Genomic DNA, 70,979 nt, shown 5'->3' on the forward strand with positions numbered 1-70,979 from the left:
AGTGGTATTTCAGGTATTGTAAGGAAAGGAATGGTGAAAAGGTGGTATCACCATGTTGCAAACTTGGATAAGCACTGAGCTTATTGCTTCGATAAGCAATCTAAGCACTGAGCTTCAATGGCTGCAACACAGAAAAAGAGACAATCAGACATGACGCATCTTTGATGAAAACACACAACACTATCTGTGAGGTTTTCTTGCCATTAAATCTGAATTCACTCACTCTTCCAGGTCTATTCCTAATTAACAGGAAATACAAAGGGTAAAGAAACCTGTTAAATGACACTTTAGCAAAAGCCAGAATGGGAAAGAGATGGAGAGGAACCTACCAGCTCAAAAAGACTTCAAGGAATATGCCAACTTTAATATAAAACCCTGTTTGGATTTTCAAATAAATGAATTTGTGAAAAATAAAGACATAGAAATTTGAGTACTTCAGTATTTCATAACATTAAGGAATTCATGTTTTTGATATGCTGTTATGATCGTGTATCTTAAAAAGTTCATATCCATATATACTGAAGTATTTTTGGATGAAATATGATGCCAGGCTATGTATGGTTAAGAGGAATAAGTAGACAGTGGTATTAAATCAAGACTGGCCATGTATGAGCTGATAGTTACTGAAGCTATGGGACAGGTATTTCTTTTCACTTATTAAGTGAACAATGCAAAGAAACAAAGGAAAACAATAGAATGGGAAAGACTAGGGATCTCTTGAAGAAAATTAGGGATACCAAGGGAACATTTCATGCAAAGATAGGCACAATAAAGGACAGAAATGGTATGGACCTAATAGAAGCAGAAGATATAAGAAGAGGTGGTAAAAAATAAATAAATAAATAAATAAAAAGAAGAGGTGGCAAGAATATGCAGAAGAACTGTATAAAAAAAGGTCTTAATGACCCAGATAACCACAATGGTGTCATCACTCACTTAAGAGCCAGACATCCTGGAGTGTGAAGTCAAGTGGGTCAAAGGAAGCATTACTACAAAGGTGTTGGAGGTGATGGAATTCCAGCTGAGCCACTTCAAATCCCAAAAGATGATGCCGTTAAAGTGCTGCGTTCAACATGCCGGCAAATTTGGAAAACTCAGCAGTGGCCACAGGACTGGAAAAGGTCAGTTTTCATTCCAATCCCAAAGAAAGGCAATGCCAAAGAATGCTCAAACTACCACTCAGTTGTACTCATTTAACATGCTAGCAACGTAATACTTAAAATCCTTCAAGCTAGGTTTCAACAGTATATGAACTGAGAACTTCCAGATATACAAGCTGAATTTAGAAAAACGCAGAGGAATCAGAGCTCAAATTGCCAACATCCATTGGATCATAGAAAAAGCAAGAGAATTCCAGAAAAACATCTACTTCTGTTTCACTGACTATGCTAAAGCCTTTGACTGTGTGATCACAACAAACTGTGGAAAATTCTGAGATGGGAACCAGACCACCTGACCTGCCTCCTGAGAAATCTGTGTGCAGATCAAGAAGCAACAGTTAGAACTGGACATGGAACAACAGACTGGTTCCAAATTGGGAAAGGAGTTTGTCAAGGCTGTATATTGTCACCCTGCTTATTTAACTTATATGCAGAGTACACCATGCGAAATGCCAGGCTGGAGCACAAGCTGGAATCAAGATTGCTGGGAGAAATATCAATTATCTCAGATATGCAGATGACACCACCTTTATGGCAGAAAGTGAAGAACAACTAAAAAGCCTCTTGATGAAAGTCAGAGTGAAAAAGCTGGCTTAAAACTCAACCTTCAAAAAACTAAGATCATGGCATCCAGTCCCATCACTTCATGGCAAATAGATGAGGAAACAATGGCAACAGTGAGAGACATCATTTTGGGGGGCTAAAAAATCACTGCAGATAGTGACTGCAGCCATGAAATTAAAAGACACTTGCTCTTTGGAAGAAAATCTATGACAAACCTAGACAGTGTATTAAAAAGCAGAGACATTACTTTGTCAACAAATGTCTGTACACTCAGAGCTATGGTTTTCCCAGTAGTCATATACAGATGTGAGAGTTGGATCATAAAGAAAGCTGAGCACTGAAGAATTGATGCTTTCGAACTTTGGAGGCTGGAGAAGACTCTTGAGAGTCCCTTGGACAGCAAGAAAATCAAACCAGTCAATCCTAAAGGAAAATAGTCCTGAATATTCATTGGAAGGACTGGTGCTGAAGCTCCAATACTTTGGCTACCTGATGCAAAGAGCCAGCTCATTGGATAAGACCCTGATGGTGGGAAAGATTAGAGGGCAGAAGGGGGCACCAGAGGATTAGATGGTTGGATGGTATCACTGACTCAATGCACATAAGTTTGAGCCAACTCTGAGATGGTGAAGGACAGGGAAGCCTGACATGCCACAGTCCATGGGGTTGCAGAGTCGGACAAGACTTAGCAACTGTACAACGTGATAGGTACACTGGGGTTTGTTACATTATTTTACTTTTGCACATTTAAAATTTTTCATGACAAAAATATGAAAAAAGTTTTCCCCAAAGGTCTCCATGATTTCCGCACTCACTGGAAATGTGTGATGATGGAGAGGGAGCAGGGTATCTGGGCTAAACTTCAGGATAGTTTGAGGGATGGAATGGGTATGGTGCTTTTACCAGACCTGGGACAAGCCAGGGAGGTCAGTTTGTGAGCAAGATGAACTCCATGTGAGTCATGCTTAACTTGGGGTGTCTGTGGTATGTCTAGATGGGACTGCACAGGAGAATCTGTGCAATGGTGGAACACTAAACTCCAGAGATGTGGAAGATGAAAATGGGAGTCACTGGATGACATTACTAGGAGAAACTGTAGAAAAGAGGGTCTCAAAGGAGTCTGAGTGGTCATAAGGCAAAGACATGGATAAACGGTGTCTTAGAAAATGGGAAGGCCCAGGAAGAGGTCTAGAACAGCTTTTAAAAGGAGGAATGCTTAGATCTCACAACATACAAAAAAGTAACTCAAACGGTTCAGAGCTAAATTTAAGAACTAAAATTATTTAAAACTTTTAGAAAAATGTTAAATGTAAATCTTTATGACCTTGAACTAGGCAATGGATTTATCACAACCAACCAAAACACAACTATTAAATAATAAAACCCGCCCCTCAGTCAGATGGGCATGGAGACACTTCCGGAAATAAGACCACGATGGCTGACCAAGGAGAACCCCAAGTTCAGTTCCAAGTAGCTTGTATTGCCTGGTGATGGTGGTACTAGAAAAAACTGAACTGGTAAAACATCTGACTGGTGACTCTGAGATTATGTAGCCACCTTGGAAATGGCAACCCACTCCAGTATTCTTGCCTGGAGAATCCCACGGACTGTAGCCTGCCAGGCTCCTCTGTCCATAGGGTCACAAGATTTTGACACGACTTAGCGACTAAACCACCACCACCACCTTGGGTGTTGAGGGCCATCTCCTTGAGTTCCATACCAACAGAGGACCTATTAAATTCAACATATGTGATACAGTTGATTAGGAGAAATTTGGTGGACTGAGAGATGACTATTATATCCAAGGCTCAGTGTGCCGTCTGGATGTTTGATGTTGAATTGAGAGTTACATACAACAATGTGCCTAACTGGCATAGAGATCTGGTACGAGTGTAAGAACATCCCCATTGTGTTGTGTGGCAACGAAGTAGATGTTAAGGACAGAAAGGTTAAGGCAAAGTCAACTGTCTTCCCCAGAAAGAATCTTCAGTACTATGACATTGCTGCCAAAAGTAACTATAGCTTTGAAAAGCCGTTCCTCTTGGAGTCTGAAGCCATGCCTGCTCTTGCCCTGCCAGCATAGCCTTGGCAGCACAGCATGAGCACAGTCTAGAGGGATGCTCAGACAACCGCTCTCCCGGACGAAGATGATAAATGTGAGAAAGTGAAGCTGGGGCCCCGCGGCAGACGTCGTTTCATAGGCAACTGCCCTGTGGCGTCAGTGGTGCAGAGCTTGCCACTCTATTAAATAGCTAAGCAGAACGTGTCCTTAATCTTTGGATGCCAAGATGGATGGGCTTTGGAGTGAAGGCGGCAGTTCAAAAAATACCTTCATTTTTTGGACCTGAGAGTCTGCTTTGGAACACAGCTGTTTCCTTCTTGAATTTCACATATAAAGACTGCTATAGTCACAGGACAAAAAAATATAATCCCACAAGATGGGAGTCCTTGCAAATCATATACCTGATGAGAATCTAGTATGCAGAATATATAAAGAACCCCTGCACCTCAACAGTAGATAACTCAATTAAAAATGGGCAAAGGATCTAAATAAACATTTCTCAATAAATAAATAAATTTCCTGGCATTCCAGTGGTTAAAACTCCTGTGCTTCTATTGCAGGAGGCATACATTCAACCCCTAGTTGGGAAACTAGGATCCTGTAAGCCCTTGGCCAAAATAAAAAAAGGTATACAAATGGCCGACGCATGTGAAAAGATGCTCAACGTCCGAATCATAAGGGAAACGTAAGTCAATACCACAATGAAACATCACTTCATACCCACCAGGATGCCTATAATAAAACAATACGCGTTGGTGAGGACGTGGGGAAAATGGAACCTTCATTTATCACTGGTGGGAATGTAAAATGGCACGGCTGCTATGGAAAACTGTTGGTTCCTCAAAAAGGTAAACCTAAGAGATACCATATGCCCCAGCAATTCCACTTCTATGTATATGCCCCAATCTGAATACATGTCCATACAAAAAACTTGCATACAATAAACAGTATTCATAATAGCCAAAAAAGGAAACCTGAATGCCCAACTCATCAATGGATAAAATACGGTTTATCATCCATCCGATGGACACTTGGCAATAGGAGGAATGAAATACCTGCATGCACATGCTTAGTGAGATCAGCCAGTCACAAGACTATGTATTCCAAGACTTCATTTAGATAGAATGTCTTTGATTGGCTAAAGACAATGTGGAACAACTCTACTTCAATAAAAATTTAAAAAATCAAGACAATGGGGATTAGCAGTTGCCTAGGGTTGGTGGGAAGGGGAACGGGGAATGACTGCTAATAGCTATGAGGTTTCTCTGGAGTGCTAAAAATGTTCTGCATAGTGGAAACTGTGGTATAAACTTGTGAATATTTTAAAACCACTCAATTATGTGTTAAAATGGTGGAATTTACGGGGTGAATTTTTTCCCACTTTGAAATAAGGTCGGGGGCCTGTGCTCAGCAATACTAAATGCTGCAGTCAAGCCTGGCAAGGTGAGGCCTGGACACATCACAGGACTGGAGTGTAGTGGTGATTATCCACTCAGTTCTTCTGTTATCATCTCTACCCTATTTAATTTCAGTAATTCTGGCTGAATCAACAGATTCTGTGGTTCCATCCCTCTTGCTATGACTGGCTTAAGTGTGAGCAGGTGATCTACTTTTGCCCAATTAGACTCAAGCTACTGAGGCACATCTGTGAAATAATTCATTATTCTTAAGAAGAAAAAAACAAACCATCTTCTGCCTCTGCACACGGGTGTGAAGCCGAGGTCTGCAGCAGCTCACTGGGGAGGGGTGGTGGGTGGACCACACTCTTAGGGCAGAAAAGCTGGAAAGAACCACCTGGGTTCTTAGAAACCACTCTAAGCCAGGAGTTTTCTTAGGGACAGAAATCCTCCTGTTTAAGGCATTTGATTTTTTTTTTTTCTTTTTTAAAGAGTCAAGAAAGCAGCCCAAGGCAGGTTACTGGCAACTCTTCCCAATTGGGCTTGGAGACAGGGCACGGGGAAGGGAATGTTTTTATAAGATGTTCAGGTCAGGACTGCCACTGATCAAGCTGTAGGATTGTCTTAAATGTCCTTACAAGGTTTTCACATCTACTTTCTTGATTTGTAAACCCAGGCACTCTCATGCTCCACAGTCAGTCAAGTCGGTAAATATTTTCCAGGAAGGAAAAAAAAAATTCAAGCTCACCTTCCTCATCCTATTTTCTAGGTAAGAGAAAAAGATGGTTACTGAATATAATCTAAGCCAGTCACTTCACCTCTGAATCACTTAACTATAAAATGGGGATAACATCTACACAGGACTGACCCAAAGAGTAAAGGACAGAAAGTGACCAAACTCCTAGCCTGGTCTATGTCTCAACAGGTCTCAACAATGTGAACTCTTAACAAATACTGATAAGGTAACCTTAACTGTGGCTTTCTCAAATCCTGCAACTTCTGTGCAATAACAAGTTGCCATACCCCGACTCTTAACAGTTGTAACAGGCTCCACTCTGGAAAATGACACCATCCCTGAATAAAAACTAACCACCAACACCCTAGAACTATTTCAGCAATAATGGAGGCAAATGCCTGAAACTGCCCAAGTGGGCAGAGTATACCTTCTCCTGATAGTGCCCCTAGTACAAGTCGAACTTGGAAATTATTTTTCACTAAAGTCGGGGGTTTGAACCAGGACTTTGCTACTCCTTAGATGTACATATAACCTTGAACAAGTTTCTTCATCTATTTCCCCATTAGTAAAAAGGGTGTTAACACTTGGATTACACAATTGTCTCAAAATTGAAGGTCAGAGACAATAGAAAAGTTACCAACAAAGCTTAACCCATATGAAAGCTCTACCTTTTTGATTAAAGGGATAAAGTAACATAAGGTTTAAAAAAAAAAAAAAAGTATTGGGCTGGCCAAGAAGTTTGTTTTTCCATAAACACTTTCAAATTTTTGGCCAACCCAATACGTTAACTCCCCTCAAATAAGAGGTGACCTGTGAAAGCAAATTCAAATTGCAACTGTCAATTTATTACAAGTTTGATTTTCTAACAGATGAGTTCTTGCTATTTTTCTAAAAGAAAGGGTTTCTCTGAAGGGTCTTCAAGCTAAAGCAATGAGTCAAGTCCTCACTAACATCTTTGTTTGTGGAGCTAGAATACTTCACCAGCAAGGACAAGAATTTATAATCACTTCTCAAGAGCAGGGTGCCACCTGCCTTACACATCCTATGGCCAACTGTGTAGACACCAAAGCACTTCCTTTGGTGTGCTTAAGGAATATATAGCTGCATCTATTAATCTGCTAACTTTACAGAGACCTTAAATGCGAGTGAAGTGGAAAGGCTCTTTTACTGTCACCTACCAGGCCAAAACATCAGACCTACCAGATACCTGCATTTAAAGATACACTTCAGGTATAACCAAGTACAGAAACCACTTCTCTGCTCCCAGCCTCACCAGCAGTCTGCTCCTGGGATCTTTCCCAACTCCATGCAGCACTGTGTTCTATAGATGGACCATAAAGATCGACTGTACATGGAGCCTCTACACCTCACACCAGAATGCATCCTGTCCCAAGAGACTTGGGAGAAACCAGGCTCCCCCACTCCTGGGAAAAGATTAAAAGCAGCATTCCAAGCCAAACTGTATCCAGCTTTATTAAAGATACTTTTCATAAACAATCATGGTATTTCAGGCAGGACATGGGCAGACAATCGTTAACAGTATACAACTTTCAAACTCCCTTTTTCAATGGACTACCAAAATCAGAAAGCCACTATAAAACCCAATGAAATCTTCATGTGATGCTCTGAACAGGGAAAGTTTAGAGTGAGGGTTGACATTTCACATTTAGCATGTTGTTTAACAACTTTTCACAAGCCGACCCTGACTTTCAGGAAATGGAAATGAAAATGGCAGAAGTGTCACTCTGAGGAGCCACAGTCTAAAAAAGGAACCGCTGCTCTTTTGAAGGACGCCATCTCAATGGTGACACTAGAAAGTCCAGATTGCCTGACATACTGGTCATCAATTTTGGGGGGGCACGGGGTTCAGGTTCCAACAGGTCTCTGGGTTAGGGGAGTCAAGTCTGTGCTGAGGTGGAGAGGGAGAAGAGGACATGAAAACTAAAGTTTAGTTCCCCACACCACAAGGCGTTTGTGCCACGGTGGCTCATGTGTGTCAACACCAAGGAATCCCTCCTTCCTGGGAACCAAGAGGAAGTCTCTCAAAACTAGACGGGAAAGGTATTTTTCCCCCACGTCAATTCAGCTTCGGAGACATTCTGTTAGTGACGTGCCCTTCCCCCAAAAAACAACAATGAAGTGTTCTGTGTGCTAACAACATAGCTTAAAAAAAAAAAAAAAAGTAAAACAAAATTCTGCATTTTTATAAAACTTGATAAAAAATAGTATTTCAAACTGTACAGTCACCAGAAGTACACAGTTATCAAAAATGCACACACTTCACTTGGCATCTCCAGCACCTTCAGCTTTCTGTGCCTGCAAGAAAAGGACAGAAGAATACAATAAGCAGACTTGGAAACTATCTTCGAGACTCTGTACTTCTCTTTAAAACGACTTAGTAGGTAACTTTACTAAGTCACTTCCCCTCTGGATCTTACTGTGAAATTGGGGAAGGGGACACATCAGCATGACAAGGTCTGAGGTGACTCCCCGCTTGAAAACCATGGTGTAGCAGGAGTGTGACGCTTAAGCCAAGCACAAGGCTCTCATATACTGGATGGCAGAGACTTCAGGAATCCACATTAAATTCACAGGGGGGGAAAAACCACAAGCAAACTCTGGATTAAAAGGGACACTTGGGGAGTGATGCAGATGCAATAAAAAGGCCATAAAAGCTTTTGGGATCAGTAACTGAAAGAGGAGACCTAAAGAAAGTGAAAATAGTAGTTGTACCTGGTCTGTTTTGGCATCTCCATTTTCTGCAGGGTTATTCCCATCCTTGCCAGCATCAGCTTTCCCCTTTTTCCCTTTGGGTACCTTCTCTCCCTTCTAAAAAGGGGAGGGAGGAGGAAAAAAAAAGCTGTTTCTCCTCATTTCATATCACCAGGATACAGTCTGCTTTATCAAATATAAGACAAATGCCTCCCCCATTGACAAACAAAACCAATTGTGGTCTTCAATATACAGAATCTTTCAGGTGCAAATAATAGAATAAAACAGTTTAAACACTTGGGTGTTTTAATATCCAAGTGCAGAATTTGCTGTAAACTGAAGACAGAGGTTTTGGTTAAGGACCAGCCCTAGTAACTTTGTGAAATCTCAACTTTGTGTCAACAAAAGAATTTGTTTATAGCAGGTCTCCCTGTCAGCAACATGAGACAACTATTCAGACTTTTGCATAAATCCTATAAGCAATGTTTGTCTCACCATCTTGCTCACCTTTGCAGGGGCCTTTTTAGGCTTGGGTTCTGGCTTTGGAGGAGCAGGTTTCTTTTATTTGGGGGAGAGAAAGAAAGCAGAAAACATTAGTACAATAGACCAAAGAAAACCACCCACAACCAAACCACAGTATCACTGGCATAGAAGTTTCTCCAGCTTTGTAAAGTTTGCAGTGGGCTTTGTATTAGAACTTATCTTTAGAAACCTACTCAAACAACACTCAGAAGTGTCCCACTTTAGCTACAGTCAACACAATTTCACAACGAGCAAACTCCAATGAGCAAGAGACTAACTGTAACTCATGGGAAGTAAAGGGAATTGTTTTCCAGCACTTTTTAGTTTCAGGGAATAACATGAAAGTTTAGAGGCAGACACACTTACAGCAGATAATCTTGCAGATCTTCTCTGTGGCTATTAAAAAAAAAAGGAAAAAAGTTACAAATAGGGCAGTGCAAGCACTTAAAAACATAAGCTTTGGAGCTAAGTTGTTCTGGACTCGAGAGACTAAAGAGAGCTTACTGAGGTGAATTCAGGACTAAGGATATGGTTTGGGCTCCACTGAAGGGGCCCAAAGCTTTGTGAGATTCCAAAAGTAGAAAGACTTACTTCGTCCTTCACCTTGGCTTTATCTCCTTTAGCATCCCCTTCAGCCTAAAAAGAAAAAAAAAAAAAAAAAAAACAAGCAAAAGCTAAGAAAGTTGCAGCTTCTGAAGCAATTCTTAATGATTCAGTAAACTTAAGTCCCGGGGATGGGGGGATCAATGGGAATCTTGTACACAACTTTTTCCAGGACATACAAATCGTCAGTTTGTAGCATCTCCAGCTCCTCTGCAAATCCTCCAAGTGCTTAGAAAGCTCTAGGAGTGACCTTTTGTGTCAAGCTGCACGCCCGAGCAGGCTCGAACCGCGCTTAGACAGCGAGCGTAAGAGCCCCAATCAGCCTGGGAAAACGCGGGGAAACCTGGAGCTAGGCGCGCGAAGTGCGGCCCGCGCCGCCGCGCCAGGCAGAAGCAACAGCTGCACAGGGAGCAAACAAACCCCTCCGGGGGCGGGGCCCAAGCGCCGTTGCCATGGCAGCCGTCGAGGGCGGGAGACGGCAGGCGCACGCAGCTGAGGGGGGGAACCCGTGGGCGGCAGCGGCGCGCACCGGCGCCGAGTCTCGTGCGCTGGGGCCGTGGGCGGTGCGCGGGTGGAGGCGGGGCCGCATCGAAGCCCCGCCCCCAGGAGGGAGGGTCCCGCCCCCTCACGGCGGCGGTTTTTTGGCGGCAGCGCGTTCCCCCCGCCCGCCAACCCAGAACGCCGCCTTCCCGCCCTTTCGGGTTTGAATTGCCCGCCCGCGGGGAAGGGACGGGAGGAGGGAGGGAGAGCTTAGCCATGGGGGGAGGGCACGTCGAGCCCGAGGGGAGCGGGATAAACAGCCGCCAACATGGCTCCTCCCGCCGCGGCCGCCGCTCCTCCAATATGGCCTCTGGCGCCCGCGGGCAGACGAACCGCGCAGGGTAGCCTGGGGCCGCCTGACACCGCCTCGAGACGCTGCGCCGGGCGGCTGAGCCTGCTCCAGCATCGTAGCCGGCTCGCGCGCCCCGAAGCCGAGGAGAGCGGCGGAGCAGCACTGACGGTGGTGGTAGTGGCGGCGGCGGCGGCGGCCCAGCGCCTGGGGCCCTCGCGCCACGTACCTTTCTCTTGGGCATGGTGGCTGCGGCGGCGGGACGTAGGAGCTGGACACGGGGATGCAGTGGCGCGCGGGCTTTAAGTCGATCCAGGGGTCGCTCTCGCCTCTTCTTCACACTGCTCGGGCTCCGGGGGGTTTATAAAGTTTTTATAGCGCTGGGAGCCCCGGACCGGTTAGAACCGGATTTCACCTCCCGCCGCCGCTCATTGGCCCAGCTGGGGTCACGTGGGCGGGGTTTAAACTCACCTCCTCTGGAGGGAGTATGGGGGGGTAGGGCGCGCGAGACGGCGGCGCGCCGAGGGGGTGGGGGCGCAGTGGGGGAGGCGCGCGTCGAAGGCAGTAAATGGCGGGGGGGGGGTGGTTGTGGTGTGAGTCGGCGGGCTCTGGGTTTCGGCTCCCGCCAAGAGCTTGGCTTTTGCAAACTACCAAGTTCCTTCCACCTTATGCAACCGAGCTACCCACTTCTCCAAGCCGTGCGACACTTAGGGCGCATCTCAGCCGCTTTCCTTCCTGTTCCCGCTGGGGGCCCCAGAAGAGGGGTTTGCTAGGCCTGGCCGCACTGCCCTTCTCCGCCGGAGGCGGGAGGAAGCGCGCGGCTTGGAGGCATGGGCTGCAGTTCCCAGGGCCGAGGCTGACGCCTGAAGTGGGGAAACAGCCGGGAAGCCAGCTTGGCGCAGCCGGACGTGCATCCTTCTAAGCTGCCACTCAGAGGAAGCCTTTCGTGCACCTCACCTGGAAGGCGGACCGCTCGAGGTGGGGTGGAGGATCCAGCGGGGAGACTTTATGCGTAGAGGTGCCTTTCGGGTGCAGTGGGGCAGGTAGGAGCTGTCCTTTCAGCACCCGTTGCTCAGCCGCCTCCCCAAATACCAACAAAGCCCCCCCCCGCCACCGCCCCCCGAAGCCTGTCGGGCGGCTGGGCTCCCTTAGGTCCTTGTATTCCCGGACCTCAGAACCCCGCCACCGAATGATGGAGAGTGGCCGCCAAGGCGGCCTACTAGCATTCCCCTCCCCCTAAGCTCCACCCGCTTCGGAGACATCAAGCTCAGCTGCCCCCACCCGACGCGGCCACCAAGCCTGGGCGCTGCTAACGCAGCTGGCGAAATCCCTCCTTCCACACTGGCAGGCTGGCTTCCTTTCACTTGCGCGAGGAAAAGGAGGGTGGAGGAAAGCGTCCAGGGATTAGGAAACAAGTAGAGAACAGGTGTTGCGATGGCAAAAGGGCTCTTCCAGTGGCTCCCCGCCCTCCGCCCCCAAAGCTAGGGATCCTGGAAGTGGCCGAGTGCACCTGAGGGAGGTGGACAATTGCTGCAGCAAAACGCGGTCTTCTGTTGCCCTCGCAAACAAGTTTTACCTCTAAGAAAGAATTTTTAAAATTCTATTTGACACCCAAGAGAACACAACACGATAAATATCCTCAAGTTGGGGGGGGGCGGGGTTGGCTCACAGGTGGGAGGACATTTAAATAGGTCGCACCGAGTTTCTTGAGGCAAGGGTTGAGCTGGTTTGTACAAATCATACCGGTCGAAAGCAATCACGGTGACTTCGTATCAACTATTTGCAGCCCGGTTCAAAGCATCCGTGATCCCTCAGCTGCTTTTCACCTCTCCCGTGCCTCCCGAGGCAGCCACTCGCCCCTCCCCCACCCCGTGTACCTCTCCCAGAATACAGGACCTCAGGCCGGAGAGATACCTGCCCATTAATCACCTCTGCGGTACCCCTGATCACGTTAGGGAAAGTCAGACCCAGAAAGGAGACAAGGACTCAACTACCATGCTCACAGGGCAGATTCCGTTTGCTGTCTCCAGCCCCTCTTTCCCGCCTTAATTGTAGGGCTCTGCCTTTATAGCCGCATAATTCATGCCTCCCTAATTAAGGCTGTCAACAGCCTCATTGTAAAGCTGGAAAATGTACAGCACCTGCTCTCTGGGAACCCTGTGCCAGCCATTGGTAGTGGGGAGTGCCAGGTGTGTGTGGGGGACTTGCCAAAGGGTGCACTGATTGGCTTTTCCATCACAGTGTCTGGCATTCATGCCTGATTCTGGGAGCAGTGATGATGGCCAAGGGGTCTCTTGTGCCAGGTATCCAGGCACAGAAAGGGGAGACGATTGGAATACAAGGAAGTTAGGGGTTTTAAAGAATATGTTCTTAGCACTGCTTGTAAGACCCCACCTCTCCCCTAGAGGGAGGTGCTGGGGAAATAGTTTGCAGAAAGTAAAATGGGAAGACACAGCGTTTGGTTGGTACTACCCGCTGGTGCTTGCTGCTGTGGGGCACCTGAAGCATGGAGTTGCTCAGACAGACAGCTCTTCAAAGGCACTAATCCTCTCAGCAGCTCTGTAGCCAGGCCTGGCAGGGAGAGGTAAGGGAAAGGACACAACCCTTGACTTGGCCCTCTTCTCCCTGCTGGGCAACCTTGGCCCTCACAAGCTGAGACTCTGCCATGCTGAGACTAAATCATCTCACAGCCTACTTAGGGGGCCAGGTCAAAAGCTGAGAAAAGCCTCAAAGGCTGTGGAGGTGGGAAGCAGAGTCCGAGATGCTGAGGGCAGGAGGCAGTCAGTTGGGAGATGGGCTGGTTTCTGTGCTCTTGGTCCTCATGTGATCCATGGGAGGTGGCCTGTGCTAGATTAGACTCACCAGGGCCTACAGGCTCTTCTGTTACCCTGTGGCAATGGAGGGGGCCCATCTCATTGGGGAGTGGAGCCTGGCCCCATGCCCTGCAAGAGGAGGAGAAAAGCTTGTGTGGGCTGAGTCGACAATAGGTAATTGGATTGTAATCACCCGCCTGGCTTCCTCGCACCATTGGGGGCGCTGAGCCTTTCAGTGAGCAATCAGCCCAGCGTGGTGGGAGGGGGTAAGATTCAATAGCAAATCCCAGGTGGAGAGCCAAGGAGGAGGAGCAGCAGATGGGCAAATTTTCTGTCTCTGCCTCCCCTTTGCCTAAATCATGCTGGCCATCTATTAGCTCTTTACCAGCAAATCCATGGTGGGGCCACATCTTTTGTGATGGCTAAGATGGATGGGTAAAGGGCCAAGGTTTGTGGGAGACCTCTTCCCCCAAATTTTGTGTGTTGAAGGATGTGCTGGTGGAAAACCAAAATGCACCTAGAAGTACAGGTAGAGGTGGCAAAGATGGAAGAGCTGGGGCCCTCTGCTCCCCAGACCTACGGTGATCACAGCTGGGCTCAGGGTACTTGAGACTCACCCCCATCCCTCTCCCCAGCGGCACTGTCCCAGGTGGCCCATAGATATTTGGCCAGCAGACCTAGCCTCGGGCTTCCTTGCTAAGCCAAGGAACACAATTCATCCATCAGGAGGGAGGTGCCTTTTGCCAAGAAAAGAAAGGGGAGTGGGGCCCTGGAGGCCAAGGGTAGGGCAAAGTGGCAGGAGGCCAGCCTCACTCAGGTTGATGCAGTGCCCAGATGTGCCAGCCAGTCAGCCCGCTTGAGTTCCAAGGCTTGCAGGAAGCCCTGGACCCGCTCTTCCCGTCTGGCTGAGAGTTTGTGCAAGCGTGTCCGTCGGAGCTGGGGGTCCCCACTGGCCGGGAGCCCCTCTTGCAGCAGCTGCTCTGTCACTGCAGCCTGGTCCCTCTCCAGCTGCTGCCTCTTCCGCTCCTCTGCATACATGTCTCGGGCCTTCTGCTAGAGAAAAGCAGGGTTTGGGGTGGGGAAATCATCTTTAGGTTTGGGTGGAATTGGAATGGAGGAGGTGGGGGTGGGGCACAGGACTGGCCAAGTTAAGTGGAACAGTAGGGCGTTTGGATCACATTTGGAAAGATCTGGGAGTAGGTATGCAATGGGTGGTGCCCACATTGTACAGGCAGGGCGCTCCAGTTCTGGATCCATGTTGGTCTCTTTGGGGTGAGCTTCTGTATTTCTCGAAATTCTTCTCAGGTGTGTACTTGGAAGGAAACCAGCAAATTTGGGTCTGACTTCTGGTTCTCCCACCACCTAGCTTTGTGGCTTTGGACAAATCCTCTCCTAACCTCATTTCTTCATCTGTAAAGTGGGGGTTGTGCCTATCTTGAAGAATGGTTTTAAGGATTAGAGATAATATATGCAAAACCCCTCCAGCATATTAGCAGGCTCTCAAACAGAAATAGCAATTTTACAAGTTATTATTGCCTATTCTCCGATGCAAGGAAGGTTCTATTCCTGCCTGGGGCATATCCATTGGGTCATTTCTTTTGGTTCCCCAGGCACTCTGAGGGGGTCATCTTCCCAACTTCCTAAGTTACCTTTCAGGGTTTGGATCCAGAACTGCCTCTCATGTGAGACCAGGCTGACCTGCTCAGCAAATGACCCTCCTGTGAACATTCTGAGAGCAGGTTCAGCTTTCCTAAGCCACTTACTGCATTCTGCCTCTAGAATAGGCATTAGGACCACAGTCCACCATTTCTGTTAGAAAAGGAGCCATTGAAGGCTCCATAGAGCCCTCGGGCTCCTGGAATCAGTTCTGACACCAGGTAAGTGATTACATTCCTTGGCAGCACTTCTCATACTGTGTCTTCAGACAAACCATGAACTCCTAGAGGAAAGAGACTGTGGCTCTTTCTTTCTGGCACTTGGGGCACCCTGTACCTGTTCAACAGACTGACCGTATGCCCCCAGGAGGCCATGGAGGATGTTCCTGGCACCGGAGGCGAAAATCCTTTTGGAGCAGGACCAAGGCCATGCTGTGCCTTACTGATGCTCTCTGCTCTTGCTAACAGGCTGCAGAACCTTAGCCTCAGAGTTCCTCCTGTCAGTCCTATTCCATGTTGGAGAAACTCCCATCCTGCTGCCAACTATACCTTTGGTGCCCCTCCACCACACTCTACCTCGTACTGTGGTATCTGGATACCTGTCTGTGTCCTACTCAGCCTGTGAACACCTGGACTGCTCTGTGTTCCTCCTTTAAGGAATATCTTACACATACACAAGCACTTCATCTGTTGTCTCACTTGACCCTCACAATAGAGCTAGGAAGGGATTTTCTATCTGCTGGAGATAGACATGGAGATTCAGAGTAGGGAAGTGATTTTCTAGTATCTTCTCAACAATAAAGATTTATTGCATGAATAAGGCACAGTGGTAAAGAACCCATCTGCTAATGCAGGAGACACAGAAGATGTGGGTTCAATCCCTGGGTTGGGAAGATCTCCTGGAGGAGGAAATGGCAACCCACTCCACTATTCTTGCCTTGGAAATCCCATGGACAGAGGAGTTTGGAGGGCTATAGTCCATGGGGTCGCAAAAGATTCAGACATGACTCAGCAACTAAACACCACCACCACCACAAAGACGAGAAATGAAAAATCTAGAAAATACCCCCTCAGGCTCTTAAATGATCCAAGGCATTCAAGGGCACTCTTCTGCTATGATAACGAACTCACGTGTGGTGCTATGAAGGCTAAACAAGTTTGAGAAGTTGCTGCTTAAGTGTCTCCATCTTGCTAGAAGGGCTTCTTCCTGGCCTTGGTCAGGGAGGACCCTGGGTCCCACATGTGGGACCTTACTGGGGGTTCAGAAGTGCATAGGCTATAGTCACCACAATCCATATGCTCACAAGCTGAGAACACAGAGATGTACCCAAATGCCACAGTACTGGTGGAATGCGGTAAGGGTCATCAGGAAGGTAAGGGAAAGGGCTGAGTAATTCAGAGGAAAGAAATTGTGATTGATGAAGGTCAAGGGGCAGTGGAATCTCATGGGCAGGCAGAACCAGATGAACTTTAACCAATGCTGCTGCTGCTGCTAAGTCACTTCAGTCGTGTCCAACTCTGTGCGACCCCACAGATGGCAGCCCACCAGGCTCCCCCATCCCTGGGATTCTCCAGGCAAGAACACTGGAGTGGGTTGCCATTTCCTTCTCCAATGCATGAAAGTGAAAGTGAAGTCGCTCAGTTGTGTCCAACTCTTAGTGACCCCATAGACTGCAGCCTACCAGGCTCCTCAGTCCATGGGATTGTCCAGGCAAGAGTACTGGAGTGGGGTGTCATTGCCTTCTCCATTTAACCAATGGGAAAGAGTCAGATAAAGGTAGAGTGTATGGGGGAGGAGAATATTAGGCAGGGGAATAATGGGCAGACTCATGAAATCAGAGAGGGTGATTAGGCCAGTGAGTCTGCCTGGAACATTGGGGTCTGAGAAGTTTCTGTTCCAAGAATGTCCTCACCTCACTAAGCCTATTTCTTCATCTGCAAAATGAGGATGATAACATCCATTTCATTGGGTGGTTTGAAGAAAAAGGAGATAATGAATGCCCAATCTGGTGCCTGGCTATTAACAGGTAGCTATTCTTCTGTCACCACTGCTTGAGACTAGGTAGGCAAAGTTCTAGCCAAACAGAAAGGACGAGGCCAGCCAGCCACAGAGGCAGGAGATGTGGAGCTGGTTAAAATTGCTCTGGCTTTTTCCAAATGGCAGCCCGAGACTGAGTGTTGAGAAGAAAGGTGGCAGTCGGGCAGAGTCTGGACCCTAATTTGCCAGGAATCAGCAATTCACTGTTAGGATGACAGAGTCAGGGGAGAGCAGAAAGCCCATCAGCTCTATACTTCTCCTGTACAGACAATGACACCATGCTAGGGAGGGACTTGGCCTAAGTCACACAGTGAGTTAAAGTTCCCTTGATTTCCACTAAGGTGACTTCTTGAAAGATCTATAGGACATGTGTTGTGTGCCTCTGGATAAGCTGTACTTTCTAGGGGTGCAGTGGGGAACCAGTGACCTGCATCTGGATGCCTCTGTGCAACCAGATGGTCTGGATCTACTACCCCGCCTCAAAGGTGTTCCAAGTTCTTCTCAGGTACTCAGCCTCTGAAAATCTAGGCTAATGGAGGTCCTAATGGTCAACTTCTCTCTCCCTGACCATACTGTCTACTCTCCCTGTATAAGGAGCAATTGGGGGAGGGCGTTAATAATTACCGTAGATACTTATACAGGCCTTCTGTGGTCTTGGTGTAAGGGCTTCATGGAGCTCATTTTGAGAAATGGGACTCTAAACTATCAATATAAACCTCTCCTGGGCATTAAGACTCTCTGCTCTTGTTCTCTCTTCAGCAGAATTAGGGAACCAGATGTAATGGCCCCTCCACAGTACATAAATCCTCAGGTCCACTGACTTCACTAGGGCATGGAAAGAGGATACAGGTCTTGGGCTTCAAAACATTCACCAGCTAATAAGTCCTCTCTTGAGTCCCCATCTCCCCAGGTTGGTAGCAAGTGGGATGCATTTCGGAGGGCTGAGACAGCACCTCCTGCTGGTAACATGATATTCTGACGAGCACCCAGAGTCTCCGTGCCAAGGGAACTGTCCTAGGGATGGGATGAGCAGGGTGCTAAGTGTCTGTGGATTTTCTGGAGACAGATGAAGTCTAATGAAGAGCCCAGAGACAGACATGATGAACTATACTGACCACCAGCCTCTGAAAATGAACTCTGTTCCACCACTGCACTCAGTTCTCTTGGTGTATTAGTTCACTGAAGGCTGATCACAAACTTGTGAGGCAGGTATTATCATTACTTCTCTCATGTTACAGATGAGAAAAGTGATTCTCTGAAGGGTTAAGTAATTGCCTAGTCAGTCACATAGCCAGTAGGAAGCACTATGATTCAAAGTCAGGAATGTCTGAGATAACAGCTGAAGTTTTCTAACTTCTCTTGAGGAGAAGACATTGACTACCTTTAGAGTACTAGAAATAAAATGGTTGATTGATCCAGCCTAGTATTTAACCTCTGACAGATGCATCAAAGGAAGTTTAGTGGGAACCTGTATATTCTCCCTCTACATCATTACAGATCAGGTGGACCACACTATTACTCCTCATCGCTGAGAAAAGATCCCCGGGGACCTACCATCCATGCAGCTTGTAACTGAGAATCAGTGGCTCTGTACTGCTGCCCAACCCTTCCCCACCCTGATTTTCTCTGTCCTACTGTGTCATTGTCAAGATTGCTTCCCTTTGCTAGACCCCATTCTCTAAGATGAAGGGTGACCACCTGGAAACTTTCACGATCCCTTCAGATACCAGGATCTAGCTTCCAACAATTTGTAGCTGAGTCTCTGCTTCCATTAGTATCCAGCACCTGCCCTCATCCCAGTGAGCTAGGTCAAGAACCCAGCTCCCTACCTTGGCTTCCTGCAGGGCATCAGGACATACTGGGCTGGGCTTAGAGACAGAGAAGCTCAAACTGAACAATAAGAATTTGGGAGATGGGGCAAGAACACAGATGTGGAGGCAGAAAACCAAAGGGGATGAGAATAAGGAACTGAACAATCCAATTTGGTGAGGATACAGAACACATACAAGGCGGATATCAGAAAGATCAGCTCTCTAGTCTGACAGCATACTGGCCAGGATGTTTAGTCTGGACTATACTGCTAATGCTTCTGCTGAGGTGCTAAGATTTCTAGAAACAGTATGAATGCTCCTGGGCAGAGGAAATCTGGCCAAAACCCCCATGGGGTCTGCTGAGAAAGAGTTCAGGACAGTCAATATCTGTTATTACTTTGGTCTCCTCACTCTAAAAATGGAGGCAATTAAGAGTAGTATATACCTTATAGAACTACGTAGAATCAAGTAAAAGGATGCCTGACACGTGGTAAGAACTCAATAAATGTCTGGAATTATGATTCGTAGGTATCAAATGAAACTCTTAAAGGTTGTCCTTAAACATGTTCCACCCCATTCTAGAAAACAGCAGAACCATCCACCCAACTGCCCAGGCCAAAACCTAAATGTTTTGGTTCCTAGTAACATTAATATTCATGCTCATTGGTTTTCTCCTACAAGAGGCATGAAAGAATTTCAGAATTACATCATTAACATTACCACTGATAAACCTCTTAAGTGATGTTTAAGTTTGCTTTCCAGTTTGTATTATTCTTAGAATATATACTGCTGAAGATGTATAATCAGAGAACTATGTTCAGGTAACTTGAATTAATCCCTTTCTCTGAAGGTTGTATTATCAACTTAGTTTCATTTGTTTCTGTTTTAAGGTTTGTTTTTCCTCCATCTCAGTCCACTCAGCCCTTCCCTTCTCTGCAGCCGCCACCCCACCTCGAGGCCACATCCTCCCACCTGGACAACTCTAGGAATTTGATCTCTGACTCCTGCCCTGTGAAAATCCTGAGTGAATTATACAAAATGTAAATTAGATCCTGCCATTCCCTCTGATCAGAAGTCTTCAGATGTGTCCCCATAGCCTACAAGGCCATGAATGATCAGAGGCCTGACTCCTACCCAGCTTCATCTCACATCCTTCTTCATGCATGCTGGCCTCTTTGTTCTTCTAAGACCTAAACTATATAACTAGCATCCTTCCACTTCCTGCTCCCTCTACAGAGAATAATCCTTCTCCCTTAGATTTTTACATGTCTGCTACTTCTCATCTTTAATATCATGGCTTATCAAGACCTTCCTTGACTGCTCCACTCAGCACCTCTTGCTTGCTTCCTTCCTTTCTAGGACAACACTCTGTTTCTTCACTGCCTTATTGCATATATTTGTTTACTTATTATCTGTCTCCTCAAGTAAAAATATAATCTCCATGAAGGTAGGGATCTTGTCTGGCCAATTAACTGCTTCAATCTCTTGTGTGGAATACTGACATAGTGTCTGACTCAGACCAGGTGCTCGGTAACAGACATGTATAGAATGAGACATTTGCTGTGGCCACCTGATGCAAGAGCTGAGTCATTGGAAAAGACCCTGATGCTGGGAAAGGTTGAAGGCGGGAGAAGAAGGGGACGACAGAGGATGAGATGGTTGGATGGCATCACCGACTCAATGGACATGAGTTTGAGTAAACTCCGGGAGTTGGTGATGGACAGGGAGGCCTGACATGCTGCGGTTCATGGAGTCGCAAAGAGTCAGACACGACTGAGCGACTGAACTGTATTGAACTGAACGGAATGAGTGCAACTTGAGGTAATTCCTCTGATAGCCATGTGGGAAAGTATCTGAGAAATCTGAATTACTAAAAGACTTCTGAGCTTCCTAATTAGAGACAGTAATGTGAAAGTCACTCAGTCGTGTCTGATTCTTTGTGACCCCATGGACTGTAGCCTGCCAGGCTCCACTGTCCATGGAATTCTCCAGGCCAGAATACTGGAGTGGGCAGCCGTTCCCTTCTCCAGGGATCTTCCCAACCCAGGGACTGAACACAGGTCTCCCACGCTGAAGGTAGATTCTTTACCATCTGAGCACCAGGGAAGCCCAGAGACAAGAATAGCCATACACAAAAGCTCGTACACCAAGATCCTCTGGGCTTCATGAAAGGCCAGTTTACTCTTTCTTTACAGATATAATTCTAACAAGCTTGGTTGACTGGTTTTCTTACCTGTAGCTCATTTAAAACTGGAAACAGGAAGAGAAGGGAAGAAAAAATGCTGTCAAAATTAGCCACTGACCATAAACAAGAAATTCTAAAGTCAAGTATTTGCAGACTTAGAGTCTGCAGACTTAGAGTCAAGTATTCTAGCTTAGAGAAAGAATCCCATCTTTCAAGGCCATCCTGGACAATGAAGTGCTTCAAGATGGGATCACTACCATCACTATCAGCATCAGTAGAATGTGATTATTCTGATCATCGTAATTATTAGCAAGTGCCTAATACACAGTAGGTGTCAATGAATTACACACAGGACATGTTTCAGAAAGTTCTCTATCAAAAAAGGATAAAGAAGTTTTAGTTCTTAAAGGGAGATTTGGTCATGTGGAAAAACTGATATTCATTCCTCACTGACAGTGGATAATTGAGACTTTGCTGTTTTTCCTTTCAATTGAACTCAACTTCCTCTTTCAGTTTCCTCATATTCTGAGCCTAAATGATCAGGCACATAATCTCACTGACTTATTCCAGGAGTTCTGGACTTGGGATTCAGGGAAAGATTTCACGAGTTATGTGAACCTCCAGAAGTAGTTTACGTGCTTCAGTGATTCGTGCAATTCTATGCAAGATGCCATGTGTTAGAGTGACCTTTGCAGTTTTTCTAGGGAGATGGTCTATGACTTTCATCAGTTTCTCCAAGGAGTCCCCGATGCCAGGGGGACTGAGAAGCCCCGACTTATATCTTTATTTCCTCCTGGCCATTAACTCTCCAGACTCAAGAAGCATCACCAGCTTTGGGCTTAAAATTCTGTGACTTGGAGACAGTTACCGTATCCCTCTGTTTCCATATCTGAACAATGAGGACACCAAAGCTGCTGGATTGTTGGAAGGGTTAAATATGAAAACACCAAAGTGCCTTAGCAGACCCTCAATAAGTTAGCTGCCACCAGCATACACATTGTCATTATGATGAAGAGTCCTAATCAGATATAGGTGAATCTCCCTCCTAATGAAACCTGTTTCAAGATCTAGTGATCAAAACCAAAAGCAGAACTTCAAGTACTGGTAGAACACAGCTTTATACAATGGGAAGATAGTGCTATTTTGTTTTTAATCCCTCTGGAAGAGTCTTGGATGTTGCATACTTCCACTTCTACAATCTTTTGTTAGGCTAATTCCTTCAGTGAATAATGGCCATTCTCTCTGAGAAGCATTTCCTGAGTTTCCACAGTGAAAAGATTAAAGACTTGTAACTTGAATCTCAGTTCGGTCTTTTATTGGTTCTGTGTCCTTAACTAAATAATTTTGATTTACTCATTTGCACAAGTGGGGCTGTTGGGTTCTTGGAAACATTAAATGAGACGGTGATATACACTGTTCACAGTGCCTGACACACAGTAAATACTCGGTAAGTGGTAGCTACTCATCATTATCATTAACATGCCAGTAGCAAGTGCCTGACATATACAGTCATGGGGGTCAATCAATGCTAATATTTTCTTCCATCCCATCCAGTCAGGCCAGCCATGAACTCTTACCTGAAGCATGCTATGGTTCATCTGGAACTGCAGGATGGCCTCACAGAGGTTCCAAAACGTGTATTCTGGCCACAGAACAGGCTGGAACACCAGGCAGGAGTGGGAGGTCTGGGAAAGGTGGGGAAGGAAGAGAGTTTGGTTTAGTAACGTGTCACTGGAACATATCCCTAGTCAGGTTCCAAAGAAGGAGCAGGCTGATCATGTCCAGAGATGAGGTGGCCCAGGCATCCTGAGCTGCAGCTGCTGTTGCCAGCCCGGATCCACTCACTGATGGGGGAAGGGTCATCTGAGGCAGTAAGGTCACCTGCCTGTAGCAAGGCAGAACTAAAGCGAGGCGAGATCAACATTTCCACCAGGAGTTTTCTAAGAGCCAATTTTAGGACTATGAAATAACATCTGGATTATGTTATTGGCTCTTGGCCCTCAGAGGTCATCTCAGAGACACAGTGTCTGATAAAAGTTAGCAATGAATAAATGGTAGCTGCCATTGTTATTTTTAAGTAGCAGAGTATGGCACAATGGTTAAGAGCATGGGCTCTGGGGCCAGACTGCCTGGCTTTGAATTCTGGCTCCACCATTTACCATCTATCTGACCTGAGGCAAGTTACTTAACTTCTCTGGGTATATAAGAGTATCTTGTATTATAAGGTACTATAAAAATTTAATAAGATAACATACATAAAACAAAGCACAGAGCTGAGTGAACTTTTAACAATCATTACTGATTTTGGAACATTCTTGACAGTCACTGTTGAGACCTTTAGTGGAAAGGAATTCAGTGCCTAAAGGGGGATATGTTAGCTGTCAAAGAGCTCATTAAGCTAAACCAGTGTCACCTTCCCTGGAACTCCTACCAAGGTCTAAGGTCTTCTCTCTGGAACAACTTTCTTTTCCAAAGTGACATTTTTCACATATTGGAAGGCTAGGTTACAGCGGCCTGTTATCTGCTCCCAAGGTTGTAATGACTTGTTCAGCTTGTCCTTGCTAACAAACTCTAAGTTTTAAGACAGTAGGGATTATTTCTAACTTGCTGCTGCTGCTAAGTCACTTCAGTTGTGTCCGACTCTGTGCGACCCCATAAACAGCAGCCCACCAGGCTCCCCCGTCCCTGGGATTCTCCAGGCAAGAACACTGCAGTGGGTTGCCATTTCCTTCTCCAATGCATGAAAGTGAAAAGTGAAAGGAAAGTCTCTCAGTCATGTCCAACTATTCGCGACCCCATGGACTGCAGCCTACCAGGCTCCTCCGTCCATGGGATTTTCCAGGCAAGAGTACTGGAGTGGGGTGCCATTACCTTCTCCAATTTCTAACTTGGTCACTGCCATATTCCCAGCACCAAGGAGGAACTCAATTTTTTTTTCCCCTCAAGAGAATAAACTATTTTCCAGACCATCATCCTTCACTTATGCCTTAGAGGACATGAGTCTCAGATTCCTGGCCATCTTTTGGTTGGCCTCTTCTGCTAAGTCCTCTAGTTTACCAGTGCAATCTCTTAAAACTCAGTGCCCAGATGTAAATTCTTCCGACATCATCTGACCAACAGAGCGGGCCATAAAACCATAAGCTGCATGTTACACTTCTTTAGTATAGCCAAAGACTAAAAGTATCTTCAGTAGCTGAATCTTGTTAGTTTGCTTTTGAGACTACGGGCCATTAAAATTTCTGGAATTTACCATGTGAATTGTTTCCAACTCATGTCTCTCCCTCCAGCCTCTCCTTGAACAAGATTTTCTCCAGCCATGTGCTACCCAGGGGCAAAGCGAACAGATGATGGAGATTCTCAAGCAAAGACAACCTTATTTGAGTATGAGCTTTCAGATGACGACCTACACTGGGATAACTGAGCTGAGAGGCAATGGCAGGCCCCAAAGAAAGAGTCTGCATATAGTTTATATCCCTTGTGGACTGTGCTTGTGTAAATGCAGCCCTTTATTCTGAAAGAGAGAAATCAGTAAATTCAAGGCAAGGTTCCAGCCTAGAGGTGCAGGTTACATGGCAGGTTACCAAGGCAGGAGCTTGTGCTCAGGACATAAGGCAGAAGTCCAGTTCCTTGAACAGAGGCACAAGTAAAGCTTCCACTACAGCAGGATGGCTTTGATTTTTCCTCTGGGCATTCCAGGCAGCAAGAACCACACAGACTCAAAAAGCCAGGGGTGGATGAGGAAGGGATAACAAATGTTACCAGGCACAGCCTGCAGACAGTACTCTGGATTTTAGCTCCCCCTCCAATCTGTTCTGCGGGTGCAGTCACAGTTTTCAGTTCTGACACAAACAGAATAGTGGCTGGAAATGACCTACCTGCCAGAGGAGGAAGTCGCTGAGCCTCACTTCCCCAGAAGTCCGTATCAAGATGTCAGGGTGAGGAGAGTGGTTGGTATAGAGGCACTTATCGAGCAGAGACTCAGAGACATCGCTAAGGTGAGTGAGGAAGAGACAAAGATAAGCACATATCTCCTCTTGAATTACTCTCACGATGAACTTCCTTACATAAAGCTTCCCAGTTTGTAGGACGCCATCAAATACATTACTTCTACCTGGCATGCAGAAGGCCCTCAATAAATGCTTGATAAATTAAAGAATGATTTTAATTTTCACAACTACATAAGATATTTCTATCCTTACTTTTTAGATAAGGAAACTGAAGCTCAGAGAAGATGAAAATTTCACCCAAAGTAATTTAGTTGCAGGCCTAAAATAGATGTACCCATCAGAGCATGTGTTGTCCTTCATGTAAAACATCTTTTTTTAAAAAATGCATACACCACGGACTTCCCGGGTGGTCCAGTGACTAAGACTCCATGCTCTCAATGCAGGGGACTCAGGTTTAATCCCTGGTCAGGGAACTAGATGCTACATGCCGAAACTAAAGATCCCGCATGCCACACCTAAGACCCAGCATAGCCAAATGTTAGGTTGGAACAAAAGTACTTGCGGTTTTGGACGGTGAATTTTAAATCATTAAAACTAGGATCAACACATTTTTATTAATCAAAATAGGAACCATTACAATCAACATATTTTTGCCAATGAGAAATAAGTTTGTTTATTCCTGTAGCATAAAAATCCGTGCTTCAGGATTCGAAGCATTTTCTGGAAAGCATTTTCTGCCTCCTGCTAGCTGTGGAAGCATTTTCCCTGCAAAAAGTTGTTGAGATGCTTGAACTAGTGGTTAATTGGTTGGCAAGAGGTGAGGTGAATATGGCAGATGAGGCAAAACTTTGTAGCCCAAGTCGTTCAACTTTTGAAGCATTGGTTGTGTGATAGGTGGTCGGGCATGGCTGTGGAGAAGAAATGGGGAAGAAATGGTCTCTTTCTGTGGACCAATGCTGGTTGCAGGAGTTACAGTCATTGGTGCATCCCATCGATTTGCTGAGCATGCTTCTCAGATGTAATGGTTTCACTGGGATTCAGAAAGCTGTAGTGGGCCAGACACCATCGAACAGTGACCAGGACCTTCCTCTGGTGCAGGTCTGCCTTTGGGAAGTACTCTGCCACTTCCTGGTCCAATTACTGAGCTAGTTGTCGCCGGCTGTCATATAAAATCATTTCCCGTTGTATGTCACAATCCGATCAAGAAATGGCTTGTTGCTTCCTGAGCATTCTGTGAGGAGCGTTGGGCCTGAGACGGGTGTGTTTAATCAGTCCCGGTTCTTTCTCACTACTTGAGACTCACCAGGGAGAAATATGAGTGGGCAAGTGGCATCAAAATTGGGACCTACAAATCAAGATTGCTCCCAGGTGGATGAACCTGTGGTTGACCAGCAGCCCAGTGTTGAGCAACCTCAACAAGAGGAACCGCCAGCTGAGATTCAGGATATCACACCTAGAAAGGAGGAAGTACATGGAGAGGATCCAGTGAATCGTGATGAAGAAGAGGAGAAGGATCCCTTTGAAGATTCTGGCCTGGAAGCTGATCTCCAGCAATTGGCTGAGGCAAAGACTGGGGGTGAAGGTGGAGATGGTCCTGATGTCAGGGAGGAGTTTGCATCAAATATAGAGCCTGTTGAAATGCCAGAAGCAGGTGAAGGGCAGCCATTTGCTTGAAAGAAGATAAACTGAAACCATCTATGCTGTTCTTATGTTGTATATTTGACTGTTAAAGCTCTGTCAATAAAGTTTCATTTTCTAATTGCAAAAAAAAAAAAAAAGAAATGGCTTGTTGTGGTTGGGCAGAATTAAGAGAAGATGGCACTTCAAAACAATAATTGTTTTGATTTTCAGTCAGTATACGAGGCACCCAGTTATCAAGCTTTTTTACCTTTCCAACTTGCTTCAAATGTTGAATTACCATAGAATGGTTGATGTTGGGTTCTTTAGCAACTTCTTGTGTAGTCTGAGGAGGATCAGCTTCGACGACTGTTCTTAACTGGTCGTTGTCAGCTTCCAGTGGCCGGCCACTGAGCACCTCATCTTCAAGGCTCTGCCTCCCTTGTGAGGCGTTCTGCACCACTATTGCACTGTGCATTTGTTGGCAGCTCCTGGGCCAAATGCGCTGTGGGTGTTGCCAGTTGTCTCCGCTACTTTACAACCCATTTTGAACTCAAATAAAAAAACTGCTTGAATTTGCTTTTTGTCTAACATCATTTCTATAGTCTAAAATAAATATAAACAGCAAAAAAAAAAAAAAAAACCCAGCAATAATGTCATTAGCAAAAAACCATAAAGCTAGAAATGTGCATTAAAATGATGTATAACATAACCATATTTGAGAATATATTCCAATATCAAACAGCAAAGTTCAACAATGCAAAACTGCAATTTTTTTTTTTACTTTTGCACCAACCTAATAAATAATAAATATTTTTTTAAAAATAAAATGGATATACCCTAGGACCTTGCAATTTGATTAAATACTATGCCAATGTTTTTAATACAGATAAACCTAAGTGCACTGATTTGGAAAGATGTCTAAGACGTAACATTAAATGAAAAAAAGGAAGTTTCAGAAAAAAATAGTGTGGAAAACACACACAGAAACCCTCACACCTGTGAATACATATAAACATAGATACATGCAAACAAAATCTAAAAAGGCATACACCATACTATTAACGGTGATTATTTCTGGAAGGTTGGATAAGAAGGAAAGACTATCTTTTTTTACTTTATATACTTTGGCTATGGTTTGAATTTATTATAGATAGAAATTTTAAAACCTTAAATTTAAGTCCTATGGACAGTGAAACACTGCAAAAAATCCACATAGGATATGAAAACCAGCAAAATGATCGGCCCTCTTACATTTGATAAGAGCTACTTTTCCAAGCAGACACTCAGAAAGGAGATGGAATGAAGGAAGAATGGGGACTGGGAGTAATTATCTTAAGTTAAACTGTTCTGTCCAATGAAAGAGGGTATTTGCAAGACTGGTGTCTGGTGGTTCTAGGAATGCTGTTTACCTATCCTACCAAGCACCAAGAGGCAGAATTTAGAATCTCCAAGTGGTAAGAGTTGCATCTCGGGAAGAGGTTAGAAGACAAAATTTCTTGGTGGGAACATTCTTCTGGGAGTGTAGTCAAAAAAAGCAGAAAGGCTTCCCTGGTGGCTCAGGGCTAAAGAATCTGCCTGCCAATGCAGGAGACACAGGTTTGATCCCTGATCTGGGAAGATCCCACATGCCACAGAGCAACTAAGCCCATGTGCCACAACTACTGAGCCTGTGCTCTAGAGCCCCCCGTTCCACAAGAAAAGCCACCACAATGAGCAGCCCACGCATTACAACCAGAGAGCAGCCCCCGCTCTCCAAAACTAATGAAAAGCCTATGCAGCAACAAAGAGCCAAAAACAAATAAATAAAAATTATTTAAAAAAAAAAAAAGGCAGAGCAATCTGGGCTGAGTATTCAGAACAAGGATTTACACTTACTAGTTGTGTGTCTTTCGGTAAGTCCATCTCTCAGTCATCATTTTGCAAACCACAGCTTTATGTTCTATACCATCATTTGAGAAATAATATTCACTTATGTCTGGGCAATAGGAAGGGCTCTGGTTCAGATTCCCTGATAATCTGAGTCTTGGCTGTGCTGGGTCTTCAGTGCTGCTCACGGGCTCTCTTCAGTTGTGGCAAGCGGGGGCCACTCTCTAGTTGTGGTGTGCAGGCGTCTCGCTGCAGAGGCTTCTGGTGTTGCAGAGGATGGGCTCTAGGCCTGTGGGCATCAGCAGCTGAGGCACTTAGGCTCAGTGGTTTTGACACAGGGGCTTAGCTGCCCTGGGGCATGTGGGATCTTCCCCGACCAGGGATCAAACCTGTGTCCTCTGCATTGGCAGGTGGATTCTTAACCACTGGACCACCAGAGAAGCCCCCGAGTCTTGTCTTGACAGCATGATTTTAATTCTCTCATTAAGAATGTGAAACATGGGAACTCCCTGGTGGTCTGAAAGTGAAAGTCGCTCAGTTGTGTCCGACTCTTTGTAATCCCATGGGCTATACAGTCCATGGAATTCTCTAGGCCAGAATACTGGAGTGGGTGACCTTTTCCTTCTCCGGGGGATCTTCCGAACCAGGGATCAAACCCAGGTCTCCCACATTGCAGGAGGATTTTTTACCAACTGAGCCACAAGGAAAGCCCAAGAATACTGGAGTGGGTAGTCGATCCCTTCTCCAGCAGATCTTCCCAACCCAGGAACCGAACCGGGGTCTCCTGCATTGCAAGAGGATTCTTTACCAACTGAGCTATCAGGGAGCCCCCCTGGTGGTCTAGTGGTTAGGACTCAGCCCTTTTACTGCTGTGGGCAGGGTTCAATCCCTGGTTGGGGAACTGAGATTCTACACGCTGTGTGCTGTGGCCAAAATTTAAAAAAAAAAAAAAAAAAAGGCGAAATCTGTACAATCAACAATTTTTCAGCTCTCTTTGTTTTTGAAATAGGCACATTTGTACTGTTTACTTATAGGTTACTGAGAGGGTCAACTCAAGTGACATACAGATTTGAGTGCACCTTAGGAACTATAAAATGCTACATACATAAGAAGAATAAAGATTATTTCCAGACCGAGCAGCATGCTGGGGGACTTGGGATCCCTACATAAACTCTCCGAATTTCAAATGTGTCTGCAATAAGTTTGTTCTGTCTACTGTATGCAGTGGGCAGAATTAATTTCAAAAAGAAGAGAAATCTAAGGAGGTACAGACAAAAGTGACAAAATGAAAATAGAGTATCTGTGCTTTGGCCAGGAAAAAACTACCAACTATATGGTATTATCTGGCCACATGAAAAATTTTAAGAAATAATTTCCATTAAAGAAAAGCAAAATACCAATTTTTACCTATAAAATTAGAATCAGTTCAGTTCAGTCACTCAGTCGTGTCCAACTCTTTGCGACCCCATGAATCGCAGCAAGCCAGGCCTCTCTGTCCATCACCAACTCCTGGACTTCACTCAGACTCACGTCCATCGAGTCAGTTATGCCATCCAGACATCTCATCCTCTGTCGTCCCCTTCTCCTCTTGCCCCCAATCCCTCCCAGCATCAGAGTCTTTTCCAAGTAGTCAACTCTTTGCATGAGGTGGCCAAAGTACTGGAGTTTCAGCTTTAGCATCATTCCTTCCAAAGAAATCCCAGGGCTGATCTCCTTCAGAAAGGACTGGTTGGATCTCCTTGCAGTCCAAGGGACTCTCAAGAGTCTTCTCCAACACCACACTTCAAAAGCATCAATTCTTCGGCGCTCAGCTTTCTTCACAGTCCACCTCTCACATCCATACATGACCACAGGAAAAACCATAGCCTTGACTAGACCTTTGTTGGCAAAGTAATGTCTCTGCTTTTGAATATGCTATCTAGGTTGGTCATAACTTTCCTTCCAAGGAGTAAGCGTCTTTTAATTTCATGGCTGCAATCACCATCTGCAGTGATTTTGGAGCCCCAAAAAATAAAGTCTGACACTGTTTCCACTGTTTCCCCATCTATTTCCCATGAAGTGATGGGACCGGATGCCATGATCTTCGTTTTCTGAATGTTGAGCTTTAAGCCAACTTTTTCACTCTCCACTTTGATTTTCATCAAGAAGCTTTTTAGTTCCTCTTCACTTTCTGCCATAAGGGTGGTGTCATCTGCATATCTGAGGTTATTGATATTTCTCCCAGCAATCTTGATTCCAGCCTGTGCTTCTTCCAGCCCAGCGCTTCTCATGATGTACTCTGCATATAAGTTAAATAAGCAGGGTGACAATATACAGCCTTGACATACTCCTTTTCCTATATGGAACCAGTCTGTTGTTCCATGTCCAGTTCTAACTGTTACTTCCTGACCTGCATACAAATTTCTCAAGAGGCAGGTCAGGTGGTCTGGTATTCCCATCTCTTTCAGAATTTTCCACAGTTGATTGTGATCCACATAGTCAAAGGCTTTGGCATAGTCAATAAAGCAGAAATAGATGTTTTTCTGGAACTCTCTTGCTTTTTCCATGATCCAGAGGATGTTGGCAATTTGATCTCTGGTTCCTCTGCCTTTTCTAAAACCAGCTTGAACATCTGGAAGTTCATGGTTCACATATTGCTGAAGCCTGGCTTGGAGAATTTTGAGCATTACTTTATTAGTGTGTGAGATGAGTGCAATTGTGGGGTAGTTTGAGCATTCTTTGGCATTGCCTTTCTTTGGGATTGCAATGAAAACTGACCTTTTCCAGTCTTGTGGCCACTGCTGAGTTTTCCAAATTTGCTGGCATATTGAGGGCAGCATTTTCACAGCATCATCTTTCAGGATTTTAAATAGCTCCACTGGAATGCCATCACCTCCACTAGCTTTGTTTGTAGTGATGCTTTCTAAGGCCCACTTGACTTCCCATTCCAGGATGTCTGGCTCTAGGTGAGTGATCACACCATTGTGATTATCTGGGTCGTGAAGATCTTTTTTGTACAGTTCTTCTGTGTATTCTTGCCACCTCTTCTTAATATCTTCTGCTTCTGTTAGGTCCATACCATTTCTGTCCTTTATGGAGCCCATCTTTGCATGAAATGTTCCCTTGGTATCTCTAATTTTCTTGAAGAGATCTCTAGTCTTTCCCATTCTGTTGTTTTCCTCTATTTCTTTGCATTGATCCCTGAGGAAGGCTTTCTTATCTCTTCTTGCTATTCTTTGGAACTCTGCATTCAGATGTTTATATCTTTCCTTTTCTCCTTTGCTTTTCGTGTCTCTTCTTTTCATAGCTATTTGTAAGGCCTTCTCAGACAGCCATTTTGCTTTTTTGCATTTCTTTTCCATGGGGATGGTCTTGATCCCTGTCTCCTATACAAAGTCACGAACCTCAGTCCATAGTTCATCAGGCACTCTATCTATCAGATCTAGTCCCTTAAATCTATTTCTCACTTCCACTGTATAATCATAAGAGATTTGATTTAGGTCATACCTGAATGGTCTAGCGGTTTTCCCTACTTTCTTCAATTTAAGTCTGAATTTGGTAATAAGGAGTTCATGATCTGAGCCACAGTCAGCTCCTGGTCTTGTTTTTGTTGACTGTATAGAGCTTCTCCATCTTTGGCTGCAAAAAATATAATCAATCTGATTTCGATGTTGACCATCTGGTGATGTCTATGTGTAGAGTCTTCTCTTGTGTTGTTGGAAGAGGGTGTTTGCTATGACCAGTGCATTTTCTTGGCAAAACTCTAGTTTACATTAAATAAAAAATCTTGGCAAAAATAAGGTGAAACAGACACATCCAGATCCAGATCCTAAGGAAACAATCCAAAATGCAGATAAGAATTAAGGCCGTAGATTTCACTGTAGCCCTATTTGTAATGATGATAAATTAGAAATAGCTTATAGAACCAACAGCAAAGTGATTAAGTGATTTAAGTGAAATTAAAGCAAGATATATTCTGTAGCCATTAAAAATTATGATATGAAGAATTATTAAGAAGACTTCCCTGATGGTCCAGTGGTTAAGAATCCACCTTCCAATACAGGGGATGAGGGTTCAATCCGTGGTCAGGGAACTAAGATCCCACATGCCTCACGGCTACTGAGGTCGTGAGCCACAACTACTGAACCTGTGTACCACAGGGAAAGATCCCACATGCTGCAACTAAGACCTGTTACAGCCAAAAATAAATAAACAAATAAAGGGAAGAATTATTAAAAACATGGGACATGGACGAGTGCTCATATTACAAATAAGCAACAAAGCATGATTAAGGTTGTAAGTTGTTCACAGTGCAATTTCTTCTATTGAAAATATTTATGTCATTATTGGATTAGTGTTTTAAAAAGATGACTCTGGCTGAACTCCCAACCATAGCTGATTACCACTTCTGTCAGCATCAGCTCTGTGCCTTGCACATCACATCCCTTACTGTGGTACATGGCACCATGGATTACGTATTAGTGTACACACACCAGACTGTGAACTGCTTGAGGGCAAGCCCTTATCCTGTTCTTCTAGCAGAGGACTTTGCCAGGACAGAGGAAGATTTGTTCGAATAAATCAATCAATGAGCCACTGAAAACAGATCTCAGAAATAAATATTCACTAGTTTTCCAAATATAAATACATCTAAAACGTATTTGACTATGTACCTTTTTAAACAACCTAGAATTCAAACACAAGTAGCTTGCTAGAAAAGATAGTTAAACACACACACATACATAAGCACACAAGAAGACTCAGAAGGAAATACTTCAAATCAAAACTTTACCTGGCAGCTTCCCTGGTGGCTCAGGGGCAGGCAATCTGCCTACCAGTGCAGGAGACCCAGGTTCGATCACTGGGTCGAGAAGATTCCACATGTCTCAGAGCACCTAAGCTGGTGCGCTACAACTCGGTGCTCTCTAACTACCGGGCCTGTGCTGTAGAGCCCGGGAACCATAACTAGTGAAGCCCAAGAGCTCGTCTCCGCTACGAGAGAAGCCGCTGCAATGAGAAGCCCACACACCACAACTAGAGAAAAGCCCAAGCAGCAACAAAGACCCAGCACTGCCAGAAAAATAAACCCGTTACCAGGACTGTTGCTGAGGGTCGAATCCTGAGAGATTTAATTTTTCATCTTTATACAGCTTGCAAATTTTCTCTAATGATTACCTCTGACTTTTATAAAAGTATGCATATATTGCGGGGAGGTTGTATTCTTTTTAAAAGAAGTATTTCTATTTAGGATAATGGAAAACTTCTGGAAATAGTTGTGATGATTACACAACACTGTGACTGGGCTTTATGCCACTGAATTATAGTAAAAATGGTTAAAACAGTAAAATCTACGTTATGCATGTCTTATCACAAAAAAAAGTAAAACATCTTCTGGAAGGATATTGGTACAAATATTCCACAAGATAATGGCTCCTCCCTAGTAAACTACTTATTTCAGGATATGGCCAACCTAAAATAAAATCAATTAAAAACCTATAATGGAGATATGACATCAGCTTTGGGAAGGGAGGCCTGGCAACAGTGAGTATCAACAAGACAGTGAATGGCCCGTAAGGGAGAGTAAGCACGTGTCACTGTTCCCAGGACCATCTTGGAAACACAGACCCTTTTCTAGAAGGTACAAACTCAGAAATGCGCCCTGTGATAACACCATAGTGCACTTCTCTAGCATTCAGTTTATAAAGAAGGTGGTGAAGAACACAGGCTACGGAAGCAGATGCCACTGAGGTGGAGTCCAGGCTGTCCCACTTAGTTTATGTGACTTTAGGTTAGGCAGGGCAACTAACCCTTTTTTTTTTTTTTTTTAATTTTTCGGTTGTGCCACCTGGCATGCGGAATCTTAATTCCCCCATCAGGGATTGAGCCCACACCCGCTGCAGTGGAAGCACAGCTGTAACCACTGGACTGCCAGGGAAGTCCCAACTAATCTTCTTAAACCTTAGTTTTGGGCTTCCCAGATGGCACAGTGGTAAAGAATGCCAATCAGGAGACGCAGGACACATGGGTTTGATCCCTATGTCGGGAAGATCTCCTGGAGAAGGGAATGGCAACCCACCCAGTATTCTTGCCTAGGAAATCCCATGGACAGAGGAGCCTGGAAGGCTACAGTCCATGGGGTTGCAAAGAGTCAGACATGACTGAGCATGCACGCACCCATGCACATAGCCAGTCTTAGGGCTTCCCTGGGGGCTCAGTGGTAAAGAATCCCGTTGTCAAAATGCAGGAAACACAGGGTCAGTCCCTGAGTCAGGAAGATCCCCTGGAGAAGGGAATGGCAACCCACTCCAGTATTCTTGCCTAGGAAATCCCATGGACAGAGGAGCCTGGAAGGCTACAGTCCATGGGGTTGCAAAGGGTTGGACACAACTTAGTGACTAAACAACATGAGTGGTCTTATAAAGTGGGACAAATAATAGTCACTACCTTATATGAAAATCAGATGAGACTATGCATGATAAACTCAGTCTCGTGCCTGCCACATAAGATCTGATAACTATTAGATATTAATTTTTATTTTTATACTTTATTATTGCTTATTTCAACCTTCCTATAAGGCAGTCGGTATACCACAGTGAAAGACAGCACAGGCTCTGGAGCCAGGCTGGAAATCCTAGTCAACTTTGTGAACTTGGTTATTTAACCCCATGCTGTGCTGTGCTTAGTCGCTCAGTCATGTCTGACTCTTTGCAACCCCATGGACTGTGTAGCCCGCCAGGCTCCTCTGTTCATGGGGATTCATCAGGCAAGAATTCTGGAGTGGGTTACCATGCCCTTCTCCAGGGAATCTTCCCAACCCAGGGTTCAAACCCAGGCCTCCTGCACTGCAGTTACATTCTTTACCAACTAAGCCACCAAAAAAGCCCCATTTAACCTCATGCTGCTGCTAAGTCGCTTCAGTCGTGTCTAACTCTGTGCGACCCCATAGACGGCAGACCACCAGGCTCCCCTGTCCCTGGGATTCTCCAGGCAAGAACACTGGAGTGGATTGCCATTTCCTTCTCCAATGCATGAAAGTGAAAAGTGAAAGTGAAGTCGGTCAGTTGTGTCCGACTCTTAGCGACCTCATGGACTGCAGCCCACCAGGCTCCTCTGTCCATGGGATTTTCCAGGCAAGAGTACTGGAGTGGGGTGCCATTGCCTTCTCCGATTTAACCTCATAGTGAGGTTCAATTTATAAAAACAGTATTTACCTCAAAGCGTCTATCTAAGGATTAAATGAAGTATATACATGGACTACTTATCAAGTGCTGGCTGCAAAGAAAATGCTTAGTAAACACTAGCAATTATTATTAACACTATTGTTTTAAGGGGAAGATAGAGGCCGGCAGAGTGTTAAGACCTGTTCCAGAAGAGTTTATTAACTATCATTTATGCTCAACCTAATTCCTTCTTCTGTAATTTGATACTCAAAAAACAATCTATTAATATGGCTGCTAGAAAAAATATATATACCCTGGAAGACAGGAAAATGAGGAGCTGGATAGTGGTAATGAGAGAACAGAAAAATTCCAGTTATGAGAAGAGTAGAGCCTGGCTGTAGTGAACTCACTGACTCCCTGTTATAAATATGGATTTGCCTAAAACTGAAGAACGTAAAGAGCACTGCCTCAGGCCCTGATCAGCCCAATCTGAGCTGAACATCAAGCTTCCTGAACTGGTGGTTTGAGAGACAGCCTCCTTACCCGAGTAACCTGCCCAGCCCACACCATGTCTGCATGACTAACCCACACAGGCAAGTTACTAAACCATGCAGGGTAGAAAAAATGGATATGAGAAAATTTGCTAGGCAAAAAGCAAGAAGTCAGTGGCTATGCAATGTGGGAGGAACATAAATCATCCTGCACTAGGAGGAGAGATCAGAGCTCTAGTCCCAGGCATGAAGGATGTTAAATCTGCTTGCTAAATAGCTTCTTTTCTTTTTAGCACAAATATTTGTAAATGCATAAAATGTTAACTGTAAAGCACTAAGAATATAATGAACAACTATAGAATCATCCAAGAATCAGAAAATTACCAGTAACTTGCATCTACTTATATATCCCTCATCTACTTATATCTCATCTTCCTGCCCAGCCCCACACTGCCAACTTAGCCTGTATCTTCATTTTTTTCCCACTAATAGCTAATTTTCAATCCACATATTAACTGACCTCTGTACACTGTTTGATACTGTTGCTCCCACCCCACCTGCGCTGATGAACACCTTCTTTACTTGCTTTCTATAATACTGGCAGTGCTTTTGTTTCAACCTTTCTGGTTGTTCATTCTCTTTTCCCCTTAAGGCTTCTTTTCCTCTACCCAGCCAGTTTTCTCAAAACTCCATCCTAGGCCTTCTCTTCTTCTCACTCTAGAATCTCCTCAGATTCCTTAGGCCCTCTCTTTGCATCAGTTACCATACTGTTACCCGAGTCCCCACCCCTCCTCTCTACTGTAGACCTGACATCTATGCTCAACAACTACAGGATATCCTAGACCAAACTCCTGACCTTCTTCCTCAAACTGCATCCTCTCAGGGTTCTCAGCACAGTGAAGGGCACCACTGTCCTCTGTTGCATAAGTCAAAGTCACCCGTAACACCCACCTGGAGTCACCCACCAAGTTTCCCAGCGTCAGCCCACCAAGTCTTCTCAGTTTGATCTGCTGCATTACTCTTGATTCACTCTGGGCTATTCCACCATCACCACCATAATTTAAGCTCCCTTCCAAGTACTCTCTGCTTGAATTTTTCCCAACAGTATTTGTGCAACTCACAAGCTCCTCACACGACTGCCTCTTTCCCCAGCTATTACTTATCCACCCACCCCCCTGGGAGGTCACTTATCACTCATTTCCTTTGGAGAGCCTTCCATACTAGGTCCATTCCTCTTAAGTATAAATTCTTATTGAACCACGCACCAATGCCTTTATCACGCTTAGCATCAATATAGTTTTATGCTGACTTGTATGACCTTGATAATGTTTGTTTCCCTTGCCAGAGCTCCATGAAAACAGGAAATACATGTTTTTTATTCTTACCACTATATCCTCTATATATAGCAATTTGCCTGGCCTTTTGTAGGCACTTAAAAAATATCTGTTTAACGAATGAATGATTGATTGAATGAATAAAATTATGTAGCACAGAAAGATCATTCAGCTATTGGGGAGAAGAGGGATTCATAAAATAGCCTTAAAAACTATCTCTTTTTCTTCTTATATACTTTCATTCTCATTGAGAAACTTCATTTTAATTTAGTTTCCCAGGAAAATAAAATTATATCCAAGAGGCGAGTCAGAAAAACTCCTGGGTCCCAAGACCCCATATGTCAGGACAAAACCTCTGGAATCAAGACAGTTTTTGATAGAAGTCCCAGCTCTGGCACTTGTTAGCAGAATGACCTTGGGAAAGTCATTTCAGTGTGAGCTCAGTTTTCTCATCTATAAAATGGAGAAAAGACTCAAAGCTCTTACACTTAAGAATATTAATTTAATAAAATACAAAGCATAATGTATTACCTGGGTTTTGTTTTTTTTTTTGCTACTTTATTTTACTATTGCTGTTGTTAGTTTACTAATATTATTACCAAAGGTTATACTCATAATAGAGACTGAACAGACAGATGGCTTCCAAAGTCTCTCCCGGCTCTAAATATCCCACCACATTGTTAATGATGAAGAACTTTCTTTTTGAAAAATACCTGAATCTTGTATGAACTGTAACATGACAGGTCTGAAGGACAATACCCCCCAAAAGCTGCATTCCTGAAAAATCATTCCTAGAAAAACTCTGCCAGAGCACCAGGAGGGCATCATGTTTATTGCATGCCACAGTGTTCCTATCCTGCTATGCCATTTTTCTGGAAGTTCTTGGTATGTGGTGAACACAGAGAAATTCTAAAGCAGGCTATAAGAAGTCATTCTGAAACTCTAAGTGAGGGGAATCACCCTCACCTGAATCTTTCCACATACATTCCTGCTCTGACTTCTGACCCACGCACATGACTTAGGAGGGACTGTATGGTTCAGTGCATGCCTGCTTTCCCTATCAGTCACCATGCTGAACGACTGTGGGTACCTGGGATCCAGCAGGCCTTGTTCCACTCCCCAGGCCATCTCTCTTACAGCATTGCTGATTTCATGACGGGATGTGTAAGCAAAACAGACGTTCAGGAAACACCTGAGAAGGGAAGAACAGAATAATTTACCGAGAGGGACAGGGAGTAAGAAGCAGAGTCCCTGATTACAGAGCACCCCCTCTGTGGTAGAACACACATCAAAGGTTAACCATGGTTACCTCTGAAAGGCGAGATTATTAGTTTTTTGAGTTTTCCTATTTTCCTTGGGGAAAAAAACATTAGTTTTGTAGTAAGAATAATACTAACTGATCCTTATTATTCACTTAATCTTCTTGCCTTCTGCTAGCACCTGGCTTTCCGAGGATGTGAATTCATTGTGATTATTAGAACAAGTAGAGAAGAGCAGGAAGGAAATCTGATGTGAAACAAATCCACTGCCAAATATACATTACATTGCAAAGCCAACATAATGAGGTTTGGATGATTAAACTCTGTTCCCAATGCATCGGCATGCCCTCCCCAGGGCATCCCATCTACTGGTCAAAGCAGTGGGACAGAAAGAGAATTTCTTGAGGGATCTGTCTTCAGAGACAGGGATAATGCTTGATACATTCCTACCCCATCCTCTGTCAATTAAAAAATACACACAAACACAAACATATATATTTAAATATGTATATATATACATTAAATGTATGTAAACAGGTACACACATATATATACATGCACAAATATATGTATATATTTATACGCTTAAATATGTATGTGTGTGTATATATATGTGCATATATATAGGAGGGGGCAAGGCCCATGAGGGATGAAGATAAGAAACTGCACGTGTGAACATACACACATGTAACAGGTACTGCAGAAACATCTCCATCTGCCCTATAGCTGAAGGAGGAAGCTTCTAAGCATCCGAAACCAAGTCCTTGTTGCCTCTTGTACCAAATGCAGGCCAAGAAAGGCCCAGGAGGTCTCCCCAAAGTTAGAGGGAGTCAAAGATTGATACAGGCCCCTAAGGGAAAATCTGAAAACTTACTTGTTGTAGTTCTTGGTGGTCTGCACAGCCTGTGCGACCAGCTCCTGGAGATCCAAGGGCAACAAATGCAGATCACCCAGGACCCGGATACATACCCCATGCTTCTGCAGTTTCTCCCTAATCAGGGGGGAAAGGAGGCAGGTTTGGGAGTTGGGACAGAGCACCTGCTGAGCTGGAGAGAGCAAAGTGCTTAGATAATACTCAGTTACCAGCGTGAGTGCTTTCCTGTGTGTCAGGCACCATTCTACATTATTTCACTGCATGCCTTCAATGTCTGTGAAAGGAGTTTAGTACATTCCCTGTTCTCCAGCGGGAAACTGAAGCTCACACAGAATAGGCTGAGGCTCAGATAGGGATTACCCAAAGTCAAAACAACCATCAAGAGCCGTGTCAGGACTGAAACCTAGGTCTGTCTGATTTGAGAACCCAAACTTCTTTAACACATATTACACTGCCTCACGTGTCCCTGTTGGCAAGCTGCATCACATGGATTCTCTGCTATCTGTCCCATTCTGACAGGCAAACAAACTCAAGGGCAGGAGTTGTATTACTAGTTACTTTTGTTAACTTCTCGTGAAATATAAGTATAGCAACATCTAACATTAATTATATGTTTGTTAATTGCCAGACATTGGTCTGCGCTTCCCTGATAGCTCAGTTGGTAAAGAATCCGCCTGCAATGCAGGAGACCCTGGTTTGATTCCTGGGCTGGGAAGATCCACTAGAGAAGGGATAGGCTACCCACTCCAGGACTCTTGGGCTTCCCTTGTGGCTCAGCTGGTAAAGAATCCATCTGCAATGTGGAAACCTTGGTTCGATCCGTGGGTTGGGAAGATCCCTTGGAGAAGGGAAAGGCTACCCACTCCAGTGTTCTGGCCTGGAGAATTCAGGACTATACAGTCCATGGGGTCACAAAGAGTCGGACACCACTGAGCAACTTTCATTTTCACTTTTTCAGACATTGGTCTAAGTGTTTTACATGCATTCCATTTTTACATCTACCTTTGAGGCAGACACCATTATCATTCCCCTTTTACAGATGAAGAAACTGAGGCCCAGGGAGGTTAATTCATTCAAGATCAGGCAGCTGGTGAGTAGAAAGTCAGATACTGAATTAAGGCAGTCTGGTTCTAGGGCCTTTTTAATCACGACATTACACTGCCTCTATATAGTAACTCCCAAATGGCAGAGTGAGCATGAGCTCACTGTTTCCTAGTCAGCTTCTTGAACTTGGGAATGCTAAAGAGAAACAGAATGACTAATGTTTGGAAAACAGGAGCTCCGTAACAAGAAGTATACTGTGGGGTGAGGGTATCTGGCAGGTTCTGGAGAACCCTGATCCAGAGTTGAAGGCTGCACCCACAGCCTTTCCACACTGCAACCCTCAACCACATTTCTTCCAAGAGTGAAGCAAGATCTAATCACCTAGTTTTGAGAACCCACTTGAGTACTAGTAGACAAATGTATACTCAAAATCAAGGCAATATTTGAATAAGAACACCTAGATTTGGGAATTCCTTAGCAGTCCAGTTTTTAGGACTCTGCACTTCCACTGCAGGGGGCACAGGTTCAATCCCTGGTCAGGGAACTAAGATCCAGCGTGCCCTGGGATGCGGCCAAAAAAGAGAAAGAATACCTAGATTCAAGCCCTAGTGCTACTGCTTACTATCTGACCTAGCATAACTGCTTAGCCTCGCTGAGCCTCTTACCTTGTAAACTGGGGGTGCTAACCATCTCTGCCTTACTGGGAAAGTGCACATGACCCGAAGGAGGGCTACAGGGAAGGAGCTGTGAAAGTGCTGGCAAGGAGCCAGGAGACCTGGGTTCCCAGCCTGGCTCTGCCACTGGTTTGCTGTGTGACCATGGGCAAGCCTTTCTCTTCTTTCCACCAGGGTTAGTTTCCCAACTGATGAAACCAAACTAGACCAGTGGTTTTCCAAACTTCTTTTAGCCAAACAACTCTTTCTTTGAATCAAATCTGAAACAGATGCCCAATATGTAAAAGATAAAGACAAAGCGGCACTGCATACCCTGTCCCCTCTGGGCCCTTGCACGCCCGCCCTCACAACACTGGGGTTCTGTGGCACACTACAGGAAAACCACTGCTGAGGCTTCTTATTGCTCTGTCCAGGACTTCACAACCTAAGACCATGTCCTCTACTACTGACTGATTAGAACAATCTCAGGAGCACCTTTTAAGAACTCTAAGATTACCTCCTGTCTCTTGGAGTGCAGTATAATAGACAACAGCTTAGCTCCAGAGTCAGAAAGATTCTGTCTGTTTTGGCTCTGTCTGTCTGATAGCTGCACAACCCAAGATACACACCTAAACTTCTCTGGTTTTTACTTTCTTCCTCTCTACAACTGGGATAATAATACCTTTCTCACAGGATAATGTGAATATTAAACGAGAATGCACATTAGGCTCAGGGCCTGACACACAGTATAAGCACTTTAAAAAGGCAAAATTAGTGTGAAATACAGAAGAATCTGAACACCTGAAACGTATCCCCATTACCTCCGTCCCCAGTCCCTTGGGTGTGACTTCTGAGCCACAAAGGAGGCAGTAATCTCTGTGGCCCAGAGTTTCACCATCTTAACATGGACAGAGAAGCCTGGCTACTCTCCCCTCACCCAGACCCACACAGGGACAGAAATGACAGAACTGTCCTAGGCCCAGCTCTGCTAGAGCTCTAAGTATTCTGTTCTCTCCTCTTCCTGGTCCTGGAGTGAGGAGGAGCTGGGCAGAAAATGGTCGTAATGAAGACTTTGGGGCAGTCCGGGCTGGAGAGAGTTCCACATTTTGGAGCAAATAATTTCCACCAAACTTCCTCTTCATCCCATTCTGGCTTTGCTCCCTGAGTTAAGGCTTAAACATAATGACAGATAAGACTAGTACTGACTCATCCCCATAAAGGCCTTTTGTGCATCATCCAGTTCCTTCCAAGGGAATATACAGGGAAGTATAGTTGCTTTTTAGGGATGACTGCACCACAGAAAATGACTTTTTCAAAGTTTCTCTCACTCTACTCCCCTGGTCACAGCTTACTGGTCCCAGGATAGAAATCCAATCTAAGGTGGGCTGCTTAGAACTAGAACCAACTAGGGTTTTAGTTCATTCTGGGCTGTGCTCTTGAAGCAGACAAAGCTGGTCTGTGGAGCCAAAGAAGTAAATGTCCAAGGAGGCATTTAGAATCCATTATCTAACGGATTCCAATCCCTGACTTCAGTTCTACCTGAGGCTGGTTGTACTTGTCCTTGAATTCTATGAAATACCTCCATACCCTCAAATAAATGATTCCTTTGAAAAAAGAGAAAAACTAGCTTGTCATACTTGCCACTGAAGAGGTCTTATTAACAGCAGAAAGATTTAGAGTTCCTTAACTAGCCCCAGAAAAGAGAGCTGAAGGTTAGGATAAGGCTGGAGGTGGTGGAAGGACGCACGCTCCCCTCTGACAGCATCTTACTGTTCTTCCATCAGGCGGCTAAACTTCTCCCGGGCCAGATCCATTAGCCCGTCTACTTCACTCTTGGAGCGTTTGAAGTTCTCGATGCTGAACGCATAGACCGTCACCTCCAGGATGCCCAAGTTCAAACACCAACGCAGAGTCTGAGGGGGAGAAGGCAAGGAGCTAGGATCCAGGAAGAGCAGGAAGGGAAACGGGGCATGCCTCAGCCCCATCTCAGTGCTGGAAGTGGGAGACAGACTTTCTTCCTTCCCACTCTGGGTAGAACTAGGATAATACCAGAATAGTGAACCAAACAAGCAGAAAGCCACCAATTGAGAGACTGAAAAATGCGAACTTAATGAGTATTATTACGCTGATGCTACTGTGGTTTACTGGAAAGAACTCTTCACTGAGAGAGTAAAGTTCTAGGTCCTAGCCCCTGACTCCATCATGCACTAGCTATGTGACTGCAGGCATATCATTTAACCTCTCAGGGCCTAAATCTCCTTATCTGTGAAACGGCATCACAATCCATCCCTCAACAGGTGGCTAAAGGTACATAAGAACACAGGTGCCCATAGCATCATTATTCCAGAAGACTGAGAGGCTGATGAGTTACAAGAAAACACGCAACAACTGCACAAGTGTGTAGCATTTAAGTCTCCAAAGTGTTTCCACATACATTTTTTCATTTGATTCTTCAAGCAACCCTTTGAGAAAGGCATTATTGTTTTCATGCCTACTTTACAGATAGTAAAACTGAGCCTGGGAAAGTGAAGAAATGTATCAAAAGTCCACAGCTCTACTGTACGAATCCATTATGTGAGGTTCTAGAACAGCAAACATTCATCACACTGAGTGACAGAAATCAGAACAGTGGGTGCCTGTAGAGAGGAAGAGGAGGTAGCATAGGCTTTCACTGGGGTGGGGGGGGCACAAAGGAACCTTCTAGAAAGATGGAAATGTTCTATATCTTGATAGGGGTGTGGAATAGACAGACAAGTGCAATTGTCAAAACCCCAAATTTGTGCATTTCCCTGTATGAAATTACATCTCAATGAAAAGAGAAGTAAAACTCAAATTTAAACTCAGTCTTCTGGTACTTCTCTAACCCAGTGCCACTAAAGGTGGAGAACAAACTGGAGCTGAGAACAGCAGTGCTGAAACAGGGAGCCTAGAGGTTAAAGGCAAGGGATAGAAGACATCCAAACAGAACTGAAGAAATAAAGCTGAAGAACCACCTTTCTAATTCGCTATCAGATACACAAACACATTAACTGCCAATAGGCTTGGGCCCTGAAGACCTTACCAGGCAGCGAACTTAGTGGGTACATCCGGGTTGGAGCCCACCATTGACCTCAGTCAGTAAAGACGCTAATAACAACTTCAATTTTTGAGCACTTCCTTTACGCCAGCATGTGCCACATGCTTTTCATTGAACCATATTATTTAATCCTTATGTTATTTCCCCATACTGTAGATGGAGGAACTGAGGCAAAGGGAAGCTATGTAACTTAAAGCAGGTCACAGAGCCAGGAAGTGGCAGAGCAGGGGTGCCGATGAATTCTAAGTGACCACAGAGCTTAAGCTCCTAAGCACTAGGGCAAAACCGCCTCTAGTCATAAAAGAGAAACTTCAGGTCAACAGACCTGAAGACTCCACAATGTTGGAGAGAACTCCACAACCACTCATTCAAGGCAAAAAGTATCACTGTGCTGGCTGTGTTCTTGTGCCAGGAAGCTGAGATCCATGGGCTAGAGTTTCACAAAGATCAACACAGTCCATTGTTATCGTTAAATTTAATGTTTCCCAATTTGCAATAGGCATTAAAACCATAAAATGCCGATGACCTCTGTTGGAGTCATGTCCTTGTTTGTCTGGTCCTTTTCCTAGTTTAAGCACTTAAAGGCCCGTGTCCTGAAAAACACCTCAATCTCAGGATGGGTAGTTACCCCTTACTTTTGCTCTGGAAATGTCACGTCTAAGAATTTATTCTAAACTAGTGCCATTTATCAAAGTGAAAAGTGAAAGTGTTAGTTGCTCAGTTGTATCCAACTGTTTGTGATCCAATGGACTGTAGCCCGCCAGGCTCCTCTGTCCATGGGATTTTCCAGGCAAGAATACTGGAGTGGGTAGCCATTCCCTTCTCCGGTGGATCTTCCTGATCCAGGTATCGAACCCAAGTCTCCTGAATCGTAAGGGGATTCTTTACTGTCAAAACCACCAGGGAAGCCCAGTACCATTTATAATGTCCAATAACAGTGGAGCAGCTGAACAAACCATGTCAGATCCTCAGGATAAAATGTTCCACAGTCATCAAAACATACAGGTAGAAAGGCTATACATGAACCTAGAAAAATGCTTGCCCAAATGTCAAGAAAAAACAAGGTTATCAAAGCTATAGATAAAACACAGACCAATGGAACAAGATAGAAAGTCCAGAGATAAGCCCACACACCTATGGGCACCGTGTCTTTGACAAAGAAGGCAAAAATATACAATGGGGAAAAGACCAGTCTCTTCAATAATTGGTGGTGGGAGAACTGGACAACTACATGTAAAAGGATAAACTCAAAATGGACTAAAGACCTAAATGTAAGACCAGAAACTATAAAACTCCTAGGGAAAAACATAAGCAGAACACTGTATGATATAAATCATAGCAAGATCCTCTATAACCCACCTCTTAGAATAATGGAAATACAAACAAAAATAAACAAGTGGGACCTAATTAAACTTAAAAGCTTTTGCACAGCAAAGGAAACTATAAACAAGGTGAAACGACAACCCTCAGGAGGAAATAATAGCAAATGAAACTGACAAAGGATTAATTTCCAAAATATACAAGCAGCTCATACAACTCAATAGCAGAAAAACAATCAACCCAATCAAAAAGTGGGTAAAAGACCTACCCAGACATTTCTCCAAAGACATCCAGATGGCTAATAAACACATCAAAATATGCTCAACATCATTATTAGAAAAATGCAAGTCAAAACTACAATGAGATATCACCTCGCATCAGTAAGAATGCTGCTAAGTCACTTCAGTCGTGTCCAACTCTGTGTGACCCCACAGACAGCAGCCCACTAGGCTCCTCTGTCCCTGGGATTCTCCAGGCAAGAACACTGGAGTGGGTTGCCATTTCCTTCTCCAATGCGTGAAAGTAAAAAGTGAAAGTGAAGTCGCTCAGTCATGCCCAACTCTTAGTGACCCCATGGACTGCAGCCTACCAGGCTCCTCCGTCCATGGGATTTTCCAGGCAAGAGTACTGGAGTGGGTTGCCATTGCCTTCTCCCCAGAAAGAATGGCTATCATCAAAAAAATCTACAAACAACAAGCGCTGGAAAGGGTGTGGAGAAAACGGAACCCTCTTGTACTGTTGGTTGGAATGTAAATTGATATAGCCACTATGGAAGACAGTATGGAGACTCCTTAAAAAACTAGGAATAAAACTATCATGGGCTTCCCTGGTAGCTCAGCTGGTAAAGAATCCACCTGCAATGCAAGAGACCCTGGTTCTATTCCTGGGTGGGGAAGATCCCCTGGAGAAGGGATAGTCTACCCACTCTAGTATTCTTGGGCTTCCTTGGTGGCTCAGCTGGTAAAGAATCTGTCTGCAATGCAGGAGATCTGGGTTTGATCCCTGGTTGAGAAGATCAGCTGGAGAAGGGAACAACTACCCACTCCAGTATGTCCAGGAAGACAGTATGGAGATATCACACAACCCAGTAATATCATTATTAGGCATATACCCTGAGGAAACCATAACTGAAAAAGACACATGTACACCAGTGTTTACTGTAGCACTATTTACAGTAGCTAGGACATGGAAGCAACCAAGATGTCCATAGACAAACAAATGGATAAAGAAGCTGTGGTATATACACACAATGGAATATTACTCAGCCATAAAAAGGAACACATTTGCGTCAATTCTAATTAGGTAGATGAACCTACAGCATATTATATAGAGTGAAGAAAGTCAGAAAAACAAATATAAATACATATTAAAACATATATATGGAACCTAGAAAAATGTATTGATGAACCTATTTGCAGGGCAGCGATGGAGAAGCAGACATAGAGAACAGACATGGGTGGGGGGTTGGAGAAGGAAAGGGTGGGATGAATGGAAAGAGTAGCATGAAACATATACACTACCATATGTAAAACAGATAACCAATGAAAATGTGCTGTATGACTGACTCAGGGAACCCAAACCCCCTATAACAACGTAGAGGGGTGGGAAAGGGTGGGAGGTGGGAGGGAGGTTCAAGAGGAGGGGACATATGCATACCTATAGCTAATTCATGTTGATATACGGCAGAAACCGACACAGTATTCCTGAAACTCCAATACTTTGGCCACCTGATGCAAAGAACTGACTCATCTGAAAAGACCCTGATGCTGGGCAAGATTGAAGGCGAGAGGAGAAGGGGACGACAGAAGATGAGATGGTTGGATGGCATCACCAACTCAATGGACGTGGGTTCAGTAAGCTCTGGGAGTCCGTGATGGACAGGGAGGCCTGGCATGCTGCAGTCCATAGGGTCACAAAGAGTTGGACACAACTGAACGACTGAACTGAACTGAAAAATAAACAATTTTTTTCAAAAGCATAGATATAATTTTACGGATGTTAAGTCATGTCAAACATACTATAAGGACTGGGATGAGGCACAGAAAAATATAAACTGTTGATTAAAGTGGTAAGAGGAGACAATTTTGCTCTTATATCTAATACTTTGTAATGATTAACTAGACGATTTAATTTTTTGTGAATGTTGGTATGAGACTTACAGCTAGCAAACAAGCAAGGAAGAAAACAAACAGCTATAAAAGCACTCCCAAACCACAGCAAACTCAGGGCTTGGATTTTAACTATAATCCAATTCTCCCCAGACCATTCACCCTTGATTCTGCCACCCATACCCACCTCTGCCAGTTTGTTGAAGCCTTGTGAGTGGCCCTCCTGCCGCTCCACTTGGCACTTCTTGGCATAACGACGGTTCCCATCCATTATAAACGCAATGTGTTTGGGCATGGGGCCTGCCTGTCAAGTAAGAAGACAAACGGACACATCACATAATACTCAGAGATAAAAGGAGACAATATGCCAAGATGATAGGCTTGAGTTATATGATAAAAGTCCTGAGGAAGGGAATTGGGTATTCTGTATTTTTTTGCTCAATATATAAGCATTAAGCACTTTTATTTATTTTTATTTATGTGTTTATTGAGCCCTTACTACATATCAAGGGCTATACTAGATTTTTTATACTTCACCTTAGCTTTTTTTCCATCATACAAACATATGAAGTAAATAGTATTATCTGCACTTTACACATGAGAAAACTGAGGCTCAGAGAGGTCAAGCGACCTGCACAAGTTACACAGCTAAGAAGAGACAAAGTGGGGATTCACACTGAGGTCTGTGTGCTTCCAGAGTGCATGCCTTAACCATATGCCCTTAACCACCAGCTTGGTTTCATTAGCTTTCAACTGGAAGACACAAGAAAGATAATGATGGATGTGGTCAAATGTAGAGGGCATCCTCCTCATAAAACAGGCATCCACTTCCATCTGAGTCCTGTCACACAGGAATAGAGGCCTAAAATTGTTGGATCTTCTTATTTCACAAGAAAAGACACTCAAGATTTTTATAAAAATTTCAATGTCAGGAGCCACTTCAAAACAAACAAGGAAGGCATTTGGGAGGCAAACAAAACTTCTTATCTGGCTTAGAGCAGCCTTACATTGTACACCATAGCAAAAATTCACTCCTTGGACTATTTTCCCTCATTGGAGGGTTTCTTCATAGACCGCTTCCCCTGCAACACTCTGACATTTTCTATTTTCACCCCTACATAGAGCTGCTGCTGCTGCTAAGTTGCTTCAGTCATGTCTGACTGTGTGACCCCATAGATGGTAGCCCACCAGGCTCCCCCGTCCCTGGGATTCTCCAGGCAAGAACACTGGAGTGGGTTGCCATTTCCTTCTCCAATGCATAAAAGTGAAAAGTGAAAGTTAAGTCACTCAGTCGTGTCCAACTCTTAGTGACCCCATGGACTGCAGCCCACCAGGCTCCTCCGTCCATGGGATTTTCCAGGCAAGAGTACTGGAGTGGGGTGTCATCGCCTTCTCTGCCCTACATAGAGGCCCCTCCCCCAAAACATATTCCAAAAAAGTCATGAAGTTTGTTCTTCCGAACACAAGACTGCAGTGATTCCCTAAGGAGATGCTTTCCATTTCCTGCACTGCTTGAGATCACTTGGCATTTTTTGTGTGTGGGGAGGTGGTATTCAAGGCTTACTCATAAATTCACTGCTACCCACTGCTTGGCAGCCTGGGGCTGAAACCAAGCTGACTGGCTCCAATCTCAAACCTTTCATATGCAGAGGATATAACTTTGCTGTGATTCCTAGAGAAAAAGTTGAGGGAAGAGACAGGGGAACCAAGGAGAGTGTAGGAAACAGTGACTATAGTCTTCAAATGGCTGAAAGGCACCCCCAACAATAGTAATTAAAAACTGCTAGACAATGTGCTGAGGGCTTTCTATGTAGTTTCATCTAATCCTCAAAACCACCATATAAAGTCACATGGTTAGTACATGACACAATAGGACATTCATTCACAGTTGTCTGCCTCCAGATCCCAAACTCTTAACCATTATGCTCTACCTCACATCAAAGAAAGATTAGTTATTTTATCTAAACCCAGAGGACAGTACTAGGAATAACCGATCAAAGTTCTACGGAAACAAATTTCAGGAAAACCTAACAGCCGTGCTGCCCAGTGACACCAGGAGGTCCTAGGTTTCCTGAAAACGCAGGAGTTAGGACAATAATTTGCCAGAAACGTAGACTTGCAACTCTAAGATTCTTTAACACTGCTAAATTCTCTTACAAATCCATAAACGTCAGGGGTTACTCAATTTTAATAACAGGTTTTGATATAAATTTACCCAACAAACCAAAAGGCCAGCTGGTGCTGTGGGCCACGGCTCACCTTTATGATATTGGCACAGAACCGCTCCCAAAATGACAGCTCTCCTTCTTTGACCCATGACATAGTTCTTGCCCCGGAGAAGCAGCACAGGACGATCAGACACCAACCAGGTAACTCTGTATAAACAAGAAAGAGAACCATAAGTCACCACGCCGGCAAACAACTACGTTTGACTTGCAGGGATTCACCAAAAATGGTAGAGAGCAGCCAGCATTAGAACCCAAAGGCACTGGCCTAAGCCTCTAGTCTTTCCCCACCCAGACTTAAGACAACAGGACTTTGAGGGCAGAGGCCTTTTCTTGGCTCCACGGGCTTGCTTGGTGGAGCTTGCTGCTATATTCCCTTCTCCCTCAGTGTCTGCACCGCCTTTTTCTGAACATCTATTGAAAACGTCTGTTTCCTGTCACATCGTAGCGCCTACATCCTGATCCTTCCCCCTTCTTCCTTTTCCATCCTCCCCCAGGCAGCTTCTGACTTTCGGTGCACCAGGTCGACAACCCTTTCAGCTACTGCACCCGTTACCTCCTATCCTAGAGATTTCCCAATTATTTACTCTCTGTCACTTCCACTGTTCCTTTTGCCTGTCCCACAGCTACCTCTTGCCCAGTCAATCTCTCTCCTTCAGTCCACCCCACCCTGAATCCAGCACCTTGACAAGCACTACCAGGGCCTTCCAACTGCTCCAGTGGACCGACACTTCCTCACGACGTGGCGCTGGAAGAACACGTCATCGTTGGGCGCTGGGACACGCCTCTCCCGTCACCTAAGGGGCGGAGCCCTAGCCTGCGCTTGCGCGGTCGGAGGAGGAGGAGCGACGAGGCCAGCATTCCCGGCCGTTCGAACGCCTGGGGGCTGGGTGGGGTGAGGCGAATTCGAGAGCTTTCGGGAAGCGGTGAGGCGGGCGACTCGGCTTCGGGCCAAGTGTCAGGGACCTCGCTGGGGAAGGAGGGGTCCAGACCACCTGGGAGAGCCGCTAAGTCTGTAGACCATCAGGTTACAGGACAGGAATTAGGAGTCAGGGGAGCCTCATCTCAGAAATGCCGGGACTTCTCAGCCGCTAGCAGCAGAATAGGACTGCTGAGATAAAGGGGTAAGGCAGTGTTCTGCTAACTGTAAGGCTGCAGAATTGGCTTTAGAGCTGATACAAGTCTTAAAAAGCCTGTGTTTACACCGTTTTGTCTTAGTGGATTTAATCGTTTGCGAAGTTCCTGGCTCTCGTTAGTCTTACAAGACACTTAACCTCAATCCATTTTGTGCTGACTTAAGGCACACACATTTTAGGGTTTGCATTTGCAGGACCTACCCAAGGAACTAAAAAAAAGGATTAAGGTCAGAAAGAACTCTGCTTAAGAATGGCTTCTAAACTATAAGGCCATCAACTAACCCTGACAGAAAAATCGGGGGTATTCTTTCTGTACCAAACCTTTAACGAAAAGGGCTTCAGGAATTCAAGTTACTAACTCACAAAAGGAATTGGGAGTTTGGTTTTCTCAAAATTAAAGGGCGGAAAACAAAAACTACCATTTTCAAAGAACCTTCCTGTTCCAGTGTCATCAAAGAAACAAGAGATACTGCAGTCATAACTCCCAATTCATTATTTTGTCTTCCACTCTTTATGATAAAAGGGTTATTTTTGAGTGAAATGATCAGAGCCCTCTAGAGATGAGTAACCCATCCATGAATTTTTCATCCTTCCTGCTTGGCATCTAGGTTGCCTATCTGATTACTTCAATTTTGCAGGAAAACCATTTACTGAAATCCAGTAGTTTGCTGCTTTTAACATCTTCCATGACCGGCTTTGACTTTTGGTAGAAGTCCCTGGAGTGTTTAGTTGCTCCGTTATGTCTGACTCTGCAGCCCCATGGACTGTAGCTCGCCAGGATCCTCTGTCCAATAGATTTCCCAGGCAATACTGGAGTGAGTTGCCATTTCCTTCTCTAGGGGATCTTCTTGACCCAGGGATCAAACCATCATCTCCTGCATTGCATAATTGTTTACCAGTGAGCCACCAGGGAAACTTCTTACCCTTGTTTTTGTTAATGGTTTTTTGCACTTTGTGTGATAGTTGGTATGCTTCCAATCAAATAAACTCTTTTTATGGGGGAAGCTAGATGTTAAGAAATAGAAGGCTAGCGAACTTGTTAACATGTGTTTGTAACTAGTCAGTGTTATCTCCTCTGGCCTCACTTTCCCCAGTTTCCAGTATTTCCCTCCCTGGGTTGCTACAGGGGGTTAATTAATTAAGATTTGTAAAGGGCTTTGAGGAGCAAGGGACAAAGTATTATTAGGGTCTCATGCCCCAAGCCATGGCCCCATCCTTTCATCCCAGCCAGTGGCACAGGCAACCCCATTCTTATGCATGCCAAGCCCTTAATCCCCTTTGAATGTGGCAGCTTCCAAGGAAAGGACAAGAGGCCCTAACTAGAAACACAAATCCACTGTAATGAGGTGCTAAAAAGACTGAACTTTCAAGATTCACTCCTAAGAAAATGGCTGAACCAAAAACTTAATGGTTCTTCTCATGACTTCTGAGTCCCAATCCAAGAAGGTGGAAATAACAGTCGGAGGAAGGCGCCTTAAGTATCAACCAAGATGACAGTTTCAGTACCAATAAGTTTTTATTCATTGTATATTCCCAAGGAAAACAAAGGAAAGGGAAAAGGGTCAGCGTGTGTGTTACAAAATGATAGCAAATGGGAAAGGAAGTACCTGGCACAGCAAAATCAGCCATCAAATAAACACTGCCCAGATGGGGTCGCCAAAGCCCAAGGGGCTATGTCTCCTGCAGTTCAGGAATGAGAAGGGATGAGGAAAAGAACAGATGGGTACATGCTTTTCTACCCTCCCTCCCTCCCTCCCCATTAAATTCAAGATTTCATACAAAGCTTTGGTTTCTAGCAGTAAACATGGAGTTACATTCGTCCGTCTGCTATTAAACAATCTTGTGGCTACTTTGACATAAGTTTCTTGCACCTGCATGAAAGTTCCTGAGTGACTTGGATATACATTCATCTTTCCTTTCGTGGTCTCCCAGCCCCACCTTCTACATGGAAGGCCCCCTTGATTGCTCCTCTCTACCCTTGGAGTTGGTCTTAATCCAACCAAATACATCAGTCCGTTTAGCATGAATCACATCAAGGAATGGACAGGACTCGAAATTGGGAACAAGGGATGGAGCAATCTTAGCCTTTTCAGGATTTCTGCACAAATCACTTAATGACAGATCACAAATTAAATGTATAGGTATATGGTCTATTTCGGGGGGGCACAAAGGTGGAAAGAAGAGGGAATAGGAATCTAGTTTTCAGGACAGATCTTCTTTGAAATAGGAAATAGAGGAAGGGGAACACAAAAGAAAGTGTAGTTCAAGACCCCCCCAACTTCAAGAGGGGCCCCCAAGCTTACGTTTCAGATTTCTTTGCCTGGTGCAGAACATTTTGTCAAAGATGCTTTGGCTATTTTTCTCAATATAAAAAGAAGTTTGTAAACAATAAAACCCCAAAAGAACATGGAGAAGACCAACACATTATATTTACACAAACTAGGCCACCTAGCAATCACCAAATCAGCTACTTGTGAAGTCCTACAAAGCCCAGACAAATATAATAACTAGAGGGGGGCAGCAGCTGGGGGAGACAAGGATCAGACACACATCACCCAATGCGTTCTATTGCATTTGCCCCGTGACAACACAGTGAGGTAGGTCTGCAGTGATCTCACAGCTTGTAAACGAACCCGCCACCCCCACCGCCCTTTCTCCTTTAGCTGCCATGATACTAATCACTGCTGCAGCAGAGTAGGACCCTGGCTCTGGGAACCACAAAGAAGCCATTGCTGATGGTCTCTCCAGAAGCTAAGAAGGAAAAGCCCAGAATCGTTAAAGATCTTGTCCTTGCTTCACATATCCATCCCTGGGCAGCTCAAGATAGGTACAGATTGTTCTTAAAAACCTCTCCTTAACAACTTCCATTTCTTATAAAAACACACACACCCTGTTGTGCAGGGTCGGCCTAGCCCAGTCAGGTGGAGGATGGATCTGGTATATAAAGCGAGTCCTGTGCCCTAGGATTATAGATCTGGAACAGGAATCCTTTGCCACACATACAGACGACCTTTGCCTAATCTTGGCTTCCCCTCTCACACTTCTTACCTGGCCCAGCCTCTCCTAACCACTCTGCACCACGTTTTCCTGTTCAGACCAATTTCCAATCTTTCAGTAGGAAGGAGACCAAGTCATGGGGCAACCCAGTTAAAACCTAGTCTCTCATGAAACGCTGAAGATGGAGGGATTTCAGGAGGACACCATGGCAGAACAGCCAGCTGTAATTGGCAAAAATGAGGTAGTTCAATAGGCTATACACTCCAAATAGTTGTTCTCTCTGATGATACAGCAACAAAAAGCATTCCTGCTGTGCAGACCCGGAGCTGCTGCTGACTTATCCCTGAGATTGCTCACGTACCTGAGAACACAGTGCAGGAATGAGGGCCTTAGATTAAAATACACAAAAATACAAAACCAGAATATTTATATTACGAAAAAAAAAAAAGCTAAAATGCACAAGATACGTCATTCGCACACTAGTGCAGTTGGCATCCTGGAGAAAGTGGGACCCAAGGTACAGTCACCCAAGGCAGCAAATAAATAAAATTGAGTTGGCCCAGAATGGGGTGAGAGTGAGCTTAGAAGCAGCAAGTCTCAGCTGTTCCCTCAATCACCCCTTTACCTGTCATCATAACCCATTACTTGGGACAGTTCTTAGCATTCTGTCCCAAGAGGGGGTTATGAGGAGAGAAGACGAGGAAAACCCTGCCACCCCCCTGAGATGTTTCCTCCCATGGAATGTAGTGGCTTGTTGGTTGGGTCCATCAATCTGTTCTCTTCTTAATCTTTACACTCTGATACGGAAAATATTATTCCACAATCTTCTTTAAGAGTAAAACAACTTCCCTACCCAGGCCACTTTCAAAAGCTGGAGATTCTGGGGGTGGAGACTCAGATAAAGCATGCAGGGAGGGTTAACCCTCAAAGCCCTCATATGCATTTGGAAAGAGCTAATTGGAGTTTCTTTGCCTCACCCCTTCTTCCCACCAAGAGGGAAGAGGGGGTGATGCTGTGGACTCCAGCCTCAGATATATGGCAGTGCCAGCTGCCCCCTACCCACCCTGTCCCCACTTTCTCCACTCTGCCGATTGATGCCTGCTCCTCAAAGCTTTCTGATCACAAAAGGATAGCCCCCACCCACTGTGGCTTCAATTCTGGGCCTCTGGGAGCATGGCAGAGCTATGGATCTCTTCTTCCTCCTCCCGAAAGTAGGCTGGCTTTCCCTGGGAGCTGGGAGCTTGCTGGGCCTTCAGTGGGCACGAAGCTACCATATGGTTGATGCTTTGGCAGAAATGGCACTTCTTGGGCTGCGGTGGCAGTTTGCACTCCTTGGCATGATGGTCTAGACCTCCACAGTTGTAGCACCTAGCATCAAGCAAGATAGTAAAGTTGAGAGGAAGGCGTGAGACGAGATCACAGTGTTTCCTGAGTGAGGACCCCTGGGCTCTGGTTTTAGTTGTAACTTTGGATCCACTTCCCTTCCTGGAGACCAGTTTCCCCACTTACAAAAGGGGTATATGACTAGATACCTGAGTCTTTTCCAGGCCTGTAATATCTAGATGGCAGCTCGAGATTCATGACAAATTGAAAATACCAAGAATGGAAATCCTGGACCTCAACTGAGAACTACCATATCCTTAAAATCAGTACCTCTCATTCATTAAAATAGAGAAGAAATTAAAGGGCCAGAATCTGTTTGCACACAGAACTAACATGAAAGAAACCAGTCATTTGGAGATGAGGTGAAGAAGCAACAGCTACAGCTGTACTGTCTTGGCCTCACCATGTACACTTTCACATCCATGGTCTCCTTTAGTTCTAAAGTAGCATGTGAGGTTAGGATCACAGTCCCCATTTAGCAATCAAAGCTAGAGCTCCCAGAACCTAATTACTTATCAAGTAGAAAAGTAGGTCATGAAGTACCCTCCACACATACATACCACCCTCTCTTCGCCTCCCACATCCAGATGTTGCCAGGGACCACAGGCTTCACTTTATCTTTGGCATCTGGTCCAACCAAGAAAGGGAGAGCAAGAATGGAAGAGTGCTCATCATCCCTACCAACCCACAGAAGCTGCCTTCCAGTCCATACCTGTCTCCCTTTGATCTGCGTTTCTGCATATTCTTCCCTTTGGGCCGCCTTTCACTCCCAATACAGAACACCCCCCCAGGGCCGGTGACTCGGATAGATTCCAGGCCCTTGGCGGACTTCTTAAAGGTGAACTCCACGGCCTCCCCCTCCTTCAGGCTCCGGAAGCCCTCCATGTGCAGCTTACTCTGGGGGAGAGAAGCATGGTAGATTTTAGTGTTAGTCTTCATTATTACACCCCAAACACCAAAATCTGCATACACATGTTCCTCTAAGGTTGGAAGAGTAAGGGTGTAACATTTCCATTTTATTGGTAAAGCCACTGTGATTGGAAGAGTCACCACATTTAGAACAAGAAATCTACATCACATAAGGAACAATCACTATGTAAACAGATGCCGTAGCACTTTCTGCAGCTATTCTCATGGGAGGTTCCCAGTAAGATAAACAGCGGGAAAAACCGTTAAACATAGCATTTATAGGAAATCAACCAGTGTAAAATTGTAAAATATAAAGGAACAGGCCTATACACTTAAAACACGTCAGTCATGAAAAACAAACCCCTACGAAGGAAAGACACTGAGTGCCACACATGATTCTGATTGGCTCTTAGAACAGCAGAAAATATTAGAAGAACTGACAAAATTTGCAGGTGGAATGTAGGCAAATGTGTTAAGTTCCCTAATTTTGATCATTGTACTGAAGTTACCTAAGAGAAGAGCCATATTTTAGAAAAAAAAAAAAAAAAATGCTGAAATATTGTAAAGATAAAGATGCTTGAAAATAAAGCAAATAGTACAAAATGTTAACAATTGATATATCTGGGTAAACGTTATATGGGAGTTTTTCATACTATTCTCGCAACCTTTCCTTAATTTTGAAATTACATCAAAACAATGTCACTGAAAGTCGAAGGGAAAAGACAGTATGACCCAAGCAGACAGATCAGTGAATTAGAAGAGAAAATCTACTGGAAGATCCAAGAATAAGTGCAGAAATCAGCAGGTGAGGAAAAGAATTCCATAAATAGTACTATTGAGAAACCAGTTATCCACTAGAAAATGAAGCCAGAAATTTATACTTTGCATCATATGTATGCAAAATATTTTGGAAAAATACCTAAATTGATAAACCTATAAAAAGTTACTATGAATCAATATGAAAGACTCACAGAACAGAATAATTTACAGGAGGGCCTAGCATGATACATATATTCAATATCTCACTGGTTCAAAAAAAAAAAACAAAAACAGGAAACAAAAATACCATTAAAGCCATTCAAAAGAATGTAATGTAAAGTCCTTGCTTTGTTCACTGCTGCATTTTGTCACCTAAATAATGCCTAGCACATTTTGGATGAATTAATGAACAAGGAGGTAGGCATTAATTATATAACTTGGGAAGAGAATCAAATTTTTAAAGGAAAAGACTTCAAATACCATGTGGAATGATCTCACTGAAACACTGCTTGTTTGAACCAAAATTTTAAAAGAAAAAAAGGAGTTATTCAAACAGTTGAGTGGCAACACCAGGGTCAGAAGAACCCAGAGTTCTGGAATGGATAGCCTATTTCACTTTGCCATTTTCTGCATCAATAACACATTAGTGAATGACAGCCTCTCCCAGACCCCGTACAAAACAGACTTCATTATAGATATCTTCCAAAATATCCAAAGAACATGTCAAATATGTCAACAAGGTGTAGTCCTTGTTGAAAATGTGGTTCAGAAGCAAAAGGGATCACCATGTACCTAGTCCTGGCTTGAGGCCTCTTATGGTGTTGCTGGCGGGGGTGGGGCAAGGTGGCTATTTCAAACTGGGACTTAGATGAAACATGCTCTTTTGCCAGATGAGATCCCAATTCCTCAGTCACATATTTCTTTTAATTTAGATGGTATTGCTTAAGACAAAACTTCCACTGAGGTAATTAAGAGCCTAGGCTCAGGTGTCGGATACATCCTGGTTCATGAAATACTGATTCCACCAATTTCTGGCATTGTGTTTGATCTTGGTGAGTTACACTCCTCTGGGTCTCAGATCTTTCAGACAATGGGATAACAGTAGCTATTTACCTAAAGTTTTAATGAAGATTAGGCAGGCAGGACATATGCTCAATAAATATCAATGAATGAAATATTCCAAAGGTTTGGGATCCTCTCCCTTCTTATTCACATAGAACAGCCAGGGTTGTGATGACTCACTCCCTTCCCTCAATCTGAATGTGGAGCGTTAAAGCAGAACATTAAAACATTTCAGAAAGGTGAAAATTCTTTCCTCCTCCCAGTTGCATAACCACCACCCTGAATTTGATGTTAAATCTGACGTGTCTCTCTCTTATTGAGCTAGGACAAGCCAGTGAGTCAGGAGACGCTGGAGGATCCAGACCAAGAGCATTCTTGACGCAGGTAAACTCAGCTTCTCCCGTTTGCCTAGTGGGCTCTTAGGGTGGAACACTCCCACTTCTGTCTGTGATCAGCAGATAGCTAAGTGATTAAGAGCAAAGGTTTAGAGTCCTACAGCCTATCCCCGCTTTCTGTGTTAGCCTACAAAATGGAGTAAATACTAATTTTATGGTGGTGCTGTGAGGTTTTATGCATGAAAAGTAGTTAACACATTGCCTGCCACATATAAATCCCAAGTGGCAATTATCACCAACCTTTTCAAACAGGATGAGGGCAGGGTAACGGTGAGAAAGAACTGTCAAAAGACCCAGCATTTTAATCCTAGTTTTTATCGCTAACTAGCAGTGGAAACAGAAAAATATCCCTTCTCTGAGCTCCAGTTTACTGAGCACCGCAATCTTCTGCATCTACCTTTCAAGGCTTACTGTGAGAATCAGAGGATAACATAAATGGGGACATGTGAAATCAACTAGTCCTTTTAGTTCACCTACTCTATCACTGGAGGATTTGAGGTCAGCTAAAGACCATCTTTTCCTTTGAAAAGATAAAGGGAAAAAAAAAATCCCTGTGGGCACCTCACCATAATCAGCCAAGATTTAGACTGGTGGTCTCCAGGGGTGGCTCCTTGGCCCCCCCCACCCCACCCCTTTCTAAAACACATAGTTTGAATTCCTCTCTTATCAGATAGGTAATCAGCGTGCAGCCCCACTGAGCCTGCCTCACAGGGTCTGCATCAGAAAGGAGCCTGAAATTCTTGCTACCACCCCCCACCCCACCAACCACACACAAAGCAGGGCCTGGGCCCCGCCCCGCTCTCCATCCCCTCCAAAAAAGAAAAGACCTGGGGGGGGAGGGGCAAGGCCTGAGCTCCCCCAATAGAGCCCTGCTTCGGGAAACAAAGAGTTGACACTGGTTGGTTCTGGTGGTCAGATTCCTGGAGTTCCAGAGGATGCAGATTCCCCCTTGACCCCCCCATCACACATTTACCACATTCACCAGTTCCTTCCTTCCTCTCCATGTAGGGGGTTATGGTCACGGTGAGAGCAATGGACACCGACACCTTTCTTTCCTAGTCAAGCTTGCTGACCAGCCAAAGCCACCACCAGCAGCCATCTTTCCTTCTGACCTACCCTCCCACCCTTCCAGGGCCTCCAGTCAAACCTTTTTTTTTTACTGAGGGGCCCAATTAGGGTCCTTTATTCAGATAAATTATATTATAGGTGGGAGGGCTGCCGCCGTCCCATCTTCCTTTTCCCCTTGTCTGTGCAAGGTAGGAGTGTGGGTAGCCTGCAGTGGAGGAGAGGGGAAGATGGTATTTAATCAGACAGAAAACAGTTATAGGAGGCATTTTTTTTTTTTGGATGGCAGGGAAGGATGGGCCAGCTACAGTACCAAGGCCTTCTGCACCCCCAGTACCTCACCGCTGCCTTTGTAAGTCATAGAAGGGACCTTATGGGTCACTCAGGGAATGTGGAGTAAAAAACTCACAGCAAGCCGAGTTTCCCTCAGCTTGCTCTGTGAAATTTGGATAAATAAGCTCTGGTTCTATAATTATCTGTAATTGATCAAAGCTTGGGTTTATGGTTTTTCTGCAATATCCAGCACCATTCTGGCTCAAGACTACCTAGAGTATGGCTATAACCCTCAATTCTAGGTGCTTAGCAGTGCACAACATTTGCAGAAAAAAATCTAAGTTCTCTACTGTCCAAAATGACTAATATGTACTGATGCTTACTATAGGCTAAGTAGTTTTAAGCATGTCACATGCTATAACACATGTGACCTTCACACCAAGCTTTTTATCATGCCCCCTGCTGAATTCATGGAGGCAGAGGGGTTAAGCACCCTGCCCAAACTTATAGTGTGAAAGCCCTGAGCTGACTTTGTATCTAGTGCTCTGCAATATAATGCAAGGCGCATAGACATTTTAAAACCTTCTAAGAGCCATGCTGAAAAAGTAGAAAGCAATTTAATCTTAATGAGTTAGTCCTGAGGTGTCCTCACAGTTCAACCCAAGCCTCATTCCTAAAGGGAACGTTTGGTAGGAGGTAGGAAACCAATGGGTTCTATCAGAAGCAGTTTATTTTGTCAGGGAGAATGGGGAAAGAGATCTACCCAGAACCAAAGGCTGCCAGCATACACCCCTCACATCCCTTTGGCTCTGACGCAGCCAGGACCACCTGTTCCTGCCTGGAATTCTCCACCAGATGGTGCTGCTCATCAGCCTGTCTGCACCCAGGTAGCCGGAGGGAGACTGGAGGAGAAGAGAGGAAGGAGCCGCAGTGTTCTCAACTCTGCACCTAAGAATTCACCTAGAGTGATCTTCCCAGCTCCTTGGGACGGGCATCTTCTCTGTGATCCTGAGGAAGATGGAGTTACAGGGGGACTGAGCTCTGATGAGGATCCAACCCAGGGTAGGTCCTGATAAAGATGGGGCTGTTCCCTCCCCACCACCCCCACTCACCCACTCAAGAAGTGAAGAAAAGATCCTGGAGTTTTTAACCAGAAGCCCAGTTGCTCTTCTGCTCTGTTGACAAAAGCCATTTACTCTCTTTACTGGTCTGAACTAAAGAACTCCAAGCTGAGTCTGTACTAATTGCATACTATCCTGGAAAGTTTTCTTCTCCTCCTTCACCTCCTTTGACCTTCCAGATATAACACTGATAGCAGTTGCTATGCTTGCCTGCAGGAAGAAGGGAGGGGTGATGTGCCTCAGGCTGTTTCTCAAACAAAAAAACCCCACCAAGGAATTGCCACAGGCTGGAGAGTATGATAGTTTTGATAGATGGATTAGGAATGTTCCAGCAACAACCTTGCCCTGGAGAAAAATCAATGAAAATCATTTACATGGCAAGTAGTGCCACTAACCACAAGCTTTGCTCTGGATGGTGGCACAGCCTTTACTTGGAACACTTCTAGAAAGTATGTCTCTTCACTAACAGAAGGACTCAAGATCTCATAATGCTCAAATTAACTCACATGCTTTTCTACCAACTTCCTGAAAAAAACCCACTCATTTAAAAAATCCTTTCTAGAGGAGTGAACGACCATGGCTGTAGCCTGCCAGGCTCCTCTGTTCATGGGGATCCTCCAGGCAAGAATACTGGAGTGGGTTGCCATTTCCTTCTCCAGGAGATCTTCCTGACCCGGGAAGATCAAACTTGTGTCTCCCGCATTGCAGGCAGACTCTTTATCCTCTAAGCCACCAGGGAAGATGCTCTGGAGGAGTGGAAGGAAAACAAAACACTTTCCTTTCCTGATGGTCCAGTGCTTAAGACTCCTCACTTCTACTGTAAGGAATTCGGATTGGATCCCTGGTCAGGGAACTAAGATCTCCCATGCTTCATGGCCTAATTAATTAATTAAAAATAAAATAATAACCTTTTAAAAATTCCCTATTAAGATGGAAAAGAAACTAATGAATGACCCTTCAACCCATGGCTTCCATATCCTCTCTAGAGCTGTGATCAGCTGGAGTGGATCAGCTGTGATCCACTACCACTCCACAAATTTCCATGGTGTTTTTACTGAGTGCCAAGCCCTCTTCAGGCCCTGGTCTGGAAAGACAGCAACCATCAGTTCACATTCTCTCCCTATCTCCAAGCTTTTGGTCTGGAGGAAGACCTGCTGACAAGGACCCCCAACTGTGAGTGCACTCTTGATTTTTCAGGGGCCCCTTCGTTCCTCATACTCCTTTCTTCAGCCCACCAAGTGCATACTAGAAAACTAACCAGACTACTAGTCCCTCTTTTCAAAGTGTTCAGCTTAGAGGAAGAGTTAAGAGAAGTACATTAATACCTAAACATAAGGAGGGTGATCAGAGGCACTAGTAAGGTTATAAACCAGGTAGGAAAGATCCCTTCACATTCTCCCTGCCCCCAAACCCGAGTCTTAATCTAGACCGGACTGAAGTTGCTCTCACCACCCCCACTCATCCTTTTCAGAGAAAGCAGGCCACGTGGCTTCAGCAGTTTCTTGGTACTGGAAAATTTCTTCTCTTAACCCAAACTTGGTGCCTCAGTTAAATTTGGACTCTTTTGCCTCCAAGCATTCTAATACAGCATTTTAGCCAGAAAGCTATTTTAAACAGATTTGAGTTCCAAAGAGCTGTGGGAAAAAACAGGGGACCTTTTCCTGATTTTCAACTTTTGCACATCTGGGGGGGTTGGGAGTTGGAAGCACAGGAAACAGGAGGTTTCTGTTAAAATGGCCAAAACTTTTTAAATGGCCATGGAGAGTTGAGGTTTCTTAGTCCTTCTCAGGCAACCAGGAGACAGTAGTTAGCTCTTTCTTGCTCCATCTTTTGATGTATTAACTGTTTCTCAACTGGGGGTAAGTTTGCCTCCCGGGGTGGGGCGGGGGGGCATTTGGCAATGTCTGGAGACAGTTTTGGTTGTCACAACTGAGGGATGCCCAGAATGAGAAGTTATCCTGCTTGAAATATGTCAGTAGTGCAGAGACTGAGAAACCTGGATTTAAGGCAGGCTAGCTGCCATTATGATGATTCTTAAATTCCCCCCAAATTCGGGGACAGCAAGAGAGTTCTAGCCTAAAACCTGTGGCTGAGTTCTGTACCAGGGTTGGTACAAAAGTCTTCTCGATTTATGGGTTTTATTTACTCATTTTTTTTTTAAGTCTAACGGTAGGTTTTCTTTCCCACATATCCACCCCTATTGGGCACTGAGGGTTGGACAGGTAGCATAAGAACAGTGACTCGTGTGTTGGGAACCAAATAGGCCCAACCTTGGAAATGTCTAATCGTGTCCCCCATCCCGTTTCCTTAGGAAAGGGGCTCCCTAATCCCCTCCCCCAGCAGATGTTATCTTAGGACAGTTATCCTGCTCACCACCCACACCACCAGTTCCAAGATACCCACCACCAGCAGCCAAAGGGGAAGTTTCGCTGTTAAAGAGAAATGTCTTACTTTCTCTCCATTTTGGGAACACTCTCCTTCCCTAGGAGAATTTCTAAGGATTGATCTGCATCCACCTAATTCCTCTACATTGGATCCTCAGGGAGATAATTCAGATTTCTCAAGTGCAGGACTGGAATCACTAGTTTAAGTGTTATGGTAGGGTTTAAGGATCAACCTAAGCCCCAGCAGTGTGAAGACAGAGCTACCAGGTATAAAGTTCAGGGAATTTCCACCATTGTCCTCTGGCTGTTAGCAGGGGGTGTTAGGGAAATAAATTCTTGATTCCTTATCCCAGCTCAACTCCTTCTGATAACTTATTCAACTGTGGAATGTCCCTGGACAGTCCAAGACCCCAAGTCCAGGTTATCTCCCAGCAAACCTATCTGAAACAGCATGGTGTGGGCTCCACTCCCCAAATCTGAATCTAGTCCCCATTTCATTTTATGCCATCCCATATTTCCCAACTGCTTTTGATCCTAAAGGTTAAGTGGGCTGAGGCACAGATCCATTTGCTCAGGAAAACCTTCTCTGGGAGTTGGATATCACCAAAGAACCTCAGAGGGACTACCTTCCCCTCGATCTTTCCCTATGTGGCAGCCTTTGGAAGACAGGCAAGAAAATGTTGGGTCTGACTCTTTCATTCCAAGCTTTCCAAAGTTGGGGAAGGTGTCCAGTTGTCTCCAGACAGGGAGAGATTTTAATCTCTTTGTGATCTGATAAATGGGGAGCTGGCCACCCTGCTGAGGAGGGCCATTCAAAGCTGGTTCCTGTAATAAAGTGATTTAATAGATCTAAAGAGGCCAATTCCCTTCTTTCTCCCACAATTACTTCCTGTGGGTTATCATTCACATATGTAAATGAGACAGGGAGGGAGGCTAGCCACCAGCCAGAATTAGTCGAATGAAGGGAAGGGAGTAAAGCTGGGGGTGGAGGAAGCAGGGGAAGCCAGGGGGCAGCCAAGCATTCTGCAGCTGACCCTTCTGGCAGATGTTCTAGGAGCCCGGTAACCCCAGTGTTAACTGGTGGATCCCCATCTCCCTGCGTCCTCTCTCTCCCTTGTCTCCCCATTCCGCGTCCTCACTGAGGGCCATGTGGGGACTTCCCCGCTGTTTCCCTCCAAACAGTCTACCCAGCATCTCCCCTCTCCACCCCTCCCCCTCCAGAATACCATCCCTCAGGCTCCAACCCTTAATCCCCACATCCTCCTTTCCCCTCCCCCACTGCTCCTAAAGCCAACCTCCCCAAAGTAACCCCTCCATGCCCGGCCTGGGTGTCAACCTCCTGGGTCTGGGATTAGCAATTTCTTCTCAGGTCCAGCCCCAAACCTCCAAAGATGAAGGGAACACAAGCAACAACTTCCTTTACATAGTGGTTACGTGAGGCTTCCGAGGTACTCAGGAAGGGGTGGCCAGGGAGGAGGGAAGACAAAGTCTCTGGTTCCTTGTTTGAGGCTGGGAATGTTAGGACGGCAATCAATGGCTGTCTGGGGCCATAAATGCCAAGCTGAGGAGAATAGGTCCTGAGGCTAGCCTCTCTCCACCCCCTGCCCTGCGACACTGAATTTCACCCCCCACCCCCCGCCTCTGTGGTGCCTTGCTTTAACTGAGAACTTGGGGTTGCGACCTAACTCCCTCCCAGGCTGGCTCAGGAGTCGAAGGCCAGGCTCTTTGCCTTTTCTTTCCTAATAGGAAATAGACAGTAAGAGCCCCGCTAGTGATCCATGTGCCTAACACTGTGCTCTTGAGGAACTTCCAAGCCCCCCAAATAGACCCTTCAAGGATCTGCCAAACCCATCCAGAACCCCAGGGCTTGAGTTTTGGGTGACCACCTGGGTGAGAGGGCCCGGCAGAATTCTCGGCTTTCCGCCGTTGGGTCCCGAAGCCGTTTCCCTCCTTTCCTCCAGGCCGGGAGCTCCATTCACAAGATACAGAAACGCGCGGGCGCTCAGGGCTCTGCTCTGACCGGGCATGTGCTTCCCTGGCCGGCCTGCTCGCCCTCCCCCCACTGGCAAGCACAATACAACCTTAGTTCTGCCACATGGGATCACCTCCCTGCCCCCTGCCCAGGGGAAAGAGGTAACAGACACGTGGTAAACCAGAGGGGTTCCCGGAAGGGGGTGGGGTGTTAATCATCGGCTCTTCCCCCGCTCTCGTCCCGTTGGAGTTAATAGGGACTCAGAACTGGGGTGCCTCGGCAAAGACGGGAACGCACAATGGGGGCCCTGGATCTCCCCTCAATCCAACAGCCGAGTCCGTCAGCCCACCCTCGGATACGCGCGCCAACATCCCGCTTCTGCGGCAAAGTTACCAGAATCGCTCTCACCTGGTGCACAAAGACATCCACCGGGGGGTCAAGCGCGACCCCTGCGCGGGCGGTCATGGACAGGAAGCCGAACCCCATGCGCACGTTGAACCACTTACAGATGCCCGCACCGTGCAGCAGCTGCGGCTCCTCCGCCGCGCGGGCCGCGTCCTCCGGCGCCTCCTCCGGCGCCTTAGCGCAGCCACCTGGAGATTGGGAAGGCGCTCAGCTGGGGGGCCACGGAATTGAAGGGCCCCCATCAGAGAGCCGGCAAGGAGACCCAAGGGTCCAGCCCGAGGCTGGACAACCAGGAAGCTGCAGCTACAAAGCAGCCGGCGAGAAAATACCTGTCCCGGCCGCCTCCCGCGCTCCCCCAGCTTAAACTGAGGCCAGCGGTTTAAAAGAAAGTTTTGCTTTTCTTCCCACAACACGTTGCCCGGGGACATGCGGCCAGACAGGCCCCTCCTCTTCTCTCCCCCCGCCCCCGAACCTTCAGCTTGCTCGCCACTGGGACACCAGGGTTCCTGGCTCCAGAGATGGCCCCCAGAAGCAGGAGGCCGCACAGACTTGGAGTCCTTGGGCTAGCCTGGGGGACACTTCCCCACCTCTCTTTCATGTGGCTTCGGGGCGCCCCTGCCGCCTAAGGTGTCCCTAGTAAGTCCCGAGGTCGAACCTGCGAACTGCTGGTTTGACACAGAGCCCATGGTAGTCGGCTGAGCCCGCGGCCCCGGGCCCCTGCTTGGGCGGCTGCTGGCCCCAGAGAAGTCCGGAGGCAAAGGGGTGGCTCGGGGAAGAGGCAGCTACATCTTCCCCAGCACAATAGCGGTGGGAGGGCCCACGGCTTTTCAAAGGCTCCCAAATTCTAAAAGACAATGACCCAACCCCCCGCGGGCAGCCCCCCTCTCCTCCCTTCCCCTCCCCTCCCTCGCCTTTCCCCTCCCTTTCCCTCCGGCTCCAGCTCTGGCCCTCCCCCACCACGGCGCTCTCTGACACCTCTGGGGTGTCCCTTCTCAGAACCTAGAGGTTTGACACCCCCTCCCACAGACACCACATCTGGAGATTGGGGCCGTCAACCCTACAAGTCTTGAGTACCCGGGAATTTGGGATCCCGCACTTTAAGGACTCGGCGGGGGTCCCCAAAGCAGCATACAGGTGGGGGGCATATGGCGGGGGGGGGGGGTGCAGTTTTAAAGCCACGTGACTGTTCACACACAGACACACGCACACACACACACACACACACACACACACACACACACACACACTTATACACCACCCCCACCCCCCGTGCAGATAATTATACATTCCAGAGAGTTGGGGGGGAGGGAGGTGTGAGCCTGGCAGCGCTGGCCAATCAGAGACACAAACCACCTGTCAAGGGAGAAATGGATGAGCCCTCCCCCTCCCCCAGCCCTGGAGCGCCCCTCCCCCTCCCTTCCCCTTCAGGCCTCCGAGCTGACCCGGCAGCTCGGCGCTGACCCGCTCTCACCCCCCACCCCCGTGTGCTTAGATAGACCTGGAGTTCAGGACACTGGGAAGCCTGGGATGGGGAAGCAGTGGGGAGGTGGGAGGCCCAGCGGGGCCCATCTCCACTCCTGACCTAGGCGCGGCCTCTCTAAGTCTGTCTCTGAATGTCTCTGAGTTTCCCACCGAGTTTCTCTGGATCTCTCAAAGCGCTCCCAATTGATTCCGTGTAAAGAATTCTTCCTCATTTCCTTCCAAATCTAAAATCTGACCCACGTGGAGTTTCCCTAGAGAACAGAAGGAACTCAAAGAGGCTTGAGGTGTGTTCCTTTCTCCACCAGCTGACCTCATCCTGCCCCCATGGCCATCCCATCCTCATCTGTGGTTGGGATCCAGACACTTTTGGGTTCCCAGGCGCTCCTCGCTTCAGAGTTCTGCCCTAAGTGCGCTCCCTTCCCCACAGTGAGGTTGGTGGGGGAACTGGAGTAGGGACTCTCCTCTCTTGAAGAGTTAGCCTCCCCTGGTAGGAGATAAAGAGGATTGGCCAGGGGGGTGGCTAGTGCCCCGGTCGGAGATGGACAATGGCCCGGGGCTCAGTGCACGGCCCTGGCCCTGCCCCTTCACTTCCGGTGCTCAGTTCAAACTGGACAATGCCAGCTCCGGCCAGTTCCCCTCCCCCACTGCTACAACCCATTTAAAGGGACAGAGCCTACTTTCGGGGGCATCCGCTCACTGGGAATTCAGTCGTCTCCACTAAGTGTGCAGAACCTCTCGTGCTCCTGCGCCCGCCCGCGCGCGCGTGTGTGTGTCTGTGCGCGCGCGTATGAAATTGAGAAATAGAGAACAGGGATGAGTGGGGGTAGGAAAGGGGAAGATGAAGGGGAGAGCAAGGGGCTGTGAGAGATTATTTCTCTCTTCTATCAAGAGTGCTCTCCGAGGGACTAAAACTTCAGCGTAAGAAATGGGGGATAAAAAAAAGGGGGGGGATAGGAGGTTGGGATAAAAAAGACAACTGTGGCCTTCAGCCTAAAAAATACAAATTATTAAGAAATATCACTAACAATGTGACAGTCCCAACTGAGGACTCTAATTAGATCTTCCCAGAGTCGTGCAAGTACATCAGCCAAGACCGTTTTTTATTTACATAATCCTCCCCAACTAAGTCTTATCTCCTCCTCTTACTAGAGCCCTTAAAATGTACCCACTCTCAGTATCTCTCTTCCTAAGATTCAGGAGCAGGTGACTAAGGTTTGGCTGAAGAAAAGAGTGCATAAGAGAATTTAGCGCTCTGCTTTCCCTTGGTCTGCTTTCAAGTGAGACGTTCCAGGCAGGCGCTACTAGCTTCACTGTCCAGGGTCCTGAGGGCGGCGGAAGCTCTGTCCATGGTGCTGAATAAAGACCCGCTCTCCTGGTTCCCAGCTCCCAGTTTTGAGAATGCCTTCTTGAGTTCTCACCTCCACGCTCTTCTCAGAAAACCTGGTTCTTCTCAAACCGCCCCCACCCGCTCAGAGGGCCTGACACATTGGAGGCTTTCTTGCACTCTAAAGAGAGGGCATTTCCAGCCATACGTGATTCTGTGAGAGTGGTGTAAGTATCTCAAGCTCCTCTTCAGAAAAATGGTGCATGTAGCCACAGAGAGTGAAGAAAGAGGAGATACTATTTTTTAATTCACATAAAATAAGACTAGAGAGACTAATCTTTTTTTTCAATATTATTTCTCTAATTAACAGCACTTTACATAGGAACGCAGGCACTGGAATCAGATAATCTATGTTCGAACATCTATTTATAGCTCTGAAAGCTATATGCTTTCTATGCCTCGGTTTCCTCCTCTGCCCGATGGAGATAATGAAGATTTAACTCTCAGAGTTATCATGAGGATAAAGGTAGATTATGTAAGTAAAGCTTTTAAAAGTGTCTAACATATAGTTAGCCCTTAACAATGTAAATTATTACTATTATTATTATAGCTATTATGCACGTTTGTCTCTTTGTCCTAGAACCTGGTGGATCATTTGATCCCTGAGGACTTGGACCGTTTATGTGTTTTCTTTCTGCACCTTCTCGCACATCCTTATCAGTACTTAGCACAATGGCTGGCCCTCAGAAGACATCCAGTTTCCTGAGGGACTTCCCTGGTGGTCCACTGGTTAAGACTCAGCCTTCTAATGCAGGGGTTGTGGGTTTGATCCCTGGTAAGGGAACTGAGATCTCACAAGCTGCATGGTGTGGCCAAAAATTAAATAAATCTTTAAAAAGAAGAGTTTCCTAAATAAGTTTTAAACATTTATTTTGATTGAAGTATAGCTGAATTACAACATTGTGTTAATTATTGTTGTACAGCAAAGTGACTGTTATATATATATATGTGCATTCTTTTTCATAGTCTTTTCATTATGGTTTGTCACAGAATATTGAATATAGTTCCCTGTTCTAAACAGTAGGACTTTGTTGTTTATCCATTCAGATACCAGTCTGAATAGTTCTTTTTAATTTATTTATTTTTTAATTGAAGGATAACTGCTTTACAGATTTTTTTTGTTTTCTGCCAAATATCAACATGAATCAGCCATAGGTATACCTATGTCCCCTCCCTCTTAATGAATAGGTTTTGACTGACATGATGAATGTTATTACAATAGTCATAATACTTTTCTTCTAGGCTGCCTCTCTCAAGTCTAAGCGATTTAAACCCAGGAAGAGTCAGGACCTCATGAAGTTGCATATGTAGAGGGAGAAGATGCTTTAGGAAGGGACACATGGCTCCCAACATAATTGACTCCTCATCCCCATTGGGTTGTTTCCACGTGGGAGATGGAGGCTCCTGACTAAACATTCTTCCTTTCTTGGGTCCCCATCTCAGTGAAAACTTATTAGGTAGCTACTATGATCCAGTCATTGTGCTAGCTCATACATTTGGTGGAGGAATTAGATACATCATATGGACTAAGTAGTATAATGACCAAAAATGTACCCCGCAAAGTAAAGAACAAACATTTCCTACTATCCAAGCAGTTATTGTGTAGTTAGGGAGGCAAGACATGATATAGCTGCTGTTGCTAAGTCATTTCAGTCATGTCCGACTCTGTGCGACCCCAGAGACGTCAGCCCACCAGGCTCCCCCATCCCTGGGATTCTCCAGGCAAGAACACTGGAGTGGGTTGCCATTTCCTTCTCCAATGCATGAGAGTGAAAAGTGAAAATGAAGTCGCTCAGTCATGTCCGACTCCTAGCAACCCCATGGACTGCAGCCTACCAGGCTCCTCTGTCCATGGGATTTTCCAGGCAAGTGTACTGGAGTGGGGTGCCATTGCCTTCTCTGATGATATAGCTAAGTACTGCAAATGTCTTGTTTCTAAGGATAATATTATCTGGTAAGAGGGAAAAAGTGGAGCTCTTTAGACAAGGCAAAAGTGTCTAGTATCAACACAAAGGGCATGCATGCGTGCTTAGTCGCTTCCGTTGTGTCCAACTCTCTGCGACCCTATGGACAATGACCTGCCAGATCCTCTGTCCATAAGATTCTCCAGGCAAGAATACTGGAGTGGGTTGCCATTTCCTTCTCCAAACTCCTTTCCTAACACAACCTGAAAGATCTAGTAGGAACAGATCTGAATCAGGGCTGTAGA

At 45.4% G+C, this 70,979-nt stretch overlaps 3 protein-coding genes across 6 annotated transcripts; all 3 read right to left on the reverse strand.

Moving 5' to 3' along the window:
• Positions 1-7,366: 7,366 nt before the first annotated feature.
• HMGN2 (high mobility group nucleosomal binding domain 2) lies at positions 7,367-11,010 on the reverse strand. Its single transcript, XM_019980625.2, has 6 exons — positions 10,815-11,010; positions 9,745-9,789; positions 9,520-9,549; positions 9,139-9,189; positions 8,653-8,748; positions 7,367-8,235 (listed from the first exon to the last, which is right to left on the reverse strand). Exons 1-6 carry the CDS (start codon positions 10,827-10,829, stop codon positions 8,200-8,202), a joined length of 273 nt encoding a protein of 90 aa, XP_019836184.1. The 5' UTR covers positions 10,830-11,010; the 3' UTR covers positions 7,367-8,199.
• Positions 11,011-12,171: 1,161 nt separating this feature from the next.
• Positions 12,172-50,815, reverse strand: DHDDS (dehydrodolichyl diphosphate synthase subunit). 4 transcript variants are annotated; one of them, XM_019980590.2, is made up of 9 exons: positions 50,727-50,815; positions 50,078-50,193; positions 48,006-48,122; positions 43,085-43,227; positions 39,618-39,734; positions 38,575-38,676; positions 24,963-25,077; positions 22,665-22,772; positions 12,172-14,448 (listed from the first exon to the last, which is right to left on the reverse strand). In XM_019980590.2, exons 2-9 carry the CDS (start codon positions 50,138-50,140, stop codon positions 14,212-14,214), a joined length of 1,002 nt encoding a protein of 333 aa, XP_019836149.1. In that variant the 5' UTR covers positions 50,141-50,193; positions 50,727-50,815; the 3' UTR covers positions 12,172-14,211. The 4 variants fall into 4 exon arrangements, with proteins under 4 accessions (XP_019836149.1, XP_019836144.1, XP_019836170.1 ...); XM_019980585.2 differs by having other exon boundaries at positions 12,172-14,451; XM_019980611.2 differs by lacking the exon at positions 39,618-39,734.
• A 4,512-nt stretch (positions 50,816-55,327) lies between these two features.
• On the reverse strand, positions 55,328-66,590 carry LIN28A (lin-28 homolog A). The gene is made up of 4 exons (XM_019985866.2): positions 66,560-66,590; positions 65,908-66,092; positions 56,272-56,456; positions 55,328-55,544 (listed from the first exon to the last, which is right to left on the reverse strand). The coding sequence occupies exons 1-4, from the start codon at positions 66,588-66,590 to the stop codon at positions 55,328-55,330; spliced, it is 618 nt and encodes a 205-aa protein (XP_019841425.1).
• Positions 66,591-70,979: the final 4,389 nt, after the last annotated feature.

This window comes from Bos indicus, chromosome 2, assembly GCF_029378745.1.
Source record: "Bos indicus isolate NIAB-ARS_2022 breed Sahiwal x Tharparkar chromosome 2, NIAB-ARS_B.indTharparkar_mat_pri_1.0, whole genome shotgun sequence".
NCBI classification, from domain to species: domain Eukaryota; kingdom Metazoa; phylum Chordata; class Mammalia; order Artiodactyla; family Bovidae; genus Bos; species Bos indicus.

What these genes read in the sequence shown, in the direction of transcription:
- LIN28A (XM_019985866.2), bottom strand. Translation starts at nt 66,590, where the DNA reads ATGGGCTCTGTGTCAAACCAGCAGTTCGCAG. An exon ending in TGGATGTCTTTGTGCACCAG is followed by an intron (nt 56,457 to 65,907) that starts GTGAGAGCGATT and finishes TCTCTCCCCCAG; the next exon opens with AGTAAGCTGCACATGGAGGG. An exon ending in CGCAGATCAAAGGGAGACAG is followed by an intron (nt 55,545 to 56,271) that starts GTATGGACTGGA and finishes GCTTGATGCTAG; the next exon opens with GTGCTACAACTGTGGAGGTC.
- HMGN2 (XM_019980625.2), bottom strand. An exon ending in AAGCCAAGGTGAAGGACGAA is followed by an intron (nt 9,550 to 9,744) that starts GTAAGTCTTTCT and finishes TTTTTTTAATAG; the next exon opens with CCACAGAGAAGATCTGCAAG. An exon ending in GAGATGCCAAAACAGACCAG is followed by an intron (nt 8,236 to 8,652) that starts GTACAACTACTA and finishes CTTTTCTTGCAG; the next exon opens with GCACAGAAAGCTGAAGGTGC.
- DHDDS (XM_019980585.2), bottom strand. Translation starts at nt 50,140, where the DNA reads ATGTCATGGGTCAAAGAAGGAGAGCTGTCATTTTGGGAGCGGTTCTGT. An exon ending in AGCCGCCTGATGGAAGAACA is followed by an intron (nt 39,735 to 43,084) that starts GTAAGATGCTGT and finishes CCCCCTGATTAG; the next exon opens with GGAGAAACTGCAGAAGCATG. An exon ending in CAAGGCCTGCTGGATCCCAG is followed by an intron (nt 25,078 to 38,574) that starts GTACCCACAGTC and finishes CACTCACCTTAG; the next exon opens with CGATGTCTCTGAGTCTCTGC.